The sequence below is a fragment of the Oncorhynchus nerka genome, linkage group LG5 (genome assembly GCF_034236695.1).
Source record: "Oncorhynchus nerka isolate Pitt River linkage group LG5, Oner_Uvic_2.0, whole genome shotgun sequence".
NCBI classification, from domain to species: Eukaryota; Metazoa; Chordata; class Actinopteri; order Salmoniformes; family Salmonidae; genus Oncorhynchus; species Oncorhynchus nerka.
In genome coordinates, this window is record NC_088400.1 from 39,863,748 (window position 1) to 39,934,523 (window position 70,776).

The 70,776-nt window shown below is 45.2% G+C and overlaps 3 protein-coding genes and 1 long non-coding RNA gene across 9 annotated transcripts; 1 reads left to right on the top strand and 3 right to left on the bottom strand.

The window, feature by feature from the left end:
• Positions 1-5,257: 5,257 nt before the first annotated feature.
• On the bottom strand, positions 5,258-23,474 carry LOC115129482 (calcium-binding protein 2-like). Its single transcript, XM_029659873.2, has 7 exons — positions 23,377-23,474; positions 19,949-20,254; positions 6,937-6,967; positions 6,679-6,813; positions 6,105-6,214; positions 5,702-5,849; positions 5,258-5,492 (listed from the first exon to the last, which is right to left on the bottom strand). Exons 1-7 carry the CDS (start codon positions 23,461-23,463, stop codon positions 5,467-5,469), a joined length of 843 nt encoding a protein of 280 aa, XP_029515733.1. The 5' UTR covers positions 23,464-23,474; the 3' UTR covers positions 5,258-5,466.
• A 6,585-nt stretch (positions 23,475-30,059) lies between these two features.
• Positions 30,060-37,881, bottom strand: LOC115129483 (zinc-binding protein A33-like). Of its 3 annotated transcripts, none has more exons than XR_010463951.1 (7): positions 37,254-37,881; positions 36,461-36,556; positions 35,390-35,623; positions 35,088-35,110; positions 33,948-34,063; positions 32,098-33,720; positions 30,060-31,338 (listed from the first exon to the last, which is right to left on the bottom strand). XR_010463951.1 is itself a non-coding variant. In XM_029659874.2 (6 exons), the coding sequence occupies exons 1-6, from the start codon at positions 37,764-37,766 to the stop codon at positions 33,155-33,157; spliced, it is 1,548 nt and encodes a 515-aa protein (XP_029515734.1). In that variant the 5' UTR covers positions 37,767-37,881; the 3' UTR covers positions 30,060-33,154. The 3 variants fall into 3 exon arrangements, 1 of the variants encoding a protein (XP_029515734.1); XR_010463950.1 differs by having other exon boundaries at positions 31,591-33,720; XM_029659874.2 differs by having other exon boundaries at positions 30,060-33,720.
• Positions 37,882-42,287: 4,406 nt separating this feature from the next.
• Positions 42,288-48,849, top strand: LOC135571797 (uncharacterized). The gene is made up of 2 exons (XR_010463952.1): positions 42,288-43,358; positions 48,047-48,849. It is a non-coding gene; the product is annotated as an uncharacterized LOC135571797 (long non-coding RNA).
• A 1,332-nt stretch (positions 48,850-50,181) lies between these two features.
• On the bottom strand, positions 50,182-55,965 carry LOC115129484 (zinc finger and SCAN domain-containing protein 22-like). 4 transcript variants are annotated; one of them, XM_029659877.2, is made up of 5 exons: positions 55,676-55,965; positions 54,776-55,131; positions 53,704-53,903; positions 51,933-52,050; positions 50,182-51,720 (listed from the first exon to the last, which is right to left on the bottom strand). In XM_029659877.2, the coding sequence occupies exons 2-5, from the start codon at positions 55,068-55,070 to the stop codon at positions 50,627-50,629; spliced, it is 1,707 nt and encodes a 568-aa protein (XP_029515737.2). In that variant the 5' UTR covers positions 55,071-55,131; positions 55,676-55,965; the 3' UTR covers positions 50,182-50,626. The 4 variants fall into 4 exon arrangements, with proteins under 4 accessions (XP_029515737.2, XP_064874723.1, XP_029515736.2 ...); XM_065018651.1 differs by having other exon boundaries at positions 50,182-51,717; positions 55,676-55,964; XM_029659876.2 differs by lacking the exon at positions 55,676-55,965 and having other exon boundaries at positions 50,182-51,717; positions 53,704-54,868.
• Positions 55,966-70,776: the final 14,811 nt, after the last annotated feature.

A 70,776-nucleotide genomic window follows, 5' to 3' on the forward strand; every position in this document is an offset into this window, starting at 1 on the left:
AAACACAACAAAATGGACAGGGCTTTCTAAGGTGATGAATAATTCAAAACACAAGCCGATAAACAATGAGTATACCAAACATTAGGAACACCTTACCAATATTGGGTTGTACTCCCACCGTTTGCCCTCAGAACAGCCTCAATTCATCAGGGCATGGACTTTCCTGTTTGCTTATGAGTGTGGTTTTAGTGCCAGCATTGGTCTGTGGTGGTATGTAGACAGCTACGAAAATACAGATGAAAACTCTCTAGGTAGATAGTGTGGTCTACAGCTTATCATGAGATACTCTACCTCAGCGAAGCAAAACCTCAAAACTGACTTAGATATCGTGCAACAGCTGTTGTTTACAAATATGCATAGGCCCCCGCCTTGTGTCTTACCAGAGGCTGCTGTTCTATCCTGCCGATGGAGTGTATAACCCACCAGCTGTATGTTATTAATGTGATCGTTCTGCCACAACTCGGTGAAACACAAGATATTACAGTTTTTAATGTCCCGTTGGTAGGATATACGTGCTTTCGGTTCGTCCCATTTATTTTCAGCGATTGAACGTTAGCTAACAGTACGAATGGCTAAGGCAGATTAACCACTTGTCGCCTGATCCTCACAAGGCACCCTGATCTCTTTCCGTGAAATCTCCCTTTCTTTCTCCAGAAAATGACTGGGATGAAGGACTGTTCTGGTGTTTGGAGTATATCCTTCCTGTCCGACTCATTAACGAAAGATTCTTTGTACAATTCGAGGTGAGTAATCGCTGTTCTGATGCCCAGAAGCTATTTTCGGTCATAAGAGAAGTTAGCAGCAACATTATGTACAAAATAAGTTGCAAACAATGCAATTTTTTTTTACAAAATAGCACGGTTGGTTAAGAGCCAATAAAGCAGCAGCCATCCCCTCTGGCGCCATTAGACCCATGGTGCAGTTATTCATTACACTTTGGATGGTGTGTCAATACATCCAGACACTACAAAGATACAGGCGTGCTTCCTAACTCAGTTGTCGGAGAGGAAGGAAACTTCTCAGGCCAATGGTGATTTTAAAGCAGTTATAGAGTATAATGGCTGTGATATGGGAAAACTGAGGATTGATCAACAATATTGTAGTTACTCCACAATAATAACCTAATTCACAGAGTGAAAAGAAGGAAACCTCTACAGAATAAATTATTCCAAAACATGCATCCTGTTTGCAACAAGGCACCAAAGTAATATTGCCAAAAATGTGGCAAAGCAATTCACTTTTTGTCCTGAACACAAAGTGTTATGTTTGGGACAAATCCAATACAACACATTACTGTGTGCCACTCTCCATATTTTCAAAAATAGTAGTGGCTGCATCATGTTATGTGTATGCTTGTAGTTGTTAAGGACTGGTGAGTTTTTCAGGATTAAAAAAAATTACGAAATGGAGCTAAGCACAGGCAAAATCCTAGAGGAAAACCTGGTTCAGTGTGCTTTCCACCAGACACTAGAAGATGAATACACCTTTCAGCAGGACAATAGCCTAAAACACAAGGCGAAATCTACACTGGAGTTACTTACCATAAAGACAGTGAATTTTCCTGAATGGCCGAGTTACAGTTTTGACTAAAAAATGCTTGAAAATCTATGCAAAAATTTAAAATGGCTGTCTAGCAATGATCAAAAACCAAATTGACAGAGCTTCAAGAAATTTGAAAAGAATAATCAGCAAATATTGTGTGAATACTTTCTGATTGTCATGTTTAGAAGTTCATAAAATTGCTTAGTGGAGTTGGTTGAAACTAATCTTTTCCCACCCACTATGTGCTCATTTGCCTTGAACAGAAGAGGTGCCATAGAAAGTGAATCTATCATAGAGATGAAGGATCATATAATCTAGAATCCTGTCCACCTTTTTCTTTTTAACCAGGCAAGTCAGTTAAGAACAAATTCTTATTTTCAATTACTTCAGTCGGTTATTAACTGCCTTGTTCAGGGGCAGAACGACAGATTTTTCGATCTTGCAACCTTTCAGTTACTAGTCCAACGCTAACCACTAGGCTACCTGCCACCCCTAGTCTTACATTGTGTCTCATTGGATAAAATGATCATCAATAAATTAATTAGTCAAAAACTGTCATATAAATAATTACATTTGAGATAACATATAAACAACACGGAGTATTTTTTTACTTGAAAAAAAACCCAGCACATTTTACAAACAAGGTTAAACCCTTGAACACACATACAAACAGAGTAAAAATGTTCACTTCTAAAAAAAAATGTACTGTTAAAAGATAAGACATAATAATGACAGCCATGCGTTAGGAGTTTGATATGTTACAACAGAACAATGTTCATTCCTATAGCGGAGGTGTATAAAGATGGCGGCCCCCCATGCACTTACAGTACCACACGTTCCTCATTTTGCTACATTTGCCATATTGTACATTGCTCTCTGTCATTTTTGTTGTGAGCAGAGCATACTATACATGATCTCAATCCTAGCATCAAAACATCGGCAATTTGAAAAAACGAAAATTTGTGCTGATTTATTGATTAATTGAACCATATCAAGCGCGGTAGTTAAAAAAACTCAGTTGACAGAGTGGTGTGTACTCATGGATGCCAAGGGAAGCCAGGCTTCCCCAAAACACTTACCAATAAACATTTTACGTCTTTTGTCTCTCTGTGTTTCAGAATTTTCCTTCAATTTCGGAAGAGGCTGAATGAATCTCACGAAAGCATCTGAGAGAGTGAAACAGCGCCCCTCTTTCTTTAGTAGGTGTAGCCCAGCTGATGCTGTCTGGTCAAAAAGAGTATGACATTGTTGCCGCCTGTAGCATTGAACGCAAGGGAAGCCAGCAAGCATTTGGCCTCCCTTGATACATATTTAAAAAATAAATTATAACCAATCAGCGTTGAGATAAACGAGCTCAACTGTGAATGGTCCTGGTGTACCAAAAAACGATTATAACAGTGATCCTGATCCAACCATAAATCCATACATTGTGCGCCTGGTCTGATCGGAAGTTCAATATGTAGCTAGATGTAGTAGGCCAACGTTAACTAGTTGGCCTGGCGCAACATTGCCTATGAACGGAAGTTAGGCTAGCGAGCGAGAATTTTAGCCAGGTAGCCTAGGACAACAAAAACTAAAAGCGTGCACTGTATGACAGAGTCATAGGACCGTTTAGGCAAGGAGGAGGATGTCATTGGCGTTTCTTGTTTTTGAAATCTTGTTTTTTGAAATCTTTTAGAAATCTTTTAGTTGTCACTGTATTAAACTAAGCGGAGGTGATTTGATAAATCTGAAATGGTGGTGAAATAGTGGAGGCAGCTCCTGTTTTCTTTTCAACTTGCAGTAACTCTCTGTGGTTCTAAACCAATAGTTGTTTAGTGGTCCGAGCATGTGGGAAACATTAACTTGCTTGACCATGGTGTAGGTCATGTAACTGTTTGTTACATGCAATAAGCTTCGTGGACTCCGCCTTCGGCCTATATTGTCTCTGCCTATATATCATGGTGGGAAGGCATGTAACTAACAGGTTATTGAGCAACCAACGCAATTATCACAAAACATAGGCTGTAATATGGCTTTTTCCCCCCTGGCTTGGCTTCCCTGGTGATTTTACCCACACACCACTACCGAGTGGATAGTGCTGAAACAATGACGTAATATCTGAACCCTGTCACCGTTATGCACGTTTGTCACATCTTGAGTTATAAGATTTGTAGAACTACCTCAGGATTTCACTCAATTTACTGTAAGTGCTGCTTAACCAAATGAACGCTGTAAGTGCTGCTTAACAAAATGAACGCTGTAAGTGCTGCTTAACAAAATGAACGCTGTAAGTGCTGCTTAATTAACAAAATGAACGCTGTAAGTGCTGCTTAATTAACAAAATGAACGTTGTAAGTGCTGCTTAACAAAAATGCTTAATTAACAAAATGAACGTTGTAAGTGCTGCTTAATTAACAAAATGAACGTTGTAAGTGCTGCTTAATTAACAAAATGAACGTTGTAAGTGCTGCTTAATTAACAAAATGAACGCTGTAAGTGCTGCTTAACAAAATGAACGTTGTAAGTGCTGCTTAATTAACAAAATGAACGCTGTAAGTGCTGCTTAACAAAATGAACGTTGTAAGTGCTGCTTAATTAACAAAATGAACGTTGTAAGTGCTGCTTAATTAACAAAATGAACGCTGTAAGTGCTGCTTAATTAACAAAATGAACGCTGTAAGTGCTGCTTAATTAACAAAATGAACGCTGTAAGTGCTGCTTAATTAACAAAATGAACGCTGTAAGTGCTGCTTAACAAAATGAACGCTGTAAGTGCTGCTTAATTAACAAAATGAACGCTGTAAGTGCTGCTTAATTAACAAAATGAACGTTGTAAGTGCTGCTTAATTAACAAAATGAACGTTGTAAGTGCTGCTTAACAAAATGAACGTTGTAAGTGCTGCTTAATTAACAAAATGAACGCTGTAAGTGCTGCTTAACAAAATGAACGTTGTAAGTGCTGCTTAATTAACAAAATGAACGCTGTAAGTGCTGCTTAATTAACAAAATGAACGCTGTAAGTGCTGCTTAACAAAATGAACGCTGTAAGTGCTGCTTAATTAACAAAATGAACGCTGTAAGTGCTGCTTAATTAACAAAATGAACGTTGCTTAATTAACAAAATAAGTGCTGCTTAATTAACAAAATGAACGCTGTAAGTGCTGCTTAATTAACAAAATGCTTAATTAACAAAATGCGTTGTAAGTGCTGCTTAATTAACAAAATGAACGTTGTAAGTGCTGCTTAATTAACAAAATGAACGCTGTAAGTGCTGCTTAATTAACAAAATGAACGCTGTAAGTGCTGCTTAATTAACAAAATGAACGTTGTAAGTGCTGCTTAACAAAATGAACGCTGTAAGTGCTGCTTAACAAAATGAACGCTGTAAGTGCTGCTTAATTAACAAAATGAACGCTGTAAGTGCTGCTTAATTAACAAAATGAACGCTGTAAGTGCTGCTTAATTAACAAAATGAACGTTGTAAGTGCTGCTTAACAAAATGAACGCTGTAAGTGCTGCTTAACAAAATGAACGCTGTAAGTGCTGCTTAATTAACAAAATGAACGTTGTAAGTGCTGCTTAATTAACAAAATGAACGTTGTAAGTGCTGCTTAATTAACAAAATGAACGTTGTAAGTGCTGCTTAATTAACAAAATGAACGCTGTAAGTGCTGCTTAATTAACAAAATGAACGTTGTAAGTGCTGCTTAATTAACAAAATGAACGCTGTAAGTGCTGCTTAACAAAATGAACGTTGTAAGTGCTGCTTAATTAACAAAATGAACGTTGTAAGTGCTGCTTAACAAAATAACGTTGTAAGTGCTGCTTAACAAAAATAACGCTTTAGAATCGATGCTCAGTCACTAGCATGGTGCACGAATGTTCACTACAAATGCAGTGGTCCCTTTTCCAGTTGTTGCACAACGACTCCGTCTGTTTATCTCAGCGTGACATCATTCGAACAAATTCTGTGAAACGTGACAGAGAGAGGAAAAGGAAAAAGTATTATCCTCTACACAAACCAACAGAAAAGCTGAAGCCACTGTTTCTGACAAACATAACTCAGTACTGAAACTTCACACACGCACACACACGCGCGCATACATGCATACACGCACACGCACGCATATGGGGATTTTAGGTCCCCACAAGGATAGAAGAATCAACCCACACACACCCTCAAAGTTGACCAGTCCATCCCCGTTGAGGTCCACATCCCGGAGGATCTCATCAATCTCTCTGTTTGTCAGCTGTTCTCCCATCAGTTTCTTCATGGCCTCCCTAAGCTCCATTATACTGATCTGACCATCACCGTTAGTATCGAACTGAGAGAGGGAAAGAGAGAGACAGAGACAGAGAGACAGAGAGACAGAGAAAGAGACAGAAGAACAAAGAAAGAGAGAGAGAGAGAGAGAGAGAGAGAGAGAGAGAGAGAGAGAGAGAGAAAGAGACAAAGACAAAGAGAGAGACAGAGAAAGGGAGAGAGGAGAGAGGATATAGTGACAGTTACTCACATTGAGAGAGACCGCAACCTTTTCTGTCAGCTTTGAGCCCACACAATCTGAGAGAGAAAGACTGACCTCCTTGAATGCGTCTCGCAGTTCTTTCACTCCGATCATATCTGCTGTCTCTGCCAGCATCTTTGGGCCCATCAGCTCCACAAAGTCCTCAAAGTCTAGTTTGCCCCCACCTACAGACCAGAAGAAGAAAAAAATATGTATATATATATTTTTTACATTTCTTTTAAATTTCTTTAACTTTTATTTAACTTGGCAAGTCAGCTAAAGACAAATTCTTATTTACAATGACGGCCTACCCCGGCCAAACCTGGACGACGCTGGGCCAATTGTGCGCCGCCCTATGGGACTCCCAATCACAGCCGGATGTGATACAGCCTGGATTCGAACCAGGTACAGTAGTGACGCCTCTTGCACTGAGATGCAGTGCCTTAGACCGCTGCGCCACTCGGGAGCCCTCGGGAACACGACTACTATTACTCACAGTTACATTATGGATACGGCTAATGTCTTTCTTTACTGACTCCGTGCTTCCTGGGTCCATCATTCGTTGTAATAACACCACTCTAGAGTTTCAGATATTCTATGATTCTGTGGCGTTTCCCCCGTCTCATGTTGATGATGACGTCAGACTCACAGATGGACTGGCCAAGCTCGATGAGCTCCATCTCTGTGGGCATGTAGCCCATGGTCCTCATGCACTCTCCTAGGTCCTTGTAGCTGATGTAGCCATTCTTCTTCTTATCAAACTCCAGAAACGCCTCGCGGAGCTCTGCGCGCGCACACAGGCACAGACATACAAGCGCACACACAGGGTAAGAATTGGATCATCTACACTGAAACACGTGTAGTGGTTTATGATTATGACTATGTCAGATAGAGGGGTGTAATCTACCTTCAATCTCCTCGGGTCGTAGGTCCCTGTCCTGTCGGAGGTAGCAGAGGGACACACATAAGCAGACTGGTAGTTGCACATGAACACACACACACACCACACCACACCACACACTCACACATGTACATCACAAACACACAAGACTTAATGACAACAACACAGTCTGTTTACACACGTAGCCACGATCAGACCAACGTACGCCGCATGCCTCTACGCTGACACAAACACCGCAGTCAAATGCACAGATGAAAATCTAAAGGTCGACAAAAGCACAAATGTCCAACCATTGATATCCTGAAATGCACAACGCACTTCAATCACAAAGACAATGGGAGCCAATTGGCCAAAGGCAGCAGGGGGATGAGAGGAAAGCCGGGGTAGAGAGACAGAAGGTCTGCTGTTTGGTTTCCTTTGATGAAAGAGAAGACTTTTTAAGGCAGGGCCGTACATGTGATTTGTAGCGGGCCAGTAGACACACATTAGTAGAAAGAGTAAACCAGGATGCTCTGCAAAGTCAGACTAAATAGGATATCTATCTGGTACATTACGTCTAAAGGATAGGGATATATCTGAATCTAAATGTATACAGATGACATTGTGAGAGACATTTGTTTGTGTTATGGAACGGGTAAAAAATACTTTTACGTCTACGTAAATCACCATAGGGAGGGTTGCCCCTGGCAACAGCTGGAGATTAGGAGATTTGGGAGGTTTAGTATGAGTGAGACCCTTGTACACATCATTTGCATTGTCGGTGCAACCACGCACACACTGTAGGTGGTGCCTGTTCCGGTGTGGTACACTATAGGAAGAGAAAATCCCTGTAGTTCTATTTTTCTTTATAGCCTTTACCACAGATGTTCTTCTTTGGAGTCTCCCTGTATATGATCTGCTCTGAGTGGACAAAACATTAGGAACACCAGCTCTTTCCATGACATAGACTGACCAGGTGAATCCATGTGAAAGCTATGATCCCCTTATTGATGTCACTTGGTAAATCCACTTCAATCAGTGTAGATGAAGGGGAGGAGATTTTTTAAATATTTAAGCCTTGAGACAAGTGAGACATGGATTGTGTATGTGTGCCATTCAGAGGGTGAATGGGTAACACAAAATATTTAAGTGTCTTTGAACGGGGTATGGTAGTAGGTACCAGGCGCACCGGGTTGAGTGTGTCAACAACTGCAAAGCTGCTGGGTTTTTCACGCTCCACAGTTTACCGTGTGTATCAAGAATGGTCCACCACTCAAAGGACATCCAGCCAAACTTGACACAACTGTAGGAAGCATTGGAGTCAACATGGGCCAGCATCCCTGTGGAACGCTTTCGACACCTGGTAGTGTCCACGCCCCGACGAATTGAATCTGTTCTGAGGGCAAAAGGGGGTACAATTCAATAGTAGGAAGGTGTTCCTAATGTTTTGTACACTCGGTGTACACAGCGTGCCAACACATCAAGGTTTGGTTCGCCTCCTCTCAGACTATTTTACACTGTATCATTTATATAGCAAGTTTGATTGGTTGTCCCATGATGGTTATGAAAGTGAAATGACAACTTAATTGTGGAGAGACTATCACGTGGTGAAAATGAAGTGACATAACGATGATGACGTGTGTGTGTGTGTGTGTGTGTGTGTGTGTGTGTTAGTGGCGTTGTGTGCGTGAATGATTTAGTATGCATTTGTAAGTGTGTATGTGTGCGTGTGATGAGTGTGTCCGTGTTCACTAGTGCGTGTACGTACGATCTGGCTGCTTGCAAAGCCCTGTTTGAGGAAGATGCAGGCAGGGCCCACGATGCTGTGTAACACGGTGCAGTTCTGGACCAGCGCAGACAGGGGCGCCTTAAAATCCTTGTCTTCGCCCGATTCCTCCTCGCCCTCCGACCGTGGCCCCTCCTGGCCCCCTGTTCCCCGCTTGTCCCCCCGGGGCTCGACGGCCCCCTTAGAACCAGAATCATGCAGAACTAGTGAACCCAACAGTCGTTGGTTTCACACTCTGTTTCATTCTCTGTCTGCTGGGGTCTGACAGCCAGCTGTCCACAGCACTAGTCCTCAGGGAGATCAGATGTTGAAACAGCACACAGTACAGGAAAGGATTGGCAATCTCTTCTCTTTTAGGAAGTTTAACTCTGCCTGTCTAAACCCTGTCAGCCAGTAGCTCATCAGCCTAATAAGTAGAACTCTCTGTCTGTTTACATGGCGGTATGTGTATTGGTTACAAGAAGCCATGCTTCCCCTCTCTCTCTCTGTCCCGGTCTCTGTCTCTCTTCCTCTCTCTCTCTCTCTCTCTGTCCCGGTCCCTGTCTCTCTTCCTCTCTCTCTCTCTCTCTGTCCCGGTCCCTGTCTCTCTTCCTCTCTCTCTCTCTCTCTCTCTCTGTCCCGGTCCCTGTCTCTCTTCCTCTCTCTCTCTCTCTCTCTCTCTCTGTCCCGGTCCCTGTCTCTCTTCCTCTCTCTCTCTCTCTGTCCCGGTCCCTGTCTCTCTTCGTCTCTCTCTCTCTCTCTGTCCCAGTCCCTGTCTCTCTTCCTCTCTCTCTCTCTCTCTGTCCCGGTCCCTGTCTCTCTCCTCTCTCTCTTCTCTCTCTCTCTCTCTGTCCCGGTCCCTGTCTCTCTTCCTCTCTCTCTCTCTCTCTCTCTGTCCCGGTCCCTGTCTCTCTTCCTCTTCTCTCTCTCTCTCTCTGTCCCGGTCCCTGTCTCTCTTCTCTCTCTCTCTCTCTGTCCCGGTCCCTGTCTCTCTTCGTCTCTCTCTCTCTCTCTGTCCCAGTCCCTGTCTCTCTTCCTCTCTCTCTCTCTCTCTGTCCCGGTCCCTGTCTCTCTTCCTCTCTCTCTCTCTCTCTCTCTCTCTGTCCCGGTCCCTGTCTCTCTTCCTCTCTCTCTCTCTCTCTCTCTCTGTCCCGGTCCCTGTCTCTCTTCCTCTCTCTCTCTCTGTCCCGGTCCCGGTCCCTGTCTCTCTTCCTCTCTCTCTCTCTGTCCCGGTCCATGTCTCTCTTCCTCTCTCTCTCTCTCTCTCTCTCTCTCTCTCTCTCTCTCTCTCTCTCTCTGTCCCGGTCCCTGTCTCTCTTCCTCTCTCTCTCTCTCTCTCTCTCTCTGTCCCGGTCCCTGTCTCTCTTCCTCCCTCTCTCTCTCTCTCTCTCTCTGTCCCGGTCCCTGTCTCTCTTCCCCTCTCTCTCTCTCTCTCTCTCTCTCTCTGTGTCCCGGTCCCTGTCTCTCTTCCTCTCTTCCTCTCTTTCTCTCTGTCCCAGTCCCTGTCTCTATCCCCCCCTCTCTCTCTCTGTGTGTCCTGGTCCCTGTCTCTCTTCCTCTCTCTCTCTCTCTCTGTCCCGGTCCCTGTCTTTCTTCCTCTCTCTCTCTCTCTCTCTCTCTCTCTCTGTCCCGGTCCCTGTCTCTCTTCCTCTCTCTCTCTCTCTCTCTCTCTCTGTCCCGGTCCCTGTCTCTCTTCCTCTCTCTCTCTCTCTCTGTCCCGGTCCCTGTCTCTCTTCCTCTCTCTCTCTCTCTCTCTCTCTCTCTGTCCCGGTCCCTGTCTCTCTTCCTCTCTCTCTCTCTCTCTGTCCCGGTCCCTGTCTCTCTTCCTCTCTCTCTCTCTCTCTCTCTCTCTCTCTCTCTCTCTCTCTCTGTCCCGGTCCCTGTCTCTCTTCCTCTCTCTCTCTCTCTCTCTGTCCCGGTCCCTGTCTCTCTTCCTCTCTCTCTCTCTCTCTCTCTGTCCCGGTCCCTGTCTCTCTTCCTCTCTCTCTCTCTGTCCCGGTCCCGGTCCCTGTCTCTCTTCCTCTCTCTCTCTCTCTGTCCCGGTCCATGTCTCTCTTCTCTCTCTCTCTCTCTCTCTCTCTCTCTCTCTCTCTCTGTGTCCCGGTCCCTGTCTCTCTTCCTCTCTTTCTCTCTGTCCCAGTCCCTGTCTCTATTCCCCCCTCTCTCTCTCTCTGTGTGTCCTGGTCCCTGTCTCTCTTCCTCTCTCTCTCTCTCTCTCTCGCTCTCTCTCTCTCTCTCTCTCTCTGTCCCGGTCCCTGTCTCTCTTCCTCCCTCTCTCTCTCTCTCTGTCCCGGTCCCTGTCTCTCTTCCTCTCTCTCTCTCTCTCTCTCTCTCTCTCTCTCTCTCTCTCTCTCTCTCTCTCTCTCTCTCTCTCTCTCTGTGTCCCGGTCCCTGTCTCTCTTCCTCTCTTCCTCTCTTTCTCTCTGTCCCAGTCCCTGTCTCTATTCCCCCCCCCCTCTCTCTCTGTGTGTCCTGGTCCCTGTCTCTCTTCCTCTCTCTCTCTCTCTCTGTCCCGGTCCCTGTCTCTCTTCCTCCCTCTCTCTCTCTCGCTCTCTCTGTCCCGGTCCCTGTCTCTCTTCCTCTCTCTCTCTCTCTCTCTCTCTCTCTCTCTCTGTGTCCCGGTTCCTGTCTCTCTTCCTCTCTCTCTCTCTCTCTCTCTCTGTCCCAGTCCCTGTCTCTCTTCCTCTCTCTCTCGCTCTGTTTTTCAAGTCTCAGTTTTGGCTCAGTGTTGGATTGGGGTGTTCATTCGGCTAAGTGTTCAGGCCACAGACACTCAGCTCACCTCAGGGACTTAGCACAATGTTACATAACACACTTACAGAGTACGTCTAGTCAATAACTACTCTACGTGTGACTCGAGTATTAAGTTGATAAAACCAGTATAAAGAACTCCTCATTCTTGGAGATAATCAAAGAAAGGTCTCCACCGTACTAATACCGCCGATGCAGAAACAGTATGCAGACAGGTGAAAAAGAAGTGTCATGGATTGCCTCTGCTGGAGTTGTTCAGAAGAATTACGTTAGATTGTTTCAGATCAATGTTGTGACAGTCCTTTAGATCAATAGCAAAGTTGTTTAGAAGCACACAGGACCTGTTCTCAATGGAGAACATATACAGAGCAACTACATGTAGTCAATATCTTCATGATACTCCATGCATTAACATATAGGCAAGGAAATAGCAAGCAAGCAGAAGCTTCTCTCGTCCCATATCTTTGGAAAAGCAAAAGCAAATGGAACTGCCCTTACCTTTTTCGTTTTGTTTTTCATGGATGGCTTGGTACAATTCCCCATCCCCTATCCTCGAAGTGAAGTAACACTCTATCCTCCCTCTCTCGTCCCTCCCTCTCGCTTCTGTTTTCCTTCTTGCTCTATTTTCTGTCTTGCTCTCTCGCTCCACCCCTGTCGGTGGAGTTTTAAAGGTCCCACCCAACGTTGGAGCTCTGAGGTGGGGTCCAGGGCATCCTATCACCCATCGTGGTCTGAAGAGTGGTGTTCATATCAGAGATGAAACTCCTGATGTGTGTTTTTCTTTTTTTTACTATGGTTGCCTATAAACAAACATAAACCTAGCCCACTTCTATGTCTGTACAGAAAAGAGCTGCTTGACATTTTGTCCATGTGTGAATTACTCTCTCTCTCTTTCCTACCCTCAATTTTACCCCGTCTTTTAATCCCTTCTCTCTCTCTCTCTCTCTCGCTCTCTCTCTCTCTCTCTCTCTGTCTCTCCCCCTATCTCTCCCCCTATCTCTCCCCCTCTCTCTCTCCCTGGAGCAAGGCTTGTTATACCATAGAAATGACTACATATATGTAGGGTGATGAGAGGCAGACGGAGAGAGAGAGAGAGAGAGAGAGAGAGAGAGAGAGAAGGAGGGAGAGACAGAAAGAATTAGAGGAGGCAAACGCAAAGGATTTAATCCCTTTCCCTGCATTTCAGATTAAAGGGAGAGATGGAGGGGTAAGAAGAGAAACTGATAGAGTAAGGAGATTGAGGGGAAGAAGAAATTGAGTCCAGGGTGGAGAGAGGGGTGATGCAAGATGAAAAGAGATGGTGAGAAGGTAAAAGTGGAGGACTGATGGAGAGACAAGGATGGACTTTTCCCTGAGTGACAAGGAAAGAGGAAATGAAACTGGCCAAGGGATGAAAAGCAATGAGAAAGCCATAAGAGGACAAAACAGAGAGAAAGCAAAATAAAGAGAAAATGAATGAGGAAGAAAAGGACCAAGAGTGAAACAGATGCTCAAACAGCCTGGGAGCTGTGGTCTTGGGCTACCATTGGATGTGTGTGTCTGTGTTAGAATTACACACACACCTTTAACTGCATGTGTGTGTGTCTGTGTTAACCCTATCCAAACTAAATACACGCATTACAGTAGACTGTTCTGATTGGTCTGTTTTAGCATTGATAAAGGCTTCAGAGGCTATCATTGGATGTCAAATGCAGTATTATCTCTGATTGGTGCACGATAACAACATTACAGAGGCTCTAATGCTCTAAATATAATATCAGACACGCCAGGACAAGACCTCAACTGGGTTTCTGTGCCACAACACTGACTCACATGACTAAATACATACTATGACAAGTGATGGGAATGACATGCAGTATAAGGAGAGAGAGAGAGAGAAGAGAGAGAGAGAGAGAGAGAGAGAGAGAGAGAGAGAGAGAGAGAGAGATCTATTGGATGTCTGTGTTGTCAACCAGGGCAGATGTTTAACATACTGTAGCTTGCCTTTGTACATCTTAAAACAAATGCACACTCCTGCTGATGAACCTCAGGTTTTGGGTGGAAGGCAAAGGCAAGGGTCCATAGACGCTGGTGTAAGGTCTGATTTGTGTTTCACCCCCATATGGCTAAGCTTAGGACTGGGAAAAGGTAAGCCAGATCTATGCCCATTGGTGCTTAGCGGGACCCAACCACTATCCAGAGAGTTCCATACCCTCAGAGGTCAGGGCAGAGGTCAACAGAGGGGTGAACTCTAGGATAGGCCTGGTCCTCCAGCTGGGACTTGGTATGACGCACAGCTGTGGAACTAAGTACTTTGGCAACTTCCAGGCTATTTGGTAACGTGTGTATGTGCATGTGTTTTACAACAGTGGGATATACATTGTGTGACATTCCGTGAACACTCGAAGACGAGGATTATCCGATTGTAACTTGGCTTCAAATTCTGCCAAATATTCATTCAATATTTGGTTATACAGTACTGTAGATTGGTAATGTTCCTTTTTACTCCCTATGACCCTCTCCCTCCCCCTCTCTCTCTCTCTCTCTCTCTCTCTCTCTTCCACGGCCACACAAACCCAGACGTATGGCGATAGTAGTAGAAAAGAAGTCAGAGTGCTAAGATTGACTGGGTGACAGATGTCTGTTACGAGATCAACTGACCACAGTTCCTCTGTACTTTTGGGGACAGATTTGGGCTTAGACCAAGTGAACATTTTGGATAAATCCTCAGCAAGTACTAGTGTCTAACTCTAACAGGTATAAGTCTCGTATCCAAGTATTGCTTTGTTTTGTTTTTGCGCTGACACACTAACTCTAATTACAATGAAATGTACCAATCAATCAAATGTATTTCTACGTAAGCAGTGACAGTGTGCCTAGTCAGGGGCATGTTGAGGTCAGTTCTATGCTGCAGTGTCAGTTTATTACCACTAGAGGGCAGCTTCTGCAGGGCAGTACTTATCCCTTAAGTATTTGGCAGAATTTAAAGCCAAATTAAAGATGGTAATCCCCTCATCTTTAAGTGTTCATGGGGAATATATCCTGCTAAGAATGCTATTTATATACCCCCCCCCCCCCCCCACACACACACACACACACACCAAAGATTATGCCAATATGGTGCTTCATTCGAACTCTTAGCCGGCCTAGTTAGTAAACATCATTTGGTCCCGGTTCAAGTGATGAGTCGCTCTCATTGGACAGAGACCAGTGGTTGCAGAAGGACCAGTAACTGCATCTATCTCCTAGACATGATAAGAGTTATTGCCTAAGAGGTTGGGTCTAGTCCTGAGGGTTAATCAGGTCTAGGCCCAGGGCTAAATCCCAGGATTACTGTTATTCATTATTCACTGTGTATTATTCCTCGTGTCACTATTTCTATTTTCATGATATTTTTTATATTTCACTCTGCATTTGTTGGGAAAGGACCTGTGAGTAAAAATGTCACTGTTAGTCTATAGCTGTTGTTTACAACACATGTGACAAATCAAATTGGATTTGGGGACAAGTCACTGATACAACCAACGCCCAAGACTGATTATCTATCTAGTTGTTATTTAAGTATTGATAGTGTCAATTAATCATGTGACTGTTGGGGTTTCTGCTTCTGTGTGTTCTCAACATGATCTGTTCTCAATCAGGTGTCTCACACGCACGCACGGACACACACATACACACACACACACACACACATACATTGTGACAGACTCAGGTAGACATGCGTCATGCAACATTACTCTAATCCTTGACTGGAAGTAAGACTCTGGTCACTATGGCGATATGCGTGTAGGAGCCGGTAATTATGTTGAGCTATTGTGTTCTGATCAGGTCTTAGATACTGACACTAGTATCCAGTAACTCAACCTGTCTATCAGAAATTGAGAAAGAGAAAGAGTGGAAAAGGGAGGAAGGAGAGGGAGTGAAAGACTGAGAGGGAGGGTGGAGAGGGAGTGAAAGACTGAGAGGGGGATGGAGAGGGAGTGAAAGACTGAGAGGGAGGATGGAGAGGGAGTGAAAGACTGAGAGGGAGGATGGAGAGGGAGTGAAAGACTGAGAGGGAGGGTGGAGAAGGAGTGAAAGACTGAGAGGGGGATGGAGAGGGAGTGAAAGACTGAGAGGGGGATGGAGAGGGAGTGAAAGACTGAGAGGGAGGGTGGAGAGGGAGTGAAAGACTGAGAGGGGGATGGAGAGGGAGTGAAAGACAGAGGGGGGATGGAGAGGGAGTGAAAGACTGAGAGGGAGGGTGGAGAGGGAGTGAAAGACTGAGAGGGAGGATGGAGAGGGAGTGAAAGACTGAGAGGGAGGATGGAGAGGGAGTGAAAGACTGAGAGGGAGGGTGGAGAGGAAGTGAAAGACTGAGAGGGGAATGGAGAGGGAGTGAAAGACTGAGAGGGAGGGTGGAGAGGGAGTGAAAGACTGAGAGGGGGATGGAGAGGGAGTGAAAGACTGAGAGGGAGGGTGGAGAGGGAGTGAAAGACTGAGAGGGAGGGTGGAGAGGGAGTGAAAGACTGAGAGGGAGGATGGAGAGGGAGTGAAAGACTGAGGGAGGATGGAGAGGGAGTGAAAGACTGAGAGGGGAATGGAGAGGGAGTGAAAGACTGAGAGGGAGGGTGGAGAGGGAGTGAAAGACTGAGAGGGAGGGTGGAGAGGGAGTGAAAGACTGAGAGGGGGATGGAGAGGGAGTGAAAGACTGAGAGGGAGGGTGGAGAGGGAGTGAAAGACTGAGAGGGGGATGGAGAGGGAGTGAAAGACAGAGGGAGGATGGAGAGGGAGTGAAAGACTGAGAGGGAGGATGGAGAGAGAGGAAGTGAACGACAGAGGGAGGATGGAGAGGGAGTGAAAGACTGAGAGGGAGGATGGAGAGAGAGGAAGTGAACGACAGAGGGAGGATGGAGAGGGAGTGAAAGACTGAGAGGGGGATGGAGAGGGAGTGAAAGACAGGGAGGATGGAGAGGGAGTGAAAGACTGAGAGGGAGGATGGAGAGAGAGGAAGTGAACGACAGAGAGAGGATGGAGAGGGAGTGAAAGACTGAGAGGGGGATGGAGAGGGAGTGAAAGACAGCGGGAGGATGGAGAGGGAGTGAAAGACTGAGAGGGAGGATGGAGAGAGAGGAAGTGAATGACAGAGGGAGGATGGAGAGGGAGTGAAAGACTGAGAGGGAGGATGGAGAGAGAGGAAGTGAACGACAGAGGGAGGATGGAGAGGGAGTGAAAGACTGAGAGGGAGGATGGAGAGGGAGTGAAAGAATGAGAGGGGGATGGAGAGGGAGTGAAAGACTGAGAGGGGGATAGAGAGGGAGTGAAAGACTGAGAGGGAGGGTGGAGAGGGAGTGAAAGACTGAGAGGGAGGGTGGAGAGGGAGTGAAAGACTGAGAGGGAGGATGGAGAGGGAGTGAAAGACTGAGGGAGGATGGAGAGGGAGTGAAAGATTGAGAGGGGAATGGAGAGGGAGTGAAAGACTGAGAGGGAGGGTGGAGAGGGAGTGAAAGACTGAGAGGGAGGGTGGAGAGGGAGTGAAAGACTGAGAGGGGGATGGAGAGGGAGTGAAAGACTGAGAGGGAGGGTGGAGAGGGAGTGAAAGACTGAGAGGGGGATGGAGAGGGAGTGAAAGACAGAGGGAGGATGGAGAGGGAGTGAAAGACTGAGAGGGAGGATGGAGAGAGAGGAAGTGAACGACAGAGAGAGGATGGAGAGGGAGTGAAAGACTGAGAGGGGGATGGAGAGGGAGTGAAAGACAGCGGGAGGATGGAGAGGGAGTGAAAGACTGAGAGGGAGGATGGAGAGAGAGGAAGTGAATGACAGAGGGAGGATGGAGAGGGAGTGAAAGACTGAGAGGGAGGATGGAGAGAGAGGAAGTGAACGACAGAGGGAGGATGGAGAGGGAGTGAAAGACTGAGAGGGAGGATGGAGAGGGAGTGAAAGACTGAGAGGGAGGGTGGAGAGGGAGTGAAAGACTGAGAGGGAGGATGGAGAGGGAGTGAAAGACTGAGAGGGGGATGGAGAGGGAGTGAAAGACTGAGAGGGAGGATGGAGAGAGAGGGAGTGAAAGACAGAGGGAGGATGGAGAGGGAGTGAAAGACTGAGAGGGGGATGGAGAGGGAGTGAAAGACAGAGGAAGGATGGAGAGAGAGGAAGTGAACGACAGAGGGAGGATGGAGAGGGAGGAGTGAACGACAGAGGGAGGATGGAGAGAGAGGGAGTGAAAGACTGAGAGGGGGATGGAGAGGGAGTGAAAGACAGAGGGAGGATGGAGAGAGAGGAAGTGAACGACAGAGGGAGGATGGAAAGAGAGGGAGTGAACGACAGAGGGAGGATGGAGAGAGAGGGAGTGAAAGACAGAGGGAGGATGGAGAGAGAGGAGTGAACGACAGAGGGAGGATGGAAAGAGAGGGAGTGAACGACAGAGGGAGGATGGAGAGAGAGGGAGTGAAAGACGGAGAGGGAGGAAGGAGAGAGAGAGAAAGACAAAGAGGGAGCGAAAGATGGAGAAAGATACAAAATAAAAGGTACAGTAGAAAGCAGTGGAGTCTGGTGGGAGGAGCTATAAGAGGACGGGCTCATTGTGGCTGTAATGGGATAAATGGAACGGTATCAAATGGAAACCACATGTTTGACTTAATCCAATTTATTCCATTCCAGCCATTTCAACAAGCCCATCCTCCTATAGCTCCTCCACCAGCCTCCACTGGTGAAAGATAAAAAAGAGGGAGGACTTGAGAGGATGAGTATGGATATTACTGTATTACTGTGTATGTATTTGAAGGGAAAATATAGACTTTGTGTGTTTGTATGTGAGCTTGTTTTGTTTATGTAGGTGTGGATGTAGATGTTTATGCAAGCACCAATCTGTTCTCACATGTTCTCAATTCTTAGTGTGCTGTCGGTAAATGGATCACAAATGGATTATATGAGGTGCAGTGGGGTGTCCAGCATACTGGACATTTATAGATTTTGTCCGTTTGAGCACCACATGAGCTTCTCCTCTCCTCTCCTCTCCTCTCCTCTCCTCTCCTCTCCTCTCCTCTCCTCTCCTCTCCTCTCCTCTCCTCTCCTCTCCTCTCCCCTCCCCTCCTCCACCCTTTGGCTTCTCTCCCTCTCTCAAACACTCACCATATTGCTTCACTGCTACTACCAATGACCTCTTTACCATTTTCCATTGCCATTGATTTCCTAGCTCTCTTTATCTTTCCTAACCTTCTTTATCTTTCCTAGCTCTCTTTATCTTTCCTAGCTCTCTTTATCTTTCCTAACTCTCTTTATCTTTCCTAACTCTCTTTATCTTTCCTAACTCTCTTTATCTTTCCTAACTCTCTTTATCTTTCCTAGGTCTCTTTATCTTTCCTAGGTCTCTTTATCTTTCCTAACTCTCTTTATCTTTCCTAACTCTCTTTATCTTTCCTAACTCTCTTTATCTTTCCTAACTCTCTCTATCTTTCCCAACTCTCTTTATCTTTCCTAGCTCTCTTTATCTTTCCTAGCTCTCTCTATCTTTCCTAGCTCTCTTTATCTTTCCTAACTCTCTTTATCTTTCCTAACTCTCTTTATCTTTCCTAACTCTCTTTATCTTTCCTAACTCTGTTTATTTTTCCTAACTCTCTTTATCTTTCCTAGCTCTCTTTATCTTTCCTAACTCTCTTTATCTTTCATAACTCTCTTTGTCTTTCCTAGCTCTCTTTATCTTTCCAACAGAATCAATCTCTTTTCTCCAACAAAATCAATGAGTTGACCTATCATGGGGTATGAGTCTTTACTATTAGGTGTGAGTCATTGTCTTTGATGTTTCAGACTACAGGAAGTCTGCAGTAACTCAGTGAGTCAGAACCAGTGCCGAGTAGAGAGCAGGCCAGGATGTGGCGGACAGGGCAGGGCAGGGCAGGGCAGGGCAGGGCAGGGCAGGGAGAACTGGACCCCTGAGGGCAAACCTACGGTTCTCCTTCCCCCAAGACTCTGAAGCCATGGGCATGTTGTGTTGTGTAGTGAGTCGTGTCATGCTTTTATCGTGTGGTGGGTGGTGCTAGCCGCTGATACAGTGGGTGGGGATGAGAACAGTTTGGTGTTCATAAGTCCTGGGGCGTAACATGATATCTGTTACGGATTACACTTTCATAATGTAGCGGATGGCAACGAAAGAGCTTAAATGCTCATGCTGCTACCACATGAACCCTGAACACAGAGCTAAACAACACAACTCTGTTAGCATCAAGGCTAACATTAGATCAAGGTCCAGTCTGACTATTAGCATGAGCGCTAAACAAAATACACACCATAAACTGTCCAGTTTGTGTGGCTTAGGTCAGAAAATACCATGGGACATAGGATATAGCATAAGCAGCTACCGTAGAGTATTGGGACAGTGTCAGCATTTGCATTTGGAGCAGAGGGGCTTAGAATTTCAATTGGGACCTGGGTAGATTTCAATCATGCCTTGGTGGATGGGCATGGATGGACACACACACACACACACACACACACACACACACTCACTCACTCACTCACACACAGATACTCACACTCATGGCTAAAGCAGGTCATCCTGGTTCTTACCGGTCCGAAAGCTGGGTCCATTATAGGCAGCAGGTCTATCGGCTCCTTCTCTTGCTGCTTCTGACCACCCGTCCTCATCATATCTGCCACCTTGTCCTCCACATCCAGATCCTCCTCTTCGTCCCCTGTACCCCTCTCTTTGTCCCTCGCTGACACGGGGAAGGGGGTGGGGTTCTGGCTGCACCACCTACCATGGGGGGGCTTGACTCCAGCCGCTGAGACCTCAGGGACTCCACTCTGCTCACTGGACCGCCTCCTCTGCTTATTCTGCTGTTTCTGGACCTTCTTACTGATCGCTGCTTTTACCTGCGTGGGGAAAGTACAGGGTGAAAGATTCGTTCGAGCCACATTGATACTGATAGTCAGGAGCAGAGTCAAATTCAATACTAAAGTTTCATAGAAACTTTTAATATGATAAGATGTTATTTCACATTGAACAATGAAGAGTAATGGAATAATGAATACATTTGTGTCTGAGGTTAAATTTGCGGGTTAAATTCTCCCCAAAATGATTTCATCCCATAACCTCTGACAAACCCTTAAGATTCCCTGGTTTCATATATCTGAAGTCCCTACCCCCTTATTTCACCTTTATTTAACCAGGTAGGCTAGTTGAGAACAAGTTCTCATTTGCAACTGCGACCTGGCCAAGATAAAGCATAGCAGTGTGAACAGACAACACAGAGTTACACATGGAGTAAACAATTAACAAGTCAATAACACAGTAGAAAAAAAGGGGGAGTCTATATACAATGTGTGCAAAAGGCATGAGGTAGGCGAATAATTACAATTTTGCAGATTAACACTGGAGTGATAAATGATCAGATGGTCATGTACAGGTAGAGATATTGGTGTGCAAAAGAGCAGAAAAGTAAATAAATAAAACAGTATGGGGATGAGGTAGGTGAAAATGGGTGGGCTATTTACCAATAGACTATGTACAGCTGCAGCGATCGGTTAGCTGCTCAGATAGCAGATGTTTGAAGTTGGTGAGGGAGATATACTGTAAGTCTCCAACTTCAGCGATTTTTGCAATTCGTTCCAGTCACAGGCAGCAGAGTACTGGAACGAAAGGCGGCCAAATGAGGTGTTGGCTTTAGGGATGATCAATGAGATACACCTGCTGGAGCGCGTGCTACGGATGGGTGTTGCCATCGTGACCAGTGAACTGAGATAAGGCGGAGCTTTACCTAGCATGGACTTGTAGATGACCTGGAGCCAGTGGGTCTGGCGACGAATATGTAGCGAGGGCCAGCCGACTAGAGCATACAAGTCGCAGTGGTGGGTGGTATAAGGTGCTTTAGTGACAAAACGGATGGCACTGTGATAGACTGCATCCAGTTTGCTGAGTAGAGTGTTGGAAGCCATTTTGTAGATGACATCGCCGAAGTCGAGGATCGGTAGGATAGTCAGTTTTACTAGGGTAAGCTTGGCGGCGTGAGTGAAGGAGGCTTTGTTGCGGAATAGAAAGCCGACTCTTGATTTGATTTTCGATTGGAGATGTTTGATATGAGTCTGGAAGGAGAGTTTGCAGTCTAGCCAGACACCTAGGTACTTATAGATGTCCACATATTCAAGGTTATACACTGCTCAAAAAAATAAAGGGAACACTTAAACAATACAATGTAACTCCAAGTCAATCACACTTCTGTGAAATCAAACTGTCCACTTAGGAAGCAACACTGATTGACAATACATTTCACATGCTGTTGTGCAAATGGAATAGACAACAGGTGGAAATTATAGGCAATTAGCAAGACACCCCCAATAAAGGAGTGGTTCAGCAGGTGGGGACCACAGACCACTTCTCAGTTCCTATGCTTCCTGGCTGATGTTTTGGTCACTTTTGAATGCTGGCGGTGCTTTCACTCTAGTGGTAGCATGAGACGAAGTCTACAACCCACACAAGTGGCTCAGGTAGTGCAGCTCATCCAGGATGGAACATCAATGCGAGCTGTGGCTAGAAGGTTTGCTGTGTCTGTCAGCGTAGTGTCCAGAATATGGAGGCGCTACCAGGAGACAGGCCAGTACATCAGGAGACGTGGAGGAGGCCGTAGGAGGGCAACAACCCAGCAGCAGGACCGCTACCTCCGCCTTTGTGCAAGGAGGAGCAGGAGGAGCACTGCCAAAGTCCTGCAAAATGACCTCCAGCAGGCCACAAATATGCATGTGTCTGCTCAAACGGTCAGAAACAGACTCCATGAGGGTGATATGAGGGCCCGACATCCACAGGTGGGGGTTGTGCTTACAGCTCAACACCGTGCAGGATGTTTTTCATTTGCCAGAGAACACCAAGATTGGCAAATTCGCCACTGGCGCCCTGTGCTCTTCACAGATGAAAGCAGGTTCACACTGAGCACATGTGACAGACGTGACAGTCTGGAGACGCCGTGGAGAACGTTCTGCTGCCTGCAACATCCTCCAGCATGACCGGTTTGGCAGTGGGTCAGTCATGGTGTGGGGTGGCATTTCTTTGGGGGGCCGCACAGCCCTCCATGTGCTCGCCAGAGGTAGCCTGACTGCCATTAGGTACCGAGATGAGATCCTCAGACCCATTGTGAGACCATATGCTGGTGCGGTTGGCCCTGGGTTCCTCCTAATGCAAGACAATTCTAGACCTCATGTGGCTGGAGTGTGTCAGCAGTTCCTGCAAGAGGAAGGCATTGATGCTATGGACTGGCCCTCCCGTTCCCCAGACCTGAATCCAATTGAGCACATCTGGGACATCATGTCTCGCTCCATCCACCAACACCACGTTGCACCACAGACTGTCCAGGAGTTGGCGGATGCTTTAGTCCAGGTCTGGGAGGAGATCCCTCAAGAGACCATCTGCCACCTCATCAGGAGCATGCCCAGGCGTTGTAGGGAGGTCATACAGGCACGTGGAGACCACACACACTACTGAGCCTCATTTTGACTTGTTTTAAGGACATCAAAGTTGGATCAGCCTGTATTGTGTTTTTCCACTTTAATTTTGAGTGTGACTCCAAATCCAGACCTCCATGGGTTGATACATTTGATTTCCATTGATAATTTTAGTGTGATTTTGTTGTCAGCACATTCAACTATGTAAAGAAAAAAGTATTTAATCAGAATATTTCATTCATTCAGATCTAGGATGTGTTATTTTAGTGTTCCCTTTATTTTTTTGAGCAGTGTATATCAGTCCTTCCATCTTCTTACCCTCAACTCCCCCTAATACACAGCAGTGAGCCCCTCACACACACACACACACACACACACACACACACACACACACACAGACATATAGGCACATAATATAATCAGAAAAACAAAAAGACGCTAAAGCATCTAAGTTTGTTTATTAGAGGTAGAGAGAACATTCTAAAAACATTCTAAAAACATTGTGTAATTAACTGTAAATTAAGCATTCACACGAAAACAAACAAACACACACACACACACACCTGTTTTGCTGTTTTCTCCTGCGGCGTGCTCATCCCTTCTGTAACGCCTCCTCCGGCGGAAGATTCCTTCTGAATGATCATGAACATCTCTGTGTCGTTTGCTTACGCCTCCCTCCCTCCCTCCCTCCCTTTCTCTATCTATCTATCTATCTATCTATCTATCTATCTATCTATCTATCTATCTATCTATCTATCTATCTCACTCCTCTCTAGTTTTCCTGGTGGATTTATTTTAGATACCTAAAACTGACTTGATTAGTTCTATATTTACTAGTTCTAATTCCTGCCTTGACTTGCTTTCTTATCCATCCAATGCTATAGACCTCTCTCCAAAGTTTAAAATCAGAAAAAATGGCTAAATATTTCGAAATAAAATCGTCCACATTTTTTACTTCCTCGGTTTCCCTCCCCTATTCTCATCCCCTTTTCCCCCGGTCTCCATCTATCCCCCTGTTCAGTGGATGTTAGCGCGTGGCTCTCTCCATCTCTTGTCCTGTGTCCAGGTGAGTGGGTTTTATCATCAGGTGTCCTGTAGCTCAGGGATTGAGTTCCTGCACCTCTGCCCTTCTCGCTGTCTCTGAGTCCCTCAGGTGTCACAGTATCTCTCTCTCTCTACCTACCAATTTCTCCATCGCTCCCCCAACCTGTCCCTATTTTCACCTCTCCCTCTCTCACACACACACACTCTCTCTCTCTTTCCCCTTTTTCCAGTATCTCTATCATGTTGCCTGTCTGTTTCCTGTTTTGTGCAGTGATATGTTGTCTACCCCGGTTGACATGTGTTTAACCTACTCACTTCCTCCATCCTCGCTCTGTCCTTTTTCTTGCCTCCATCCCTCTCTATTGTGACCCTCTGTGTCTCGCCCTGACAATAATCCTCTGCGTTTACTCTCTCTCCCCCTTTTTTTCTGTCACTCAATCTGTCCCCAATCCTCTGCCCCGTCATATTCCAGGCCTTTGTTGGAACGCAAATTGGATTCTGGGTGAGGTGTTCAGGTCAGCCTTTCATTTGCTAAGGGAGGAGGAGGAGGAGGAGGAGGAGGGAAGGGGGGCTGCGTACAGATTTACAGAATGATTTGCTGCATAGGAGATAAAAACATGACATGGCATCCCCATCCAAAACGAACATGCATGAATAAATGCATCATGTAGGCATGACTAAACACACACACACACACACACATCCTGGCTACTGAGGGTATAGTGTTTCAGCGCGCGCACACACACACACACACAGCTTGCCTACTGAGGGTATAGTGTTTCAAAACACATACACACACACACAGCTTGCCTCCGTTTCATTTTTAGACACTGCAGTGTAACTATAAGCTCGTCCTTACACGGACATGTCTGACGGCTCCACAGATACGTAATTCCGCTAAAAGCATCTATAAATAACACTACCTCTCTGCTCTTCCTCTCCAACTATCCTTCTCACTCCAATTCCAGTGGGGGGCTGGTGGGAGGAGCTACAGGAGGACGGGCTCATTGTAAAGGCTGAAATTTGAAGGAACGGATCGGAGTCAAACATGTGGTTTCCATATGTTTGAAGTGTTTGATACCATTCCGTGTATTCTATTCCAACCATTACAACGAGCACGTCCTCCTTTAGCTCCTCCCACCAGCTTCCATTGGCTTAGGCCTCGTAGATCGATTGTGAAGGCGCACAAATGAAGTAGTTCATGGATAAATGGTGAGCATCACTCTATCAATCAGTTTCAGTTCACTAAACAAGGACTATAAAATACAACCTAGCCTTATACGGCTTGTTCGACTTCCTACATCTAAGTGTATGCACAGTTGAAGTTAGAAGTTTACATACACTTAGGTTGGAGTCATTAAAACTTGTTTTTCAACCACTCCACACATTTCTTGTTAACAAACTATAGTTTTGGCAAGTTGGTTAGGACATCTACTTTGTGCATGACACAAGTAATTTTTCCAACAATTGTTTACAGACAGATTATTTCACTTATAATTCACTGTATCACAATTCCAGTGGGTCAGAAGTTTACATACACCAAGTTGACTGTGCCTTTAAACAGCTTGGAAAATTCCAGAAAATTATGTCATGGCTTTAGAAGCTTATGATAGGCTAATTGAAATCATTGAGTCAATTGGAGGTGTACCTGTAGATGTATTTCAAGGCCTACCTTCAAACTCAGTGCCTCTTTGCTTGACATCATGGGAAAATCAAAAGAAATCAGCCAAGATCTCAGACAAAATATTGTAGACCTCCTTGGGAACAATTTCCAAATGCCTGAAGGTACCACGTTCATCTGCACAAACAATAGTACGCAAGTATAAACACCATGGGACCACGCAGCCGTCATACCAATCAGGAAGGAGACGCGTTCTGTCTCCTAGAGATGAACGTACTTTGGTGCCAAAAGTGCAAATCAATCCCAGAACAACAGCAAAGGACCTTGTGAAGATGCTGGAGGAAACAGGTACAAAAGTATCTGTATTCACAGTAAAATGAGTCCTATACCGACATAACCTGAAAGGCCGCTCAGCAAGGAAGAAGCCACTGCTCCAAAACCGCCATAAAAAAAGCCAGACTATGGTTTGCAACTTGCAAAGATGGTACTTTCTGGAGAAATGTCCTCTGGTCTGATGAAACAAAAATAGAACTGTTTGGCCATAATGGCCATCGTTATGTTTGGAGGAAAAAGGGGGGGGCTTGCAAGCCGAAGAACACCATCCCATCCGTGAAGCACGGGGGTGGCAGCATCATGTTGTGGGGGTGCTTTGCTGCAGGAGGGACTGGTGCACTTCACAAAATAGATTGCATCACGAGGAGAAAAATTATGTGGATATATTTAAGCAACATCTCAAGATATCAGTCAGGAAGTTAAAGCTTGGTCGCAAATGGGTCTTCCAAATGGACAATGACCCCAAGCATACTTCCAAAGTTGTGGCAAAAGGACAATAAAGTCAAGGTATTGGAGTGGCCATCACAAAGCCGTAACCACAACCCTATTCAAAATTTCTGGGCGTGTGCGAGCAAGGAGGCCTACAAACCTGACTCAGTTACACCAGCTCTGTCAGGAGGAATGGGCCAAAATTCACCCAACTTATTGTGGGAAGCTTGTGGAAGGCTACCCGAAACATTTGACCCAAGTTAAACTATTTAAAGGCAATGCTACCAAATACTAATTGAGTGTATGTAAACTTCTGACCTACTGGGAATGTGATGAAAGAAATAAAAACTGAAATAAATAATTCTCTCTACTATTATTCTGACATTTCACATTCTTATAATAAAGTGTTGATCCTAACATTGTGTGGTGATCCGAATTTTTACTAGGATTAAATGTCAGGAATTGAGAAAAACTGAGTTTAAATGTATTTGGCTCATGTAATGTCTTTATGTTAGTTGTGTCTGCATGCTTAATCACGCATGGAACATTTCCTAACAGATTATAAAGTATTCTATTTTATTGGCCCTACTGCTTTCTTGACCTCTGACCCCTCCATTCACCCCTCCTTTCTTAGCCATTATTAACCCCTTTCCGGCTGTAAGAGAAGTTGATAGTATGCAAGCTGAAGGCTAAGCGTACGTTGCCAAACATTTAGCCAGTTCCTAATGAGGTTTCCATTAATCACTTTAAGCCTATCTTTCTCCCTTGTGCAGTCATTCATTATTGATGGGGGGAGCACAAACTCAGACTGGGGGAGAAAAGAGATCAATTATGGTAAGGGGGGGGGGGCTCTGAATGACATTTATTAAACAATGGAAATGTCTCTGAAATGATACCCAAGGTTGTTTATTCTTCCAATCAAAAAACAAAGTCCTCTCATTGATCCCAGAGATCTACCTGTAAGCCTACGACAAGATCTCATTTTACAGAGAATGAGAGATGGAGGGAAGAAAGGAGAGAGGGAGGTGAGGGATGGATAAACAGTCATGCAAAACGGAAGGCTCGTGTTACTGCATGTAGATTAGCCTCGGAGTGATATCTCATTACAGATACTATAGACAGAGGAACTAGGTGAACCTTAATAATTAATTTGTTTGTTAATTAAAGAAGGGATAGACAAGGAACTCACGATGGGCCCGATTCAGACTTCAGATAAGTAAACTTAACATGGACTTAAGTCAATAAAAATAGTTTAGTGCCCCTTCTGAGGATACAATAGTCCCTTTTCCAGTACACAACACACTGACGTCACGCACATAAACTAAAAAAAAAAGTCCCCTTTTCAAGACCCTGTCTCTCAAAGATCATTCGTAAAAATCGAAATAACTTCACAGATCTTTGTTGTAAAGTGTTTAAACACTGTTTCCCGTGCTTGTTCAATGAACCATAAACAATTCATGAACATGCACATGTGGAACGGTCGTTAAGACACTAACTGCATACAGACGGTAGGTAATTAAGGTCACAGTTATGAAAACTTAGAGGCCTTTCTACGGACTCTGAAAAACACCAAAAGAAAGATGCCCAGGGTCCCTGCTCATCTGTGTGAACATGCCTTAGGCATCCTGCAAGGAGGCATGAGGACTGCAGATGTGACCAGGGCAATAAATTGCAATGTCTGTACTGTGAGATGCCTAAGACCGCGCTACAGGGAGACAGGACGGACAGCTGATCGTCCTCGCAGTGGCAGACCAAGTGTAACAACACCTGCACAGGATCGGTACATCCAAACATCACACCTGCGGGACAAGTACAGGATGGCAACAACAACTGCCCGAGTTACACCAGGAATGCACAATCCCTCCATCAGTGTTCAGACTGTCTGCAATAGGCTGAGAGAGGCTGAACTGAGGGCTTGTAGGCCTGTTGTAAGGCAGGTCCTCACCAGACATCACCGGAAATAATGTTTCCTATGGGCACAAACCCACCGTCACTGGACCAGACAGGACTGGCAAAAAGTGCTCTTCACTGACAAGTCGCGTTTTTGTCTCACCAGGGGTGATGGTCGGATTTGTGTTTATCGTTGAAGAATGAGATTTACACCGAGACCTGTACTCTGGAGCGGGATCAATTTGGAGGTGGAGGGTCCGTCACGGTCTGGGACGGTGTGTCACAGGATCATTGGACTGAGCTTGTTGTCATTGCAGGCAATCTCAACGCTGTGCGTTACAGGGAAGACATCCTCCTCCCTCATGTAGTACCTTTCCTACAGGCTCATCCTGACATGACCCTCCAGCATGACAATGCCACCAGCCATACTGCTCGTTCTGTGTGTGATATCCTGCAAGACAGGAATGTCAGTGTTCTGCCATGGCCAGCGAAGAGCCCAGATCTCAATCCCATTGAGCACGTCTGGGACCTGTTGGATCGGAGGGTGAGGGCTAGGGCCATTCCCCCCAGAAATGTCCGGGAACTTGCAGGTGTCTTGGTGTTAGAGAGGGGATAACATCTCACAGCAAGAACTGGAAAATCTGGTGCAGTCCATGAGGAGGAAATGCACTGCAGTACTTAATGCAGCTGGTGGCCACCAGATACTGACTGTTACTTTTGATTTTGAACCCCCTTTGTTCAGGGACATATTATTCAATTTCAGTTAGTCACATGTCTGTGGAACTTGTTCAGTTTATGTCTCAGTTGTTGAATCTTGTTATGTTCATACAAATATTTACACATGTTAAGTTTGCTGAAAATGAACACAGTTGACAGTGAGAGGACGTTTATTTTTTTTCCTGAGTTTATGTGTGCGACTCTTTGCGGCAGAAAGAAAGTCATCGCCATCTGCGCCCATTCAACATAGTCTAGATTGATGTTTTTATTACTTCTAAATAAAATAACTTTTTAGGGTTCTCATATGCTTACATTGATGTTTTGATTTTTGCTTAAACCGTCGCTAAGATTATATTCGGTTGTGATTTTTGCAAAATAACTATTGTGGATGCAACAGTTGTTAGCTAGAATGCTAACGCTAATTGATATAGGCTGTAGCAAAAGCTAGAATGCTAACGCTAATTGATATAGGCTGTAGCAAAAGCTAGAATGCTAACGCTAATTGATATAGGCTGTAGCAAAAGCTAGAATGCTAACGCTAATTGACATAGGCTGTAGCAAAAGCTAGAATGCTAACGCTAATTGATATAGGCTGTAGCAAAAGCTAGAATGCTAACGCTAATTGATATAGGCTGTAGCAAAAGCTTGCCAAAGAGCCATTTTGCTGATTGAAGTTGAAGTGTTTTTTAAAGTATAATGCAGTTGATTTACAATGACACAAACATTAAGCATGACATTCAAACGAGCCATAAAATCGAATTATAATCCATAAGAACTCCTGCTTGTTCTGCCACCAACTTGCGCACATCGCCCCTTGTGCAGCAATGTTTGAAAATAGTAATAGACTTGTAATACCACATGTGTAAATTATGTAATACACAAGCGTATACATATCCAGCACCAAATATTAAAAGTATTTAACAGATTTCTTATTTTTTCATATCGTACTGTGGTATAGGCTGGTAGCTCCTCGCGTATCAATCTTAAAGTGTCAGAGATAGAAGGCTGAAACAATGTCAGGGTTATAATCCTAACACATAACACACACTTCCCGCTAATACACACCACACTCACTTGTTCCTGCTCACACACACAGCACACACAGAGACACACATGATCAGGTGGTGCTCTCTCAGTAACTCAGCCCCACCTTGACCCTCTGCTCTCATCTGAACCCCTATCTGACCTGTTAGTTCTACAAAAAATAATTGATCAGGGATTATGGATTTTAATCAATGATATTCTTAAATGCAGCTCTTAATCTTTTAAAGCTCATTCTCCTTTGTGGTCACCAGCGTGAGAATGAAGTGTAGGGTGGACATGGTTTGAACAGCCTCCAGTGGACTGAAGGAGAACGACAGTCTTAATGCACCAGAGTCAAGTTCCAACAGCAGCCAGACAGTTCAATATCTGCATGTTCACAAACAGCAATTTGTGCGATCGATCTGTAGAACCACTACACTGTGGAGGTAATGCAACACATTTTTATTATAGATGACACAAGATGACGCCGACAGACACAGTCACCCTGTTACTCGCTCCTAGCCAACGTTGTCAGTCATCACTAGCCAGCCTCCGGCCCAGGGCCCTGCCATGAATCTAAGACGCTGTTATTAGCTGGCTACCATCCGGTACTCTACCCTGCACCTTAGAGACGGCTGCCCTATGTACAAAGAGTCATTGAACATTGGTCACTTTAATAATATTTACATACTGTTGAACCCACTTTACATGTATGCTGAACAAAAATATAAATGCAACACGCAACAATTTCAAAAATGTTGCTGAGTTACAGTTCATATAAGGAAATCAGTCAATTAAAATAAATTCATTAGGTCCTAATCTATGGATTTCACATGACTGGGCAGGGGAGCAGCCATGGGTGGGCCTGGTGTGTCTATACACACCATTATACTGTATATAATGGTGTGTATAGACTGTATGGACAGTATATGAATAGAAAAGGTGTGTACAGAAGTAGTTATATAGGATGAGCCATGACTAGAATACAGTATATACATATAAAGTGGGTAAAACAGTATGTAAACATTATTAAAGGGACCAGTGTTGAATGACTCTATGTACATAGGGCAGCAGTCTCTAAGGTGCAGGGTGGAGTACCGGGTGGTAGCTGGCAAGAACAGTGACTAAGGCTAATGGTGACTGTTTAACAGTCTGATGGCCTGGAGATAAAAGCTGTTTACCAGTCTCTCGGTCCCAGCTTTAATCCACCTGTACGGTCCCCACCTTCTAGATGGCAGTGGGGTGAACAGGCTGTGGCTCAGGTGGCGGAGGTCCTCGATGATCTTCTTGGCCTTCTTGGTGACACCTGGTACTGTAGATGTCCCGGAGGGCAGGCAGTGTGAACCCTGGTGATGTGCTGGGTTGTCTGCATCACCCTCTAGAGAGCCCTGCGGTTGCGGGTAGTACAGTACTATGCATCTGTAGAAGTTCTTGGGTCTTTGGGGCCAAGCTGAATTTCTTCAGCCTCCTGAGGATGATATTATATTGTTATTGTATTGCTACACTCTTAGAAAATAAGTGTAGTAAAAGGGTTCTTCAACTGTCCCTATAGGAGAACCCATTTTGGTTCCATGTAGAACGCTCTGTGGGCCGATTTCTTTTCTTGAGTGTATGGTCAGGGGGCCGCAACATAATTACAAATCATTTGTAGACTGCAAATTGACCGTGAGAAGCCCAAACAGAATTGGACTAAAACACAATCATTTCAAACCTTGCTTACATTTGTATACTGTCACATATATCTCCATATTATGTGTGGGAATACTTTGGAAGAGATTTCCAGAATTAAAATCACTTGGAGCGGATTTGCCGGCGTTTTTACAGTCTTAAAAAATTAAAAAGTAATATTGTAAGAAAACATGGGGGGGCGGAGGTGTTGTTGCCTAGCTTCAGCACCTGGGGGTCGGCCCGTCAGGAAGTCCAGGATCCGATTGCACGGGGGGGACCCAGGGCCCTGAGCTTAGTAATGAGCTTGGAGGGCATTATGATGTTGAAGCCTGAGCTGTAGTCGATGAACACACTTCTTACATAGGTATTTCTCTCGTCCAGGGCTGTATGCAGTATAATGGCGATTGCGTCGTCCGTCAACCTGTTGGGGCTGTATGCGAATTGTAGTGGGTCTAGGGTGCCGGGTAAGGTGATATGATCCTTACCCAGCCTCTCAAAGCATTTCACAATGACAGAAGTGAGTGCTCCGGGGCGACAGTCATTTAATTAGTTCAGTTACCTTCGCTTTCTTGGGCACAGGAACAAGGGTGGACATCTTGAACAGAGTAGAGACAAGAGACTGGGATATGGAGATGTAATATGTCCGTTAAACACTCCAGCCAGTGCTCTGAGGACGCGGCTTGGGATGCCGTCTGGGCCGGCAACGCTTAAATGTCTTACGCACATCGGCCACGGAGAACGAGAGCACACGGTCCCCGTGAGCGTCAAGGGCCTGCGTCGGTGGCTCGATGTTGTTGTCCTGGAAGCGGGCGAAGGTGTTCCGCTTGTCCGAAGGCGGGGGTGTCGGTGTCGGCGACATGGCTGGCTTTCCCTTTGTCATTTGTGATTATCATCTGATGTTTGAGCTGTTGAATTGCAACCACAGCTGGTCTCTTAATACACGTCCATGTTCCCAGTCACCTTGTCGCGGTTAAATGCGGTGGTTCGCGCCTTTCAGTTTTGTGCGATTTGCTGCCATCTATCCACGGTTTTGGTTTGGATAAGTTCCAATCGTCACAGTGGGAACAACATCCTTAATGCACATTGTGATGAAGCCAGTCACCGATGTGTACACGTCCATACTATTCTCAAAGGCGACCGGGGACATTTTCCAGTCTGCGTGATCAAAACAATCTAGAAGCATAGATTCTGATTGGTCAGACCAACAGACCTTACCAAGGGGTGCTTCCTGCTTCCTGGAGGAGCAGAATAGAGGCGTGATCTGATTTGCCCATGTATATACTCCGCTATTAAAATGTAAAATACACTGTAAAACACTGTTATCTTACTATATACACACAAGGGAAAGAATGTCATGTTTAAGGTGCTTTTCAATTCACTTTTCCATGTGGCTTCCTTCAGAGTCCTCTGGCATGTGCTCTCTTTAAACACAAAACACCCACATATTCCATGGAAGCATATTTACAGGAAATGTTCATAAACGACAAAACCGTGAACAATAGTCAAGTGTTAGTGAATAGGATGATGACATTGCAGTTTCTCTTACAGGTTCTCTACATTGTTCCACTTTCTTGTCTTTGGTTCTCAGTGTTCTCTAACAGTTCTTACCGGGTCTCTCATACCTCCGGGTCGGGGCTAATAATGATAAGAGGCTCACGGTTTCTCCCTTTGATGATTGGCCAGGGGTTGAAGTAGGGGAACACTGGCTCTGTGAACGTGGCGTCGGAGAAGGTGAACAGGTGACTCATATCCCCTGCGTCGTAAAACGCCACCACACCCCTCCCGTAGTCAAGGTACACCCCTACTCTCCTGGGGGGTCGGGGGGGGTGCAACAGGCTCTCCTCGTGGTTGGTGCAGGCCTCGTACTCGCTCCCTCCCCGCCCCTCTCTTAACACCAGGGTCCAGAAGCCGTCGTCGGGACACAGGCTAATCTCATCCTTCCTGTTGACCGAGGCGGCCGCCACCCCCAGCCCCCAGGCCGTCTTGGTGCCCACCTCAACCACCCAGTAGTGTTGCCCTGAGGCGAGGGCTTGGCTTCCCAGGACAATGTTGTAGCGTGTGAAGCGCTCAGGGTTGTTGGGCAGGTTGGGCTGGATGTCCCCGACACTGACCTGGGTGCAGCACGTGGACACCCACAGCCTGGGATAGGCGGTGTCTGGGTTTAGAGTCACCGCTGTCACACCTGGGAAGAGACAGAGGATTTGGAATACGATAGAAAGGACAGGCTGTATGCGGTCAACATATTGGTGTGGTTGGATACTGTCGTGTGACAGTCAGGTTTGATAGAATGCAATCAGATGGATCCTGTGGTGGAATGTTGTCAGATATGTGAGCGCTGTCGTCTAATGGAGTCTAGTGTGGATTATATGTGGTCAGGTGCGGTCTAACTACATTTTGCTGTGGTTGTACCTGGCTGAAGGACAGCGCTCATCCTCCTCCAGGTGCGGTACTGCAGTGGTCCCAGGAACTCCCCCTCCGGCAGATCCACACACACCTCCGGGGGTCGCTCAAACATAATCTCCGCTCTGAGAGAGAGAGACGGATGAAGAGAGAGAGAGAGTTTTTTCCCCAGAGTTCCCAGTGGTTCTGAACACGGCCTTAGTCTCGGCGGAGGGAGGGAGGGAGAGAGCAGCAGAGGGTCCGCCTCTCTCTCTCCTTCCTTTCCTCCAGTGAGACTGACCAGAACAGGGGACGCCGTCATCCACCTGATGGCGAAACTCGAGTCGCTCCGCATCTGCCTCATGCACAAATCCATGCTGTTCCTAACATCAGAGAACGTGAAATATTCCTTGATGTTAAAATAGACAAGATGAGCTGCTACTAATAATACCAATGCAGGGCTATCAATAGGCCTTCACTTGGCTACTCACTCATTGCAGCTGCAGCGCAAGTGGAAGTGCGGAAAAGCGTTGTTTTATGTGTTGTCATAGCGTTGAATAAAACCAGTGACAGGGCTGAATAATTTATTTGACATGAACTCACTCGTAAAAACAGCAGCTCTTTGCTGTATTCTTTGACAGTCTCTCCCTGGTCATGGTTTTAAAAGTTATTGAGTCTTATGTAGGCTAGTATCAAACTTTGCTGTGGCCGGGGTCATGGACATTCTGTAGGTCATGGAAGTTCTGCGAGCTATCTGATTGGCCAACGCAGTAGCCGTATTCAATTTAGCCACAGATCTCCCGGTCTGGCAGGTAGGCCAAGTTTGTATTTTCAGACCAATTAAATGGTTCAAAATGGGAACACTTTGCCTACCCGGTGCGCAGGGCTTCTGAATCAAGTGGAACTACCGCCAACAGCGCAACACGAATAGGAAAAAAAAGGAGCGCAAGCCTTTATCGTGGGCTTTTCTACAGAAATGTTTGGTGATCGACTAGGAATGCCTTGAAGATCGTCCGGTTGACGACCACTGCCTTACAGTATGAATAAATAATGTTGAAAAAGTGCGAGGAACATTGGGTTACTGTTTTTTTTATCATGTGAAGTCATGTGGATATGACACAGATCTATGAACTGTAGCATCAGATAAGAACCATGGATTCTTTCACTTACCCTCCGATAAAATCCTTGATTCCCTGAAAGAAAGAATGACAGTGATGAGGCCCTGCTGAGACATCCACACACTCTTCTCCTCAAAAACCCTCGACTATATTCTGGATTTGACTTTAACCCTTTCTGTTTTCGTTTTCACTCTCCCTCTATTTCTTTACCCCCCCACCCTTAACCCCTCTCCCTTCCTCCTCTACAATCTATTTTCTCTCTTTGTTCCTATATCCATTACAGTCCCTTTCTCTTTCCCCCTCTCTCCACTCCTTTTCTTTCCCCTTCCTCCCTCCTCTCCTCTCTCATCTCACCCGGAGTTGTGCCGGGTTCTCATTCTCTCGGAGTTTGACGCGGAGCTGGTCGGCAGTTTGCTCTAACTGGCCGATTTGCTCTGTGGTGTGTTTGAGGACCTCCTCCAATTGGTTGAGCCTATTTTCCTTCTCCCGCCTCAGACTCTCCTTCACTCTCTCCTCCTCCTGGAGAAGGAACTCCCTCAGACGTCCAAACTCTGCACTCACCTGCTCCTCTATGTCGCCAGCTCGCTCCTGCCGTAGGGAAGGACAGAGAAAATGTTACAGACTGGGTTGGAATCCATCTTTGGAGACTGTGTTGGACCACTGAGCTTCAGTCAGGAGGTAAGCTCTGGGAGTTAACACGAGCTTGTTTCATTTGATTTCAACTTCAAAGGATACAACTAAGTCAATTAAGAGGAAATTCTTACTTACAGTGACAGGCTGTCAAGAGGTGGCGACAGCAGTGATATAAAACAATGCAAAAAAAAACAAAGACATCACGAAACACAATGAGACAGACACACGGCAACAGCACATTCAGTGATAACAGAGGCAGGAGATAAACACATATTGATTCAAATCTTGTGATTCAAATCACGTGATTCAAATCCCATGATTCAAATCTCAATTCTCAGAAACGGTCACTCGTCACATGAACACCTAACCACCTCCGCTGCATAGACACACACACAACACACACACACACACACACACACACACACACACACACACACACACACACACACAGTAACACACACAAACATTTGCCACATCGGTCACGTGGTAGCTAGATCGTTGACACACATCCTTGCTCATACCCACTTCCTGTTCCCCACAGAGAGACAGAGGGAAGTGAAAGAACAAGTGATTGGAGGAGAGAAAGTGTTTCAGTGTGTGACAGGCAAGACACACAGGGCATGCCTCCTTAATGGGGTCCCGATGTCTGTGCTGTGCTCATCTTCAACGCAGGCCTCCACCGACATCGTACACATTCGGTATCTACCTCACACACACACACACACACACACACACACACTCAGTCAGTCAGTCAGTCAGTCAGTCAGTCAGTCAGTCAGTCAGTCAGTATACCTTGATGAGCATGATCTTGTTGTTGGTCTGGACCTGACAGAGAGAAGCCTGTTCAGTCTGGATCATTACTCTCTCCAGGGCTATGGACAGCTTGTCCTGCAGAAGAGAAAGAAGAAAAACAGGTCACACACACACACACACAGCTTGAAGTTATGCGAGTTGAACTGGTAAACAGTGTTTTCCGTTATACGGAGATTCATTGAATTAGGCCTAACTCTCTTGTCAATTTAAGATGTACTGTTTTGGATCCTTTGTAGTCTGACAACAAGCTCAATGTGACTCATATGACCAGAGGGCCTTTCCAACTAACTGGCTTCATTTCAACAAGTTACCCAAATGAACCCCCCACACACAAAGTTACAATGTAGATGGATAAGATTTGTGAAAACAGTGTGGTGACTGAGGTATGTCACCAAATATCCAAAGCAAATATAAAAGGTTAAATATGTCTGGGAACTAAGCCTTGACACCAGCACGCCGAATTCCTCTCGAGCTCCAAGTATAGGCTACATCAACACTGACTTGTGTCTGCTTATGTCTCGCGCTCTAGCATGTTAAAGACTCAATTATCTTGGGTCCACATTTATCTTACAAGACTTAAAATATATGACTGAATAGTAACTTTGTGAACTTGGCTCAGTTTGAGATTTGTGGACAGATTCTGCCACAATTTATTCATTCCAATGCGTCAGGTCCCTGTGTCATGATGTACGAACCCGGCTAACTTATATGTATTCCAAACACCTACACAGGTAGATACATAAATAGTCAAATAGAGTTCTAAAAGTGTTACCTTGTAGTTCTCGAACGCCTCGTTGATGGGGATGACATTGTGCGTCTTGTGGTCTCGGGACATCCCGCACACCAGGCAGATCGCGAGCTGATCATCCTCACAGAATAGCTTCAACTTCTCCTCGTGCTCCTCGCACCGGTCTGACTCGAGGCGAGGAGAGAAATCGGTGAAACTGAACCCGGAGCTGGGCATAATGCCCCCCCGTTGCCGTTCTTCAGTATCCTCCTGTGAGCTCTCCTGGTCTCCGGGTTTCCCATCCATGGCTCGAGCTCTCCTCACGCTGTCCACGACGTTACACAGAAGCGAGTTGGGGCGCAGCTTCGGAGCGCATGTCTTTCGGCACTTCGGGCAGGTCGGGTGTTCATCGTACTTGGCCTCCCAGCACTGAGTAATGCACACGCGACAGAAGTGGTGTCCGCACTCGAGGATCACCGGCTCACGGAAGAGCTCGAGGCACACTGGACAGGTGAGCTCGCTATGTAGCTCCTCAAGCGTGCTGGCGTCAGTAGCCATTCCGAGCCGTCTGCATACTGAAAGGATAGAGGGGTTGCGCTCAGAAAGTAGCTGACTGCAGCACGGGAAAAGTTCACTCTTCCGTATGTGAGAGGGCGACAAGGGCGCGGTCTGTCTGAGACAGTAGACTCCTCTGTTTTCACGGAAGAGGGTGAAGAAGTGCAAATCAAATCAACGTTTATTGGTCGTGTACACAGTTTTGCGTGTGCAGCGAAATGCTTGTTTCGAGATCCAACAATGCAGAAACATCTATCAATACAATAACAACACACACATAATCCAAAATAAAGGAAGATATATCAGAATGAGCAATGTCAGAGTCCGGAATATAAATACATTTATACTCAGTTTATGAGGTACACCCCCCTGTAGCCACGAAGGGATGCACTGCCACCAGCCTGTACCGTTGACACCGGGCAGGATGCTCTCGATGCTGCATCTGTTGAAGTTTGTGAGGGTCTTCGGGGGCCAAGCCTAATTTCCTCAGCCTCCTGAGGTTAAAGAGGTGCTGCTGCAGCCTTCCTCGCCATGCTGTCAGTGTGAAGGGACCATTTCAGGTCCTCGGTGATGTGCACGCTGGGGAACTTGAAGCTTTTGACCCTCTCCACTGCGGCTCCGTCGATGTGGATGGGAGTCGGGGGCGTGCTCCCTCTGCTGTCTCCAGTAGTCCACGACCAGCACCTTTGTTTCGTTGACGTTGAAGGAGAGGTTATTTTCCTGGCACCTCTCCACCAGGTCTGGCACCTCTCCACCAGGTCTGTCACCCCCACCAGGTCTGTCACCTCCTTTCTGTAGGCGGTCTTGCCATTGCTGGTAATCAGGCCTACCACTTGGTCGGCAAACATGATGATTGAGTTGGAGACGTGCATGGCCACGCAGTCATGGGTCAACAGGGAGTACAGGAAGGGGAAGTCTAAGACCCAGTTGCACAGGGAGGGAGTTCAGACCCAGGGCTTAGTGATGAGATTGGAGGCCACTATGGTGTTGAATGCTGAGCTGTAGTCGATGAAAAGCATTATTACATAGGTATTCCTCTTGTCCAGGTGGGATAGGGCCGTGTGCGCGATTGCGTTGTCCTGGATCTGTTGGGGCAGTATGTACGAGCCTCACCTTTTCAAGGCAGTGTTCTGGAACATTGCATCTACATGTCCACAGAGCCCCGTGGGCAGAGGCGTAGAGAACCAGGTATTGCTCTGGCTCAGTTCCATTTAGGTTCCTGGCTCCTACTTTTATGCACCCCCTGAAGCACTGTTTATTATCTATGCATAGTCACTTTACCTCTACCTACATGTACATATTACCTCAACTAACCGGTGCCACTGCACTTTGACTCTACTGGTACCCCCTGTATATAGCCTCTACTGTTATTTTATTGTTGCTTTTTAATCTTTATTTTTTTATTTTTTTATTTCCTTCTATTTTATTTAAATAGTTTAACACTTATTTTTCTTAAAACTGCATTGTTGGTTAAGGGCTTGTAAGTAAGCATTTCACTGTAAGGTTTACACCTGTTGTAATTCGGCACATGTGACAAATAACATTTGATTTGGTTTGAAATCTAAAAGGACTGGATAGGTGAAATCAAATGTGTGTGCTTGAATTTGAATGAAGTTGTATTTGAGGGATGGGTGGCGCCATAATGTTATAGGAGCTGCATAAATGTAGTGTAGGCCCAACTGTAATAATGTAATGTAAGTGTGTTAGAGGGGTCTGTGACAAGGCTTTAAACCAGGGTTTAAAACGTTCCAGAACATTGCCTTGAAAATGTGAGGCTCGAACATGAGCCAGCACTCTGATTAAAGGCTTTAAACTTAAAGGCCCAGTGCAGTCAAAAACGTGCTTTTCCCGTGTTTTATATACACTGAGTATACCAAACATTAGGAACACCTTCCAAATATTGAGCTGCACCCCCCCTCCCACTTTTTTTTGCCATCAGAACACTCTCAATTCGTCAGGGCATGGACTCTGGAAGGTGTTGAAAGCCTTCCACAGGGATGCTGGCCCATGTTGCAGTGCTTCCCACCATTGTGTCAAGTTGGCTGGATGTCTGTTGGGTGGTGAACCATTCTTGATACACACAGGAAACTGTGGATTTTAACAAGTGACATCAATAAGGATCATGACTTTCACCTGGATTCCCCTGGACAGTCTATGTCATGGAAAGAGCATGTATTCTTCATGTTTTGTATACTCAGTGTATATTTTCACACTATGAGGTTGGAATAATACTGTGAAATTGTTAAAATGATGATAATGCCCTTTTAGAGTAAAAGCACCTGAAATTTCAGCCTGTTTTGGTGGGAGTTGTGACCTGCCTGGTGCCATCACCAGGTGGTAAATTAGTTAATAGACCTCCAAACCTCTCTGGCAATTTACATTTACATTTAAGTCATTTAGCAGACGCTCTTATCCAGAGCGACTTAAACAGCTGTTTTTCAGTTTCCCCCTCCCCACTCAGACCACTCCCCGACAGTCCTAGCTGAATTCTTGCTTGAGAAATCGCTCTCAACTAAGAAGCAATTTTTGTTTATTTTTGACCATTCTAATTGAAAACAATCACAGTAAAGTACTTCATTGTTACCCAGAAATGATTTGATATTGAGATAAAAACGTCTGCATTGGACCTTTAACCAATCAATCAGTTGGAAGTCAGCAGCTTCCATTCCACCAAGGGGGAACGGGGAAATACCTATGGGTCTCCAAATTAAACCTGTTATCTGTCACATTTTGGGTTATCCTATGGTCAGCTTCTGGGCAGTGCTCGTCCCCCAGTCAGTCCTCAGTGTCAGCTATGATATGACACCTTGAGTTTGAAGGAAAAAAAAACGACCTTTGGTTATTGAACTACAGTAGGTGAAATGGATTTACATCCGGTAATGGAATTATGGAAACGGAGTAACATCATTGGTCCCTGATCTGTACTACACTAGAAAGGCACAATTATGGATAAGAATATCATTCTGTTCATGGTGGTGTATCCTGAATAACTACAAAAAGGTAGAAATATGCAATAATCCTTATTTGCATATTTGGGTATTATTCTACACACTGGCTATTATTTGAATGAGCTCCGCCCACAAACAAGACCACTTTGGTTGGTCCGGACCGGACCCAATCTGAACCAATCGTAGACGTCTATGTTTCACGAGTTTGGACATCACAGTAGAGTGAAGTTCAGTACAGTACAGTAAAGTAGATATGTTCAGTACAGTATAGTACAATCCAGTACATTATAAACTGGGTGGTTTGAGCCCTGAATGTTGATTGACTGACAGTCGTGGTACACCACGGGTATGACAAAACGTTTATTTTGACTGTTCTAATTACGTTGGTAACCAGTTTATAATAGCAACAAGGCACCTCGGGGGTTTGTGGTATATGGGCAATAAGGACTGTGTCCAGGAACTTTGTGTTGCATCGTGCCTAAGAACAGCCCTTAGCCATGATATATTGGCCATACAGTGCATTCGAAAGTATTCAGACCCCTTCCCCTTTTCGTTACGTTACAGGCTTATTCTAAATTGGATGAAATAAATTGTACTCATCAATCTACATGCAATTTCCCATAATGACAAAGCGAAAACAGGTTTTAAGAAAGGTTTGCAAATGTATTAAACATTAAAAACAGAAATACCTTCTTTACATAAGTATTCAGACCCTTTGCTATGAGACTCAACATTTTGCTCAGGTGCATCCTGTTTCCATTGATCATACTTGAGATGTTTCTACCACTTGATTGGAGTCCACCTGTGGTAAATTCAATTGATTGGACATGATTTGGAAAGGCACACATCTGACTATGTAAGGTCCCACAGTCGAAGGAATTGTCCGTAGAGCTCTGAGACAGGATTGTGTCGAGGCACAGATCTGGGGAAGGGTACCAAAACATTTCTGCAGCATTGAAGGTCCCCAAAAACACAGTGCCCTCCATCATTCTTAAATGGAAGAAGTTTGGAACCACTAAGACTCTTCCAACAGCTGGCCGCATGGCCAAACTGAGCAATCAGGGGAGCAGGGCGGTGACCACGAACCCGATGGTCACTCTGCCAGAGGTCCAGGCTTCGGGACAAGTCTCAATGTCCTTGAGTGGCCCAGCCAGAGCCCGGACTTGAACACGATCGACCATCTCTGGAGAGACCTGAAAATAGCTGTGTAGCAACGCTCCACATCCAACCTGGCAGAGCTTGAGAGGATGTGCAGAGAAGAATGGGAGAAACTCCCCAAATAGAGGTGTGCCAAGCTTGTAGCGTGATACCCAAGAAGACTCAAGGCTGTAATCGCTTCCAAAGGTGCTTCAACAAAGTGCTGGGTAAAGTGTCTGAATACTTATGAAAATGTGATATTAAATGTGTTTTACATGTTTTGTACATTTGCAAAAATGTCAATTATGGGGTATTGTGTATAGATTGATGAGGGAAAAAAGTATTTCATACATTTTACAATAAAGGCTGTAACGTAACAAAATGTGGAAAAAGTCAAGGGGTCTGAATACTTTCCAAATGCACTGTATACCACACCCCCTCGGACCGTATTGCTTAATTATACTGCACTCGTGTGCTTTACTGAACTCTAGTTTACAGTACTGTACTCTATTTGACAGTACTGTTCTTTACTGTGCTGTCCAATCTTGTGAAACATAGACGTCTATGATTGGTTCAGATTTGGTCCTACCAGGGTGGACTGACCAAATGAAAACTACTTTTCAACCTTCGTGGACGTCCGGTGTCGGTAGGTGCTCAGTGGGCGAGGAAACTTGTTACAGTAAATGGAAAGAGGGTAGGTGGTAGGTGTCATGGTAGGAGTCATTAAGAGCCGGGAGACGTGACATTAACTGGAGAGAGAGAGAGAAGAGAGAGAGAGAGAGCGGCAGAGAGAGAAAAGAGAGAGAGCGGCAGAGAGATAGAGAGAGAAAGAGGGGTGTGTTGTCCAGACTGTTTTCACAGTCTTGCTTTGACTACCAGAGGATGGAAAGAGAAAGAAAACAGTTATGAGCTGAACATAACAGTATGCCAGTATTTCCCATTGTAGCCAATTCAATTGCAGTAATTACGTTAAAGATTTTTCAGTAATTACGTTACCGATTTGGTAACAGAATTACGAGTTTTAATCACTTAATAACTTTAAACAATCTTTAAAATCACTATAACTAATTGATAGGTCTAGCATTACTTGTTGCTTCTGTGAACTTTCCTTATCCTCCCCCCTCATGAGGGAGAGACATTATAAATTATCTCCAAGATATGTGGGTTTTTGGAAATGGAATTACAAGGCTAAAGTCAATGTTTCTTAAACTTACAGAAGGCAAATCATTTCTCCAAAAGTAGAGAGGGGCTCTGCCCTAGCTTCTAGCCAGTCTTGGAGGTCTACTCTGGGGGAGGTGGGTGACTACACCCCCTGCCTCTGGTTCTTCTACATGAAGACTCCCCCAAAAGCCGTAGGGGGAGAGGGGTACCAGCCCATCTGCCAGTGCTACAGGAACCAGTAGCATTTTGCCAGGCTGTACCAACGCCAGAGCCGTGCTCCCCTCTGCTCCTCCTACTTACCCCTGGCGGAGGCAAACGGCCCAGAGACAAGTGGATGTGTGAACCACAGGTGAGTATACTGTCTGTCCGTGTGTAACTGTGTATTACATTTAGGGTCAATTCCATTTGATTCTACTCGATTCAAGAAAAAAAACTTTATTTGTGGTGTGTTTGTGTGAAGCCAGCAGTTCTTAGAAAAGTGCTTAAGCAGTGTGACTTCTCTCACCCAAAGCAATTCAAACAAAGTAATGTCATTATTATGTCATCTGGGAAATATTCTGTTTCTTTTTCCCCTTTTAAAGTGGAAATGACAGCGTTTTAGCAACATGACATTTGATTAAAACCTGTTCATATCCACTCCAAGAATAGTATGTTTGGGAATTAACCTCTACGCGATCAGTGTGTCCCCCGCAGTACGGTTGAGCTAATGCAGGCTAATGTGATTAGCATGGGGTTGTAAGTAACAAGAACATTTCCCAGGACATAGACATATCTGATATTGTCAGAAAGCTTAAATTCTTGTTAATCATCAAATCAAATCAAATGTATTTATATAGCCCTTCTTAGATCAGCTGATACCTCAAAGTGCTGTACAGAAACCCAGCCTAAAACCCCAAACAGCAAGCAATGCAGGTGTAGAAGCACGGTGGGCTAGGAAAAACTCCCTAGAAAGGCCAAAACCTAGGAAGAAACCTAGAGAGGAACCAGGCTATGAGGGGTGGCCAGTCCTCTTCTGGCTGTGCCGGGTGGAGATTATAACAGAACATGGACAAGATGTTCAAATGTTCATAAATGACCAGCATGGTCAAATAATAATTAACATTTAACATTTAAGTCATTTAGCAGTAGTTGTCGAGGGTGCAACAAGTCAGCACCTCAGGAGTAAATGTCAGTTGGCTTTCCATAGCCGACCATTGAGAGTATCTCCACCTCTCCTGCTGTCTCTAGAGTTGAAAACAGCAGGTCTGGGACAGGTAGCACGTCCGGTAAACAGGTCAAAGATCCATAGCCGCAGGCAGAACAGTTGAAACTGGAGCCGCAGCACGGCCAGGTGGACTGGGGACAGCAAGGAGTCATCATGCCAGGTAGTCCTGAGGCATGGTCATAAGGCTCAGGTCCTCCGAGAGAGAGAAAGAAAGAGAGAATTAGAGAGAGCATACTTAATTTCACACAGGACAACGGATAACACAGGAGAAATACTCTAGATATAACAGACTGACCCTAGCACCCCGACACATAAACTACTGCAGCATAAATACTGGAGGCTGAGACAGAAGGGGTCAGAATACACTGTGGCCCCATCCGATGATACCCCCGGACAGGGCCAAACAGGCAGGATATAACCCCAACCACTTTGCCAAAGCACAGCCCCCACACCACTAGAGGGATATCTTCAACCACCAACTTACCATCCTGAGACAAGGCCGAGTATAGCCCACAAAGATCTCCGCCACGGCACAACCCAAGGGGGGGCGCCAACCCAGACAGGAAGACCTAACTGCACTGTCCAATTTACATTAGTTATTACAGTGAAATAATAACATGCTATTGTTTGAGGAGAGTACACAGTTATGAACTTGAAAATGCATTAATAAACCAATTAGGCACATTTGAGCAGTCTTGATACAAAATATTGAACAGAAATGCAATCTAAATTACGCATGGGCTGGAATAATACATTATGGCCTTTCTCTTGCATTTCAAAGATAGTACAAAAAAACACAAAAAACACGTTTCTTTCTTTGGATTATCTTTTACCAGATCTAATGTGTTATATTCTCCTACATTATTAAACCTCAAAGTGTTTCCTTTCAAATGGTATCAAGAATATGCATATCCTTGTTTCAGGTCCTGAGCTACAGGCAGTTAGATTTGGGTATGTCATTTTAGGCAAAAATTGAAAGATTGAAACTTAAAACATGATTTTTCAATTGTTTTGCACTGCATGGTTGAATGCAGCATTGCAGTATGGTGCACTCAAAATGTATTGTCGTTGAGTAGCCAGCCTCAGCTACTGCTCAAATGTTGCTGTAATAGGCCTACATGTTTTTCCTTTGCATGGTGCTTTGTTGCAGGTTTTGTTTTTTGGTTATTTATTGTCAAACTTTAAAAACCGAAGCCAGACTGCAATATTTTTAGTAGGCTAGTTAGGACTGTGGCATGTGTCTGTACACATTCCCTCTGCTGCTTGCTGTAAACCGGACACACGAAAGCGGTGCAATTGAAGTTGAATTTACTGATGCGAGAGCGCAGTAGATGAATCAACAGGTAGACAAATTTATACTCGCTTGTGTGTCCTATTTGGCCCGCGTGCCTTGTATTTGACGCGTGTGCTAACCTATTAGCCGTGTTACAACTGACTTGTGATCATTGCGTTAGGGTTGCGTCAATTCGAATCTGGTATCAGAACAAGTTATAACACTGAGTCACTGATTGTACTCTATGTACTTTTATTAGCTAAGCAATAAATGGCAAATGCAACTTTCGTATATATGGGCTCACTGTAATACCACGCAGGGCAGAACAGGGAACTGACAGGATGTACGTAAACAGCTGTTCTTATACTGTGATAGACATAGTTCCAACCCGTCTGTTGGCCTATCACAGTAGGGGCTGAGCGTGGTTTAGACTTGCTCAGCCTATCGCAGGCGCTCAGGCTGGTCCCCGCCTCTTGGCGCTTCTTGGAGTCCTCCCTCTGTCGATGTATAGATTCTTACTGTTCTGGTATCACCCCCTAGTTATAACAGTTGCTCAGTTCCTGCTATTGTGTTGTTCAGTATTTTTCCATCTCAGTTAAACCTCGTGATGACCACCCCTCCCTATACCTGATTAACCACAACTTTGTAATACAGCAAGTCACACCATGTGCTCAATATTGTCACATACAAACACAAGGACAAAGCATCTGCTGGGCTGTTATCTACAGTTTTGCAACATGCAGCAGTCTCAGCATGTTGCTCAGTTCTTGACACACACACACACACACACACACACACACACACACACACACACAACTGCTGTTCAAACAATTCAATCTTACGTGATATAGTAGTAGGTTATAGAGCATAGACATAAATCCTCACAATTGCTATTGCTAGTTTGATTGTATTGACATCCCCAGCCTTAGTTAAAGTCGGCCATTTTTGTAAAAAATATTGAGTCATTGAAACTGAAACTGCATCCCTAAGGCCAGCTGTGATATCAGTGGCGATTTTAGCATGTAAATCTTGGTGGGGCAAAAAAAAAAAGTGGGACGCATGCCAGCAAAGCCACAACACTACACTACATTATTTGCACTATAACGGTGACAAACGACGCCCACAAAATGTTAGGGCCTACATAAAGCTGTCCCAACACCTTACCTCTGCTACATCTGGCTATCAGCGGAGCCTTGTCTGGCAGCGAAACAATTCATTCAGCCTCATTTACTGCCTTTAAAAAACATCTGATATGGCTGACTTGTTTAAACAAATGTGGTTTCTACTGACAATTGAGATGTACAAACTATGGCATGAGGGGATGACAAGCGTATAAGAGGCAATCCGTAATTTCGATTAAGACATTAATGAGCGAGCTAGGATGGATGCAGTCAATATAACTATATGTTCAGCACTTTTGAAATGCACAGCGACTTTATTCAGAACATGGCCATTCATACAGTGTTCTCCCTGTACACCAAGTCAGAACCGTAGGATAAATAAAGGGGGCATATAAGAAAACAATGAAAGTTCTTACAATATTCAATGATTACATTTCTCAAAAACAGGTTATAGGCTACATGTGCAGCACTAAGTCAGAACAGTAGTGAAATTCAGAGGTGAAAATAGACCAAATTATTAGGGACAGGCACATGGGCTACTAACAGCTTACTACACAACATACACTTAGTATTACTTTCTGAGCTACAGTATACATATCTCCCTGGCATATTACATCCTTTATGCTGCAGCTGTATACAATACTTTTTGGACTCACCTTGTGCTGTGCTCCCTTGAACAGGAAGGTGGCGCAGCTGTCCTTCGTGGGCAAATGTTGTCATCAAACTCTGGCATTCTGTGGATTTATGGTGGGGGGTTGAATCATTATGATGTCAGTGATTTTTGGGCACTTCTTATGTAACTCTATGGCAGCACCCAAGGGGATTGAATTGTCTAAGTCTACCCTTAGACTTGGCGGTGACGTGGTGTCCCTGTGAGTGACAGAACACTGAGCCAATCACAGCGTAACCCTCCGTAGTTTCTGCTGGCTTGCCCCACCACCACAGAAAGCACTGAGCTAGGCTGAAACACCTGCATTTTAGAGATGCCTTACTCAAGAAAACAAAAAAGAGACCATGTTTGTATGCAGCTTTAACAACTCAATGATATATTATTTTTTACATTGTTTGCAAACTGATATGTGACAAGTAAAAACCTATTTTTAAAATTGTTTAAGCATAAACTGAATTTGATATTTTTGACTAATATTATGATTTCCTGTTTGTGTCATATCTGCAAAGTAGTTAAAACGCTGTCAATTCCACTTTAAACTCAAACCACTACCTCGTGATTTCCAGGAATAAAAAGACTGGATCATTATTGAAGCTTAGGCCTGTGTTTGTTCTTATTTTTCTAAATGATATTCTTATACCCAACAGCTCAGAGTAAACTCCAGTGGTAGAATGTTATTACACTGTTAAAACAAGTTGAAATGTAAGTTGAACCATCTTTCTCTCTGTGTTGGTTTTAATCTCAGTGTTCCCTCTCTGCGTGTTCTAAGTTGGAGTTCTCCAGTACCAGTCCAGAGATGCATTGTTTCCCACGACATGGCCCTGTGGACCAGAACGTGGTGGAGAGCCAGGTGGTGCTCCAGGACTACACCAGCTCCTCCTATACTAACAGCCACCCCAACCCCAGCCTGCACCACTAAGGCCCAGAGGACCACCTTCACCCTCAGCAACGTGGTCCCTCAGCGGGCAGCCTCAAACTCTAGGCCCCTGGGCTCAGCTGGAGGTTGAGATTAGGGCCCGGATGGGTGATTACTGCATGGGGCCGGCGTATGTGGTGACACTGCCATACCTCTCTGAGTGCTGGATGGCTAACCGGGTGGTCTGCCTACTGCTGCCCCTCCGAAAAATGTAGTCTCCCTGCCAGAGACTCTACTTTCCATCATATTCCGCTGTGGGTCGGAACGACCCTCAGAGTGGAGATTGGACCGGTGGACCCCCAGTCAAATGCATCTGTTCGGGGGTACGATGTGAGGCGGTTGGCCCTGGACACCGTAGGGGAATATTCTACAGCATCCACATCAGCCAGTTTCACACCCAATGTCGATGAGCAGGTATGTTAGTAAGATAATTATGGTCTGTCCAGTCGGTGAAAAATAAAATGCTAGCGTTTCCTCCCCAGTTACAGTACACACACACACACCTACTGAACACTAACCTGCTTAAATGGTTGCTAGAGAATATCATGTCTCGTGAAAATGGAGGACATGCGTTGAATAATTACCCAAAGATTAAAGCAGATTGAAAAAATGTTTTAAGTATTATAACCGCATGTATTAAAAAACAACAGAGCGTCTCAGCTGTGAACGGAATCTTCTCGAAATACAAATGACACCTTTGTTCACATGCAGCTTCTGTGTCAAGGTCACTGATAAATGCAAATCACAGACGAGGTTACCTCGGGTTGATCTTTGCTCTGGTACAAGGACCTAGAGCAGCTGATGTGAACACACTTCCTTTATTCTGTAGTCCCCCGCCAATTGTTGTGTGTGTGTGACTGTATGACTACAGAAGTTTGTACTTCTGTAAGGAGAGATGGAGAGCATTAAGTTAGTCTGATTAATCAGGCTGTACATGTTATATACAGCCTGAAACTAATGCCTGCAAAATCGTGGAAATGTTCCTTACAAGCCAGAATGTCAAATTCGATCACTTAAACTTACTCTACCGGTTTTTCCTTCAGCTGCTTGAGACAAAATATCCACAGGAAAGTGTTGTTTATCGGACTTTTTAGAGCCCGTACTTTGGTTTGGCACCAAGGTAAATTAGTTTTATACTGGATATTCAGTTCTCTCGTCAATAGCTATTCAACCAGTCATAATGAAAATGTTACTTAAAACAGTGGATGGAGAACTAACCCTACATTTTGTATCAAATTATTCTTTTGAATATTGAAATCAGAATTTTAAAAAATTCACACAAAAGGTGTTGATTGTTCTCCATCCTCCCCAGATTCTAAATATAAAATGTTTGTCATAGCTATTGAGAGAAAATCAAATATCCAACATAAAACCATATACCTACCACAGGTTGGTGGCACCTTAAGGCTTGTGGTAATGACTGGAGTGGAATCAGTGGAATGGCAAATAGATGCCATTCCATATGCGCTGTCCCGGCCATTATGATGAGCGGTTCTCCACTCAGCAGCCTCCTGTGATACCTACCTATACTACCGGCTTGTAACAGAATCAGCGTAATGAATACGCCCCAGATCTCCATTTGAAGCTCCTGCATGCTTGGACTTGTAGTTTATGAATCTCACCCACTGTGGTCTTGAACAAGACGTCCACGATTAAAGCAAGCTGTGACGAAGTCGATATCTCTAGTTTCTGCCAGTGCCATACTAGTGAATGGATACGATTCCAGAACGTTATCAGTAGGTGTTGCTGTCACTAAGTTGTTGATACACAGATTTATTTTTCCCTGGCTGGGTTTGGCTCGAGCATTTGGCGAGTCATCGCGACCTAGCGTCTAAAATCCTAATGACACCAACAAGAAGTAATCTGTTTGCTACAGTAGCACCAAAGTAGTATACAAAATTCCAGCTGGTCTGGGGGGAGGGGCAAAACTAAACAAGTTCTAGCTGAAAAACTGTGGCAATTGACAGTATATGAAAGGAGACCATTGGTCACTGAATAAAGTAGTGTTTATTCCTGATAGATAATACAGAAAACAAACGAATAGTACAAAATACCAAAATTGTTATCGTCCTCATTGATAAAGTCAAGATACAAGGCCATGATTGATGTATTCAAAGTGAAAATACTAAATTTCATAATATAAAGATACAATGTACATTTGAGAAACATACAAAACACACAAGTTTCTCCATATACAATTTGACCTCTCAACCTGGATGACAGTCATTGCCTTTTTTTTTGGGGAGTAGGTAGAAGTTGTCCCCTAACCACTGATACAAGGTCAGAGCTTTAGACTGCATTTCTATTGGTCAACTTCAGGATTGAGGCCAGGGTAAAATGATCTTAGATCTGTTAGGGACTTCTACCTTGAGCAGGAATTTCTTTCAACTTTCCCCTCCCCCAAACAAATCATGGTAAATCTCAATTATAAAACTATAAAAAGCACTCATGGTTTTTGAGCTGCTCTGGTTCGCTGAAGCCTTTCCCACACTGAGAGCACTGGTGGGCGCTGCCGGCCTTGTCTCGGTCTCCACTGTGGATCAGCTGGTGTCTTTTCAGGTACTCTACTCTGCTGAAACGCCTGCCGCACACCTCGCACCCGTATGGACGCTCGCCCGTGTGGATCCGCTGGTGCCTCTCCAGGTTGCTAAGGCGACTAAAGCTCCGCCCGCACTGCTGGCAGCGGTGTGGCCTCTCTCCAGTGTGAACCACCTGGTGCCTCTCCAGCGAGCGAGAGTGTGTGAAGCCCTTCCCACAGAGCTCGCAGCGGTGGGGCCGCTCGGCCGCGCACACACACTCGTGGTTCTTCAGGGCCCAGGCATGGCTGAAGGCGTGGCCGCATGAGGCGCAGGGAAACAGGGTGGCCTCCGTCCCTCCCTGCAGGTGAGTGTCCCCCAGGGGGCAGGGGTGCTCCTCCAGCTCAGCCTCGTTGGCAAAGCCCCCGCCGCACTGCGTGCAGAAATGCATCAGGTCTCCGGTCTCCTCCTCACCACTGTCATCCACGCTACCCGGAGCAGATGGGTGATGCAGGGCCTCATCTGAGCCTCCCTGCTCCTCCATCCCCTCACCGTCCCTCGGCCTCTTGGGCCAGCGTGGCTGCAGCACTCCTCCAGCCCCCCCTGGCAGTGCCCTCTCACCTTCCTTCAGACGGGCACCAGGACCCTGCAGGGCATCACTAGAGTCCCTCTCTGAGGGTGTGGGACTCCCCAGCGCCCCCTCCTGTTCCAACCCATCCAGACCAATGTACTTCTGGCCCAGGCTGAACTCGCTGCCTGCTATGACTTCCAGGTCAGGGGTCATGGAGCCATGGTTGGAGCCTGCTGTGGGAGGAATCCTCAGGGCTGCTTGCTGGCGCCCCCTTTCTGCCCTCAGGGCCGTCTCCAGCCCACTCAGGTCCTCCACGCTCAGCACCCCCTCCGACACCTCTGTTGGAGGGGACCCCACGTCCCACTCCTCCTCATCCCCCTCTTCATGCCTTACGGCTGAGGGCCGCTTCAGGGCCTCAGGGCTGAACTCCATGTCTCCTACTGGGCAGAGAGATGGAGAGAGAGGGTCTGTAAGAGGAGCAGTACTATGAAGGCACATGCAAACAATGTACTGCAGACAACACTGTACAGAGCCAAAGGCGTAACTAGTGTCCTGTGAAACCTACAAGAAAACTTCAGCATTCCCATTGGGGTTATTGCTCTACCCAAGAGTTGTTGTAATCATGTTTTTGGTTCCGAGCTGGTGTCAGTACCTTCGCTGTGGTTTCTGGATCCAGTATGGCGGTTCTGGTTGGGCGGGTCCATCTTCAGGGCTTCCTTGATCAGCCGCAGAGACGCAGGCTGGTAGCCCCCCTCCACCACATCACTGGACTACAGACAGAGAAAAACTAAATACATTCCCCACAATAGACTACAATACAGTAACATTAATGCAATGCAGAGTTCACTAGCACCCCCAGCATTTCATGTAAATACTTATGAAAGTGCACTTTGCAAGTATCCCAAAGAACACTGTTCAAGTTTTACACTGGGCATTTTCTGTAAACGTACAATGTTTAGACAGTTTAAGATGACATGAAGACAATTGTATTCTTTAAGTCACCTGGTAGAATACACAACTGTTCCGTCCTAAAATTATAGTCATGTTTAAGGTCTACAACGTTCTACACTTGAGTGCACTTTCTGAACAAGCACTTCTGCACCTGAATATCAAATCAGTGTCTTTCCAACATCCACGCCATCTACCAGCACTGCTGCAGTTTGTCAGTCACACAACCACAGCAGATGAACATTGTATCTGCGCGTGGTGAGACTGAGAACATTGTAAAAATAACAAACTTCACTGAACAAAAATATAAAACGCAACATGTAAAGTGTTGGTCCCATGTTTCATGAGCTGAAATAAAAGATCCCAGAAATGTTCCATATACGCAAAAAAAAAAAAAAAAAACCTGTTCGTGAGCATTTCTCTTCTGGCAAGATAATCCATCCAGCTGACAGGTGTGGCATATCAAGAAGCTGATTAAACAGCATGATCATTACACAGGTGTACCTTGTGCCGAGGACAATAAAAGGCCAATAAAATATGCAGTTGTCACAACAATGCCACAGATGTCTCAAGTTGAGGGAGCATGCTGACTGCAGGAATGTCCACCAGAGCGGTTGCCAGGGAATTGAATGTTCATTTCTCTCCCATAAGCCAACTCCCACGTAGTTTTAGAGAATTTGTTAGTACGTCCAACCGGCCTCACAACCGCAGGCCACGTGTATGGGGTCATGTGGGAGAGTGGTTTTCAGATGTCAACGTTGTTAACAGTGCCCCATGGTGGCGGTGGGGTTATGGTATGGGCAGGTATAAGCTACAGACAACGAACACAACCGCATTTTATTGATGTCAATTTGGATTGCACAGAGATAGAGTGACGAGATCCTGAGGCCATTCATCCACCACCTCATATTTCAGCATGATAATGCACAGCCGCATGTTGCAAGGATCTGTACACAATTCCTGGAAGCTGAACATTTCCCAGTTCTTCCATGGCCTGCATACTTACCAGACATGTCAGCCCATTGAGCATGTTTGGGATGCTCTGGATCAACGTGTATGACATAGTGTTCCAGTTTCTGCCAATATCCAGCAACGTCGCACAGCAATTGAAGAGGAGTGGTACAACATTCCACAGGTCACAATCAACAGCCTGATCAACTCTGAGAAGGAGATGTGTTGCGCTGGATGAGGCAAATGGTGGCCACACCAGATACTGACTGGTTTTCTGATCCACACCAAACTTTTTTTTTTTAAAGTTATCTGTGACCAGCAAATGCATATCTACATTCCCAGTCATGTGAAATCCATAGATTAGGGCCTAATGAATGCATTTCAATTGACCGGTTTTACTTATATGAACTGTAAGACAGTAAAATCTTTGAAATTGTTACATGTTACGTTTAGATTTGTGTTCAGTATAGTGGTCTCTGATGCAGTGACGTTGTGTAGGACATATGCAGACTCATCTCCCTCACCTCCTCTTTGATGTTGTCCATCTCCTCCCCCTCTCCTGAAACACAGCCCCCCTCCTCCTCCAGTTCTCCTTCCTCCCCGGGGAACTGAATGAGGTACAGCTCGCGTGCCTCCTTCCACCCTCCCCCCATTACTACCCTGGCTGCTCCTCCTTCCTCCTCCCCCGCACCTCCCAAGGCAAGGCCCAGCGTCTGCTTTCCTCCTGTGGAGGATGGGAGAGGATGGGGTGAGGAGGAGGGAGCATTAAGGAAAGAGTGGGAGGGACAGAGCGGTGATATAAATAGAGGGGGAAGGGAGAGAGCATTATGAAGGAGAGGAAGGGAAGCAGGGAGAGGAGGAGGGATGGCAGGGAGCGGGAGAGAGGCAGAGGGGGAGATGAAGGATGGAGGGGAGCAGTGACAGAAGTGGAGAAGTTGGGGGAAGGGAGAAAGCATGTTGAAGGAGAGCGGGAGGAGGAATGGCATGGCGCAGGAGAGAGCATGGAGGAGAGGGGCGCATTGACAGTGGAGGAGTTGGGGGAAGGGAGAGAGCATGAAGGAGAGGAGGCAGAGTAGGGAGAAGGAGAGGAAGCGTGAAGGAGAGCAGAGGGGGTGGGAGTGAAAAGGGGAGAGGAAAGCAAATAGAGAATTGGAGGAGGTGGAGGCAGGGAGAAGGAGAGGGCAGGATGAAGAGCAGGGAGGGAGGAGGTGGAGGCAGGGAGAAAGAGAGAGGTCGTGATGAAGGAGAGCAGAGAGCGGAGATAGGAGTGGGGGAGGTGAAAGATAGAAAATGAAGAGGAGGAGGTGGGGGAGGGAGAGCGGAGGAGTAGAGAGAAGGAGAGATGAGACAGCTCAGCCTCTGCCAGATGGCTTCCAACATAACAAGCACCTCTTCACACAAGCATTACAGGCTTTCGACTTAATGGTACACAAGAAAATCAACTTGTATTGATGTGATATGCAATCACATAACATTTCAATCATAATCTGATGAATGATGTTTAATGTCAGTTTAATACATATGGAAAAACAAATACATAAACTACTTTATGGTCCGTGATGCTTGTGGCTGTACTTACTAAATATGAACACTTACGAGGCACTTCAATTTTCCGCTTTTTCCGCCCACCGTCCTCAGACACTATCAAACCAGCATTGCGGCGATTCTCTGCCCACCCCATCCCGTACTTGCGTTCATTTCTCAGTTTGTTCTCCGTCAGTCGGAGACGGAGTTTTAGAGCGTCCATTTCCTTCCTGTTCAGCGATATTTCCACCAGATAGTCATTCACCGTGTCCTGGAACAGCTTGGTGATCTCGCACACCGATGCGCGGATCAAACTGTCCATGACTGAGGTTAGGTGGGTCTGGAACGTCTCCACCGAGTCCGCCATGGGTTCGCTGCCTTGGCGATCACACGATGGATATGGGAAATTGGACCAGGCAGATATTCAACTGAAACACGAAAAGTAATAGCTAGAGTTGACCGTTACCAAGTCACATTATCAGTGAGTGACAACCGTACGTTAGTCATGTAATTAAACCAGTAGTTAACTTCTGAATTATTATAATTGTTCTAGTTAGTAGCCTAGCTACTCACTACCAACAACTACAGCAGTTGAACAAGACAGCCTAACGTCGTATGGCGTGAGGAAAAACAAGTAGCACACCGTGAATGTGAACCCATCTTTACCGCGCGACCGCGCTACCACACTTGAGGTTTAGCTAGCTAGCTAACGTTAGCTTGACTGCTACCAAAAGCTTTATAAATCTAGCTAACTCGACGACTATTACAACACCACTAAGGCTAGACCATACTATGTAGCAACACTAACGTTACAGTACAAAGCCAGCTAACTAACGATCGTCGCTATCCGACCTTGTAAAGATTCCTTATTGAATACAACGCTAGCTAGCTCGCTAACAGTTAACCTACAGCTCAAGCACATATTTGGCTCAAGTGGCAGCTAGGCTAGTAATTCTAGCTAGCGTTACGTACCGTGCAGTCGCTGAAAACAGGCTGACGAACCACCGTTTGTTATAAACGACAACCGATACGTATGAACACTGTAGATAAGCCAAGCGTCAATATGACAAAGGAAAAATAGATCCAACTTTATATCCTCCCTTCCAAGCACCGTTGATGACATTGCGCATGCGTAGTAGACATTACCGTATACAACCACATCCTAAAAAAATTCATTTTGAGGCGATGCATGGGTTTAGACGATCGACGTATGTAACACATGGATTGCTGACGCTATGTATTGGCCACTAGTCGGCCATATTGGCACTCCCTAGGTCGGAGGAGCAGTCCTCCATAGAGCCTCACAGTGGAGGTGTCATAATACCCATAAAACCTAACGGTCAAACAGGGAAATGGACCTAGAGCTAGAGGCGTCACTACGGACCCGGGTTTGATCCCGGGCTGTATCACAACCGGCTGTGATCCGGAGTCCCATAGGGCACCGTCTGGGTTAGAGGAGGGTTTGGCTGGGGTAGGCCGTCATTGTAAATGAGAATTTGTTCTTAACTGACTTGCCTAGTTAAATAAAAGGTTTTTCCACCATTCATTTTCCCATAGGAAATTTTAGAAACACTTAAAATAAGGGTTGTGTTTCGTGTAGGCTTACCCTGGTGACATTTTGATAACTCACCTTGTCCGAGAGATTTACATGGTTATCAATATATTCGTCTCTATTTACTCTCAGACATCATGCAAAGCAGACATCATGCAAAGCGACAAATCCCTGCAAGCTCCTGCACTTCATCTCTAGCTGACATCTTTGCTAACAGGTATTGTGTCAATTGAAAACGTGCACAAGACAGTTCACAGAATTGTCCATTTAAATAAATGTTGCCAATTTATTCAATACTACGTTTAACTAACATTAGATAGTTAATCCAGAGATTCTTACCTTTGCCTTGATTTGACAGTCTTGTCCAGATCATAGCATTTGCAGTTATTTATTATCGTCACATTAGCAACTAATTAGCGGTAAATTTGCCCCCCTTTCGTCAGTGTGGCGAGGGATGTCCTGATCAATAAATTGCAAAACTCGTGCAGCACACACCATACCAGAAGTACTAAGAAATTAGATTTGAAACTCAATTCATAATAAAACCCATTGTGTTCATTGACCATAGAGATAGCACTCTAGTGCACAAAAGCCCATTTAGGATGGGCAGCGCCATCAAGGACTTTCACCATTTTGAAGTAGTCAACTTTGTGAGGCTTCCTATGGGATCAGCCAATGAATTATGCTTGTGAGCAAACATTCCATAACTGTAGATGGCAGTAAATCGCCAACTTTGACTGTTCAAATAAATAACACACTTTCAGCTGGCAGTATGCACCCTTTCACAGAACCCAAACGTCTGTGCGCGTGCGCCATCGTGCATACATTTATTTTGTCCCCCCACACCAAACGCAGGTTAAAATATAACAACAAACTCTGAACCAATTACATTAATTTGGGGACAGGTCAAAAAGCATGAAACATTTATGGCAATTTAGCTAGCTTGCACTTGCTAACTAATTGGTCCTATTTAGCTAGCTTGCTGTTGCTAGCTAATTTGTCCTGGGATATAGTTAAACATTGAGTTGTTATTTTACGTGAAATGCACAAGATCCTCTACTCCGACAATTAATCCACACATCCAGGCTTTTTCATCTTTGAATTTATATGGTGATTGTCATCTAAACTTTCATAGTATTACTACACCGACCAGCAACACAGTTCGTCTTTCAATCACCCACGTGGGTTGTGCGTAACTGTATTTTTCATTTACTTTATAGTTCTCACGGAAGGTGATAATTCTGACTAAAACTACAGAATAAAGCCGCCAGTTAAAATCAAGGAACGGTTGTGCTCGTGATTACTGAAGGGAGCTACAGTGAGAACTCAATGCTCTTCACGAGCAAGAGAGAAAGAAGAATCTCATCCAGCTGTAAAACGTCTACAAGATTCCCAAATCCTGGTAGACCCTGTCATCTGCCAGATAAGAGTTTTGCACCTACCTGCAAACTAAGAAGAAAATCTCCACATAAGGAAGCATCGTGAGGCAACATAAGGTCAAGACCAACAGGAAAGTCAGACACGCAAGTACAAGTCAAGGTGTTTGAAGGTGGTCCTAGCCTTGTGAACAGCTAATAAGAGACTTTAAGATTACAATTCGTAAGGACTGGAGATATTTCAAAAAGACTCTGGTATTATGCATTTGCTCTTTCTATCTTAATGTATCACTGGTATGTGTATTACTGAAAAATATTATTTGATACTTACTAAAAATATATATATAGTCACAAACATTAAGGGTCAGCGTACACCTATTAATTCTATTTTCACCTGTAAGTTAATAGTGTAATTGTTTGGTAAGGTGTTTGTTCAAGCCTTTGTTACAAGCATTATACATGTTTATACCACGTACTGAGTTTTAAATTACAGTGAATTAGAGTATAAATTACCTACTCACTTATCCAAACCTTAGCTAGAATTGATTTGACTTGATTTAGAATGTCAGAAAGAGGTAGTTTCACTAAAGGTGATAGAGATGGGGTGGGTCAAGTTGAGCAGCTGCAGCAACACCTCGCAAACTTCGAGCCTTCATCAGAACAAACAGAACAGCAGGAAGAGGCCCAGACTGGTGTGGAGTCACTTCGGCCAGTGAATGATGATACAGAGGCTGCTAATGAGATAGCACAACAAGAGCCACGAAAAGGTGAGAGGGTCCGCAGGTTAACTGAAAAGGGCAGAGAACTGCGCGACGAAAGGTGGAGACAGCTCGAACATCGTTTCAGGGTCAGCTATGAGAAGTGGAAGGCTCTGGTAAAGGAAGCAAAACTGTCACTGACAGGCTGTTGCTCTGAAGACCTACTAGAAGACCTCTTAAACAAGATTAGCCATACCTCTACAGAGCTAAACCTTGTCTATGTAAATCTGCGTCAAATCGACATTCCCGACAACGATATACGACGCAGAGTTGATACTTGTGAAGCAGTTACAATGTCTATTATCAAGACTGTAAGGTGTCATTTAAAAGGCAGGGAAGAAGGTCAAAGTAACCAGATAGAGTTGCACTGGAAGGACAGCAATTCCTTGTGCATGTCTGAACTCTCACATAAGTCAAGTCTCAACTATCAGCCCTCAAGTGCTTCCTCCCAGTCTCAAAGCAACTCAAAGGTCAACTCCAGACGCTCAAGCGTGTCATCTGTCAAGAAACAAGAGGCTGCGGCGGAAGTTGCTGCTAACCAAGCAGCTTTAGAAGTAATGGTTAAGCAAGAACGCCAACTAGAAGAGCTTCAGCGACTCGAAGATGAAGATAAGAAGAGGACAGCGGAGCAAGAAGCTGAGGCTGTGAAACGCAGCTTAGAAGAAGCTAGGCTGCGAGTCAAGTTAGAGGTAGAAAATGCTGCCAGACGAAGGACACTAGAAGACAAGCGTAGAGAGTTAGAGCGCCTAGAAGTGCTCAAGAAACTAAATGCTGCCAAGGCGCGAATGCAAGTGTATGAGCAAGATGAAAACTCAGAGGACGAGAAGAGAGAACTACTCTCTAACTGCAAATCTGTGAAAGAAGTCATGCACAGAAGTGGCTCATTTCACAGTCTCTCAAGCACACAGCAAGAAGATGGCACCAAGACCATGTTCAGGTTACTAGCGGAATCAATCAGTGAAAGCCGCCTCCCCATACCAGAACCAGTAACATTCAATGGAGAACCACTCTCGTTCACTGACTGGAAGGTCTCTTTTCAGACTCTGATAGACAGGAAGAACATACCAGCAACTGAGAAGATATATTACTTGAGAAAATATATTGGTGGGCCTGCCAAGAAAGCCATCGAAAGTTACTTTATGTTAGGAACAGAGTCAGCCTACTATGCTGCATGGACCATTCTTGAAGAAAGGTACGGAAACAAATTCCTCATCGCCAAGTCCTTCAGAGATAAGCTCAATGCATGGCCTAAGATAGGATCCAAAGACAGTCTTGAACTTAGAGACCTTGTAGACTTTCTTTGCAGCTGTGAGGCTGCTATGTCTCAGAATAAGGGCCTGGAGGTGCTTAATGACTGTAATGAAAACCAAAAGATCCTCGCTAAACTTCCAGATTGGCTAACTTCAAGATGGAATAGAAAGGTCATAGACATCTTAGAAGAAACTGAGATCTTTCCAAGCTTCAGTCAGTTTGTGAAGTTTCTCACGAGAGAAGCAAAGATCGCTTGCAATCCTGTGACATCCCTTCATGCTTTGAAACCAAGCGAAGATGGAAAACCTAAGACGCCAACGATTCAATGCCCCGGAGCAAGGGTATTGGCAACTAACTCTGATGAGAAAGATACTGTTACTAGTTGTGTCTTCTGTGAGAAGTCAGGTCACAGTCTCCACAAATGCTGGAAGTTCATGGATAAGCCCACCGCAGAGCGACAGAAGTTTGTTCAAGAGAATAAATTGTTCTTTGGCTGTTTAAGGCCTGGGCATCGCTCAAAAGATTGTGATAACAGGAACACCTGAGGCATCCATCCTGCCTGCACGAAGATCGTACTAAAGAAAGGTTATGGGATAGGAAGACCTCACAAGATAAGGGGACAAGAGCGTCAAGTGAGGCCATATCTAACAGAGTCGTAAGGGACATTAACAACACTCACACCTCCACAATCATTCCAGTATGGGTGTCAACCACAAGTGAGCCAGATCGTGAAGTTCTTGTGTATGCACTTCTTGACACCCAGAGCGACACCACTTTTATCCTTGAAGAGACAACAAAGGCTCTCAATACAAGGAAGGAGCCAGTCCAACTGAAACTCTCTACAATGGCTTCAAGGAATACCATTGTGCCCTGCCAGAAGCTGTCTGGTTTGCAGGTTAGAGGGCTTTACTTGGAGAAGAAAATCCCTCTGCCAACGACCTACTCGAGAGAGTTTATTCCTGCAAACAGAGATCATATTCCTACTCCAGAGACTGCAAGAGCATGGTCTCATCTTGAACACATTGCAGAGGAGATTGCTCCTCAACAGAGCTGTGATGTCGGTCTCTTAATTGGCTACAACTGCTCCCAGGCTCTCCTTCCAAGAGAAATTGTGTCTGGTAAGGGAAATCAGCCTTTTGCTCAGAGAACAGATCTTGGCTGGAGCATAGTCGGCTATGGAAATCCATGTATCGACTATGGCGACCCTATTGGAGTGAGTCATCGGGTTATCGTTAGACAGGTGATGCCAAGCCTCCAATCTTCTTCCAACCTCACAAATCAAGTACACTATGTTTGTAGAACACGTGTAAGAGAGGTAATCACAACACTGGACATTATCAAGACGCTTGAATCTGACTTCAACTAGAGAGCTGCAGAAGAGGACCTCATATCTCAAGAGGATATCCGGTTCCTGAAGAAAATGAAAGAGGGCATCAGACGTAAGGACTATGGACATTATGAGATGCCGCTGCCGTTTAAGGAAGAAAGACCCAATCTGCCGAACAATAAAACATGTGCAGTTCACCGACTCAGGTGCCTGGAAAGGAGGCTAAGGAGAGACAAGCAGTACTACAAGGACTACACAGCATTCATGGAAGAGACTATAGCTTGTGGAGATGCTGAGAAGGTCTCTAAAGAGGAAATTAACAAGCATCCAGCATGGTACATCCCGCACCATGGGGTTTATCACCCACAAAAGCCTGGGAAGATACGAGTCGTCTTTGACTGCTCAGCTAAGTTTCGAGAGACGTCCTTGAATGATCATCTCCTTACCGGTCCAGAGTTGACAAACACATTGCTGGGCGTCCTTTGTCATTTTCGTAAGGGGCCAGTTGCAATCATGTGTGACGTAGAGCGCATGTTCCACCAGTTTCATGTGAAAGCAGAAGACCAAGATTATCTACGGTTCCTTTGGTGGGAGAACGGAGATCTAGAGTCTCAACCCTCAGTGTATCGTATGAAGGTCCACTTGTTCGGCGCAGCTTCATCTCCTGGTTGCGCCAACTATGGTCTCAAACATCTTGCTGCCGAAGGACGAGGAAGCTTCAGCGAGAAGTCTATCCAGTTCATAGAAAGGAACTTTTATGTTGATGATGGGTTGACGAGCGTATCGTCTGAAGCTGAAGCGGCCCAGCTGGTGAAAGAAGCAAGAGAGCTTTGCAGCATCGGCAAACTTCGGTTGCACAAGTTTATCTCTAACAGCAAGGAAGTTATAGCCACAATTCCCAAGGAAGAACGTGCCAAGGGTGCCAAAGACCTGGATATGGCTCTGGGTGAACCACACATGGAGAGAGCGCTTGGTGTACTGTGGTGTGTCGCATCAGACGAGTTCCAGTTTAGAGTAGTTGTCAAGGAACGCCCACTCACAAGAAGAGGAGTGTTGTCTACAGTAGCCTCTGTATATGATCCGCTTGGGTTTGTGGCACCCATTGTCCTGGCGGGGAAGCAGATCTTGCAGCGGATGTGTCGTGAAAAAATCGACTGGGATGACCCCCTTCCAGATGACCTACGTTCCCAGTGGGAATTCTGGCTCCAAGGTCTACAAAACTTGTCTGAGGTAAGGATCCAACGAAGCTACTTGCCATCAAGTTTCAAGGAGGTGCAGAGTTATGAGCTCCATCACTTCTCTGACGCTAGTACCTCAGGTTATGGAGAGTGCTCATACCTCAGAACAATCAGCACCGCAGGAGAAGTTCATTGCTCCCTAGTTATGGGGAAGTCGAGAGTCGCCCCCTCCAAGGTTACGACCATACCACGACTGGAACTTTCAGCAGCGGTGGTAGCTGTTCGAACAAGTGACATGCTCAAAAAGGAGCTAGAGATACAAAGTCTACAGGAATACTTCTGGACCGACTCGAAGGTAGTTCTTGGCTACATCAACAATGAAGCCAGAAGATTCCACGTCTTTGTAGCTAACCGTATTCAACGCATTAAGCAAAGCACAGATCCCGAACAATGGAGATATGTGACCTCTGAAGAGAATCCTGCGGATCATGCTTCCAGAGGTCTCACATCAGAACAGCTCATGGCTTCCAACTGGTTCACAGGTCCAGACTTTCTTTGGCATGAAGAACTTCCCAAAGGACAAGTCAAGGGGGAAGAGTTCTCAGACAATGATCCAGAGCTGAAATCCCTGGTCCATGATACCCAAGCAAAGGAAGAAAGATCATTACTAGATCACCTTCATAAGTTCTCAGACTGGGCAAGAGTGGTAAAAGCTATTGCCAGGCTCAAACGACATGTCAAGGAAGCCATAGGCTTAAAATTGAGGTCCAGTGAAGCTACAAGCATAGAAGAAAGGAGAGAGGCAGAGCTCACCATTATAAAGATGGTTCAAGAAGCAGCCTTCTCCCATGAGATACACAACCTCAGGCACCAGAAAGACATCAAGACCAAAGATAAAGCAAACAAGTTGCATAAATTGAGTCCATTTCTGGATGAGCAAGGTATCCTCAGGGTGGGAGGTCGCTTGGCTCATGCAACTCTTCATTCCTATGTGAAGCATCCCGCAATTCTGCCAAGAGATAGCCACTTGTCAGTGCTGCTCGTCAAGCACTATCATGAAAGAGTACGACACCAAGGACGTGGAATGACGATCAATGAGCTGCGATCCAACGGTATATGGATCCTAGGATGCAGCAATGCAGTTTCCTCTCACATCTACAAATGTGTGAAATGCAGGAAATTCAGAAGATGTACAGAAGGGCAAAGGATGGCAGATCTTCTGAAGGAACGCATGGAGACCGCGCCTCCCTTCACATACTGCGGGATGGACTGCTTTGGACCTTTCTATGCCAAGGACGGAAGAAGAGAGTTAAAGCGTTATGGGCTCCTATTCACTTGCATGGGCTCCCGAGCAGTTCACATTGAAATGCTTGACGACTTAACCACCGACGCTTTTATCAATTCCCTGCGTTCATTCATTGCCATACGTGGTAATGTTCGTCAAATCAGATGTGATCAAGGCAGCAACTTCATTGGCGCAAGACGCGAGTTTGTGGACGCCCTGAAAGAAATGGATCAAACACGACTGAAGGAACTTGGATGCGAGTTTATCATGAACACCCCATCTTCAAGTCACATGGGTGGTGTTTGGGAAAGGCAAATCCGCACGATACGAAGTGTCTTAACATCCACTCTTGATCAGTCAGACGGAAGACTCGACACCGCTTCTCTGCGTACCTTTCTCTATGAAGTCATGGCGATTTTAAATAGTAGGCCCCTAACTACGGAATATCTGAATGATCCATTAGGTCCAGAACCTCTCACACCAAATCACATCTTAACAATGAAGTCCACAGTTATCTTACCGCCACCTAGACAGTTCATCAAGGAAGATCTTTATCTCCGCAAGAGATGGCGCAGAGTACAATTTTTAGCCAATGAATTCTGGACAAGGTGGAAGAAAGAGTACCTCCAAAACCTCCAACACAGACAGAAATGGAGTAAAGACAGAAGAAACGCAAGGATTAATGACATTGTCATTTTGCAAGATGATACTGCACCACGCAACCAGTGGAAATTGGCAAAGGTTACAGAAGTGTACCCGGGACAGGATGGCCGGGTGAGAAGATTCAAGTTACTGATCAGCGACTCAACCCTAGATGAGAGAGGTAAACGCATCACCAAACCCACCTATCTGGAGAGGCCCATCCATAAGACAGTCACCCTCCTGGAAGCCGATCAAGAAACCTGCAGACCCCTTTCACAGAAATCACCGGTGATTGGTGGGAGTGTAACTGACAGTTAGACTTACAGGTTATGTCGTTGTCTTTTGTTTGAATTGTTTATGTGTCACAGCGGGGAAATGATAATACAAGCGGAACTACATAGCTAATACTGTTGTAACGGGATCCTTATTGTAGCAACACACTTTTGGAGGGAAGGCAATCCTGCGCTGCGTTAGCTAAGTTTTCATGTCATCGGGTGTAGTTCATAAAGGTTGAAGAGTGTATGTTAGGATGAAGTGTGAATTCATGCCAGGAATAATAAGTGTGAAGTTTGATTTCCTCCCTTCTGTAATAAGCAGCCAATGAGGTATTTGTTCCTTTATTCATGTGTTTAATCTGAACCCGTTATAACGCCGGTTAAACTGTTATGTATGTAAGCACTTCAGAGTTATACCAAGCTAATAAGTCACTTGTAAGATAAGGTTGTAAGAGTGTGCTTAACTGTATTTTTCATTTACTTTATAGTTCTCACGGAAGGTGATAATTCTGACTAAAACTACAGAATAAAGCCGCCAGTTAAAATCAAGGAACGGTTGTGCTCGTGGTTACTGAAGGGAGCTACATGGGTATAACCAATGAGGAGATGGCACGTGGGTACCTGCTTCTATAAACCAATGAGGAGATGGGAGAGGCAGGACTTGCAGCGTGATCTGCGTCAGAAATAGAAAGGAGTTCTATTTTAGCCCTTGGCAATGCAGACGCTCGTTGGCATGCTCGAGCAGTGTGAGTGCAATAATTGAATAATATAGTTTTCTAAATTGATTTTGCACAAGCGGTGTAGTCAGCCTGTTTGAGTTTGTTTACCAACTCATAGAAGTATACTGAAAAAAATATAAATGCAACATGCAACAATTTAAAAGATTTGACTGAGTTACAGTTCATATAAGGAAATCAGTCAATTGAAATAAATACATTAGGCCCTAATCTATGGATTTCACACAACTTGGTCACAGGCACCTTTAAAAAAAAGATAGGGACGTGGATCAGAAGACCAGTATCTGGTGTGACCACCATTTGCCATGCAGCGTGACACATCTCCTTCTCATAGAGTTGATCAGGCTGTTGATTGTGGCCTGTGGAATGTTGTCCCACTCCTCTTCAATGGCTGTGTGAAGTTGCTGGATATTGGCGGGAACTGGAACACGATGTCATACACGTTGATCCAGAGCATTCCAAACATGCTCAATGGGTGACATGTCTGGTGAGTATGCAGGCCATGGAAGAACTGGGACTTTTTCAGCCTCCAGGAATGGTGTACAGATCCTTGCGACATGGTGCCGTGCATTATCATGCTGAAACATGAGGTGATGGTGGTGGATGAATGGCCTCAGGATCTCGTCACAGTATCTCTGTGCATTCAAATTGCCATTGATAAAATGCAGTTATGTTCGTTGTCCGTAGTTCATGCCTGCCCATACCATAATCACCATAGGGCACTCTATTCACAACAGGGAGCCACATTTTTTTATTAGAACATTAGGTACATTTTTTTCAATGTAAAACTATTAACCGATCACCATTAATATAACCTTTTATTTACAATGTACCGATAAAACTAATGGTTTCTGTTTCTTTTCTTGTTTCTTTGCAAAAAGTAAACATCCAGAGAGCCTCTGTATTGCCCCCCTTATTTACAGGAAATGGTGCAGTCCTGCTCCCAAACCAGGCGCTAATGGTACTTGCTAGCAGTGAATTGCAAGTGAGGAGTGCAGGTGGAGCATCATGTCTCAGCTTCCTAAAGAAAAATCTGTCTTCCAGAAATGAAAAGAAAGCCAGGAGAGAGAAAAGAAACGGCGACAGTATGTCACCCAATTTTCACAAAGGAAGGTAGGTGTAGTCTGTGAGTGGTGGAAATTAACCTGTTAGCTTAGTCCATAGTGAAATAGGCTACTTTTGCTCCCCTAACATTAGTTACTTAATATATTCACAGACAATTCTGAGTGTTTACATTTCGCTCATCTTTAAGCCGACATTTAATCAATGCAGGCAAACTTTTAGCAAGCTATTGATACTAAATCAGTTGTCCCTGCACCTGCCTGGTGCCAGGCCCAACAGGTGCAGCTTCAGGCATAGCAGCCTTGTCTCCCCATCCTCATACCCCTGAACCAGCCCTGTCTCCCCATCCCCATCCCCCTGAACCAGCCCTGTCTCTCCATCCCCATCCCTCTGAACCAGCCCTGTCTCCCCATCCCCCTGAACCAGCCCTGTCTCCCCATCCCCATCCCCTGAACCAGCCCTGTCTCCCCATCCCCCTGAACCAGCCCTGTCTCCCCATCCCCTTGAACCAGCCCTGTCTCCTCATCCCCTGAACCAGCCCTGTCTCCCCATCCCCCTGAACCAGCCGTGTCTCCCCATCCCCATCCCCATCCCCCTGAACCAGCCGTGTCTCCCCATCCCCCTGAACCAGCCCTGTCTCCCCATACCCCTGAACCAGCCCTGTCTCCTCATCCCCCTGAACCAGCCCTGTCTCCCCATCCCCATACCCCTGAACCAGCCCTGTCTCCCCATCCCCATAGCCCTAAACCAGCCGTGTCTCCCCATCCCCATCCCCCTGAACCAGCCGTGTCTCCCCATCCCCCTGAACCAGCCGTGTCTCCCCATCCCCATACCCCTGAACCAGCCCTGTCTCCCCATCCCCATACCCCTGAACCAGCCCTGTCTCCCCATCCCCATAGCCCTAAACCAGCCGTGTCTCCCCATCCCCATCCCCCTGAACCAGCCCTGTCTCCCCATCCCCATCCCCTGAACCCCCATCCCCATCCCCTGAACCAGCCCTGTCTCCCCATCCCCATAGCCCTAAACCAGCCGTGTCTCCCCATCCCCCTGAACCAGCCCTGTCTCCCCATCCTCATACCCCTGAACCAGCCCTGTCTCCCCATCCCCATAGCCCTAAACCAGCCCTGTCTCCCCATCCCCATCCCCCTGAACCAGCCCTACTCCCAACTGAAGAAGGAGGTGAGCAGCATTGTGTTGAATGACATGTTAGTTGGCATAATTACAGGTACTGCAATGCATTGAGGACAGGAATGTGATTGTCCAGTCAGGAAAAATGTCTCTTGACACAGGCAGTCAATATCAGCCTTAAATTAAGAGATGCAGGCTCTTAGAGATGGATGGGAGTCTCTCCTGTCTGAGGCAACACTGATTGCTACGCAAATGGATGTTGTACCTCAATTTAGCAAGGAACACAGCCGCCAGAGGAAAAGGAAGAGATTCCATGGCGAGACCTCTCAAGAGGAGACAGATCAGGACAGTGCAGCAACGGAACACAGTGTTTTTTTTACTGCTATGGACAACATCATAACTGACTTGGACACTAGGTTCCACACCACTGCAAAAATTGTAGAATCATTTTCTGTTGTTTTGAAAGTTGGGCAGATTAGTGAGGGTAAAGTCCCTTCTGTGTGCCAACCACTGATCAGTAAACTAAAACTGATGGGGAAAAAAACCTTTGAGGTCCACTATGTCCCAGGACAGGCTTTGCATACTTGCCATGCTGTCCATTGAAAGTCGGTTAGCTAGAAAGCTGGACTTCAAAGACTTGATCAGTGACTTTGCTAGCAAGAAGGCTCGGAGCTGGGCTCTTGGTGAGTAAGGCTGAGCAAGGGCCAGTGATAACTGTTAAATGGAATTGTTATGGATATTGGATCACTACACACAGGCTGAGAACAAGACTGAGAACAAGATATATCTCAAGGTAATGGCTGGATTGCCATAAAATTGGTTGTGCACAATCAAGACCCCAAGTGGAAGAAACCTATTGATTTGATGACCTTTTGACCTTTCCTCTAGCACCACCATCAGGCCTTTTCATTTCCATTTTGTTTTCCATTTCCACTTTTACAGCTGCTTATTTTCTAGTTGGTATGTGTACTTAGTTAAAAAATCTGCTACTATTATTTTGTTTGTTATATCACTCTATAGATGATGATGTTAATTTATTTTAATTTAAGAGGTTAATGTATATTTAAGTTATATTTATTTTAGGTTATTCATTAATGTTAAGATAATTTTCCATTCAAGAATTTGACCATTAAAATTACATTTAGACTGTAAAAGATGGCCTTTAGCACATTTCTTATAGAGGGTGTCAGTCTTGCATCAAATAGTGAATTCCTGTGCAGAGATGCTGCATGCATGTCTGCACAGTGTTATATTTTCACAGCTCACTGTCAGTAAATATCATACAGTAAATATTGGACTATAAGAGAATTGCAAGCCTGCAAAGGTAGAGTTATTTAAAGCTTTGAATGGGTCGATTGGGTTCTGGAGGTGTTTGGTTACAGAAATTGCGCAGGGTTGGTGGGGCCTGTGGTGGTGGGGCCCAATGTGATATCTTTTTTGGGTCCCAAAATCCCAGGCGGTGCCCCTGTCTGCGGTTGTGAGACCTGTTGGACGTACTGCCAAATTCTCAAAATCGATGTTGGAGGCGGCTTATGGTAGAGAAATTAACATTAAACTATCTGGACATTCCTTCAGTCAGCATGCCAATTGCACGCTCTCTCAAAACTTGAGAAGTCTGTGGCATTGTGCACAACATTTTTGTGAAATAAACTTTTTGTGCGTATAGAACATTTATGGGATCTTTTATTTCAGCTCATGAAACACGGGACCAACACTTTACATGTTGCGTTTATATTTTTGTTAAGTGTAGTAGAAGGAGAAAATGGACTACTTTAAAATGGAGGTGGCCTCAATGGCTGCTTGTGGGTGCCCACAGACGCCTTAATGCAGAAGAGTCTTCCATCATTCTCTATGACGTTGCTTGTACGTTGTCAATGGGCTGCACTGTGCATTTTGGGCGACTCTTGGATAAAGGGAGAATGTCAATTGGTTTTGCCTCCCTTCTATGTCCACTTTTTGAACAAGGTAAAAGGTCATCCAGGAGCGGAGGCAAGGGGAGGGAACGTGTAAACAAATGCGCTCGTATGAAATTAGACTCCTTCTCCATGTAATCAGTCAAATTACTTTTATACATGGGTGGAATTCCAAAATAAATGTATCATGTGATAAAAACACATTGCGCTTGTGACATACATTTTAGAGATAAAATATTAAGTAGTGTATTGTTTCTTCATATGTGCATGCTTTTCTCCTTTGAGAAAACAACAGTTGATTTAAAGGGGGTGTGGCAGATTTCAAAACTCTTCTGCACTACTTGATAGGACACCCTTATGTCGAGGTAGGTAATCGAGGTGGGCAGCAGACTCCTTCATTTACCTACCAATGAATTGACAGAGGAGTCGAGGAGATGACAGACTTTCCAATTGAGAATCTCCCAAAGAGTGCACTCCTTCAAGGAGTGAATTGAAGTCAACTGGGTGCTAGCAAACAAAAAATAACATAATTAATTACGTGAACATACACAACATTACACATCTTTTCAGAGATGTGAGATAATTAACTAGCTTTGAAATCATACTTTCGAGGAAAATAGACAGGTTTCTCGACAAATGCCGCGTTCACGTACTAGTCGGAACCCGGGAATTTCCGACTTGATAATTGTTTGAAGGCACGTGTATAACTACAACCAGTTAGCAAGTCTGACATTTCCAAGTTTCCTACTTCTGATTGGTACGCGAACGCGACATCATACCCTGATTTTTAGAAGGGATTGCGTGACGATTAGTTTAGCAACAGCGTGATGCAGCATGACACGATGAACGCGATTGGTCGACAGTCTGCTGAGCGGGGCGACAGATATGTCGATATGCCCTTGAGCAGCACTAAAGTGGTTTTCCAACAGCAACACTCAGATTATTATGGCGGCGTTGCTATTGTTTATAAAAGTTTTTCTTTATAATGTCGAAATAAACATGTATCAAACCCCCATATCACACACTCACAAACTGAAATCCTAATAAAATAATGTGTTTACACATTGTACTATCAATTAGTGAGAGATTTATCCAAAGGCGTTTTATACGGTTGATCATGAAAATTGTTATTACGTTTTTTTGAATGATTATACACATCATTGTTTACATAGTTATGTTTATGACAGAATACAATGTGTTTATTTAAACGGCTGTGCATTTTTTTATTTTATTTTACCTTTATTTTACTAGGCAAGTCAGTTAAGAACAAATCCTTATTTTCAATGACGGCCTAGGAACAGTGGGTTTAGCTGCCTGTTCAGGGGCAGAACGACAGATTTGTACCTTGTCAGCTCGGGGATTCGAACTTGTAACCTTTCGGTTACTAGTCCAACGCTCTAACCACTAGGCTACCCTTCATCTACCAGGGCCAAGATATCCTGTCGCGTGCCGCAGGGTTTGATAATTGGATCTTTGTTATTCCTTATCTATAACCATGACCTTGCTGCTGTGTGTACCGTACTTCCCATTCTCTTTACTGATGATACCAATGACATTTTTATCACACAATAATTTTGACTCACTAATTA

Excerpts from the sequence above, each read along its gene's own strand:
- LOC115129482 (XM_029659873.2), bottom strand. The coding sequence starts at position 23,463 with ATGTTCATGATCATTCAGAAGGAATCTTCCGCCGGAGGAGGCGTTACA. Across the intron at positions 6,968-19,948 it reads TGGACCCAGCTTTCGGACCG|GACAGGGACCTACGACCCGA; the intron begins GTAAGAACCAGG and ends TACCTCCGACAG. Across the intron at positions 6,814-6,936 it reads ACGACCCGAGGAGATTGAAG|AGCTCCGCGAGGCGTTTCTG; the intron begins GTAGATTACACC and ends GTGCGCGCGCAG.
- LOC115129483 (XM_029659874.2), bottom strand. The coding sequence starts at position 37,766 with ATGGCTACTGACGCCAGCACGCTTGAGGAGCTACATAGCGAGCTCACC. Across the intron at positions 35,624-36,460 it reads ACAAGATCATGCTCATCAAG|GAGCGAGCTGGCGACATAGA; the intron begins GTATACTGACTG and ends TCCCTACGGCAG. Across the intron at positions 33,721-33,947 it reads GAGCGCTGTCCTTCAGCCAG|GTGTGACAGCGGTGACTCTA; the intron begins GTACAACCACAG and ends GTCTCTTCCCAG.
- LOC115129484 (XM_029659875.2), bottom strand. The coding sequence starts at position 54,234 with ATGCTCTCTCCCTTCCCCCAACTCCTCCACTGTCAATGCGCCCCTCTC. Across the intron at positions 52,051-53,703 it reads TGGACAACATCAAAGAGGAG|TCCAGTGATGTGGTGGAGGG; the intron begins GTGAGGGAGATG and ends CTCTGTCTGTAG. Across the intron at positions 51,721-51,932 it reads ATCCAGAAACCACAGCGAAG|TAGGAGACATGGAGTTCAGC; the intron begins GTACTGACACCA and ends CTCTCTGCCCAG.